The sequence below is a fragment of the Quercus robur genome, chromosome 4, assembly GCF_932294415.1.
Source record: "Quercus robur chromosome 4, dhQueRobu3.1, whole genome shotgun sequence".
NCBI lineage: Eukaryota > Viridiplantae > Streptophyta > Magnoliopsida > Fagales > Fagaceae > Quercus > Quercus robur.
The window spans coordinates 66,792,395-66,864,483 of record NC_065537.1 but is presented as its reverse complement, the minus strand read 5'-3'; the positions used below and the strand labels follow the sequence as shown (position 1 = coordinate 66,864,483).

The 72,089-nt window shown below is 34.8% G+C and overlaps 4 protein-coding genes across 6 annotated transcripts; 1 reads left to right on the top strand and 3 right to left on the bottom strand.

Moving 5' to 3' along the window:
- The first annotated feature begins 36,139 nt into the window (after positions 1-36,139).
- Positions 36,140-37,504, top strand: LOC126723426 (AT-hook motif nuclear-localized protein 23-like). Its single transcript, XM_050426814.1, has one exon. The coding sequence runs from the start codon at positions 36,457-36,459 to the stop codon at positions 37,291-37,293; it is 837 nt and encodes a 278-aa protein (XP_050282771.1). The 5' UTR covers positions 36,140-36,456; the 3' UTR covers positions 37,294-37,504.
- A 5,795-nt stretch (positions 37,505-43,299) lies between these two features.
- On the bottom strand, positions 43,300-46,138 carry LOC126723425 (heavy metal-associated isoprenylated plant protein 4). The gene is made up of 4 exons (XM_050426813.1): positions 45,892-46,138; positions 44,682-44,863; positions 43,928-44,015; positions 43,300-43,837 (listed from the first exon to the last, which is right to left on the bottom strand). The coding sequence occupies exons 1-4, from the start codon at positions 46,013-46,015 to the stop codon at positions 43,422-43,424; spliced, it is 810 nt and encodes a 269-aa protein (XP_050282770.1). The 5' UTR covers positions 46,016-46,138; the 3' UTR covers positions 43,300-43,421.
- A 3,402-nt stretch (positions 46,139-49,540) lies between these two features.
- LOC126722432 (uncharacterized) lies at positions 49,541-50,941 on the bottom strand. Its single transcript, XM_050425584.1, has one exon. It carries the CDS (start codon positions 50,939-50,941, stop codon positions 49,541-49,543), a length of 1,401 nt encoding a protein of 466 aa, XP_050281541.1.
- A 15,586-nt stretch (positions 50,942-66,527) lies between these two features.
- Positions 66,528-70,568, bottom strand: LOC126723424 (uncharacterized). 3 transcript variants are annotated; one of them, XM_050426811.1, is made up of 3 exons: positions 70,049-70,568; positions 67,386-69,139; positions 66,528-66,992 (listed from the first exon to the last, which is right to left on the bottom strand). In XM_050426811.1, exons 1-3 carry the CDS (start codon positions 70,545-70,547, stop codon positions 66,735-66,737), a joined length of 2,511 nt encoding a protein of 836 aa, XP_050282768.1. In that variant the 5' UTR covers positions 70,548-70,568; the 3' UTR covers positions 66,528-66,734. The 3 variants fall into 3 exon arrangements, with proteins under 3 accessions (XP_050282768.1, XP_050282769.1, XP_050282766.1); XM_050426812.1 differs by having other exon boundaries at positions 67,779-69,139; XM_050426809.1 differs by having other exon boundaries at positions 66,528-69,139.
- Between the last annotated feature and the right edge of the window lie 1,521 nt (positions 70,569-72,089).

Here is a 72,089-nt window from a genome sequence, read left to right as displayed (position 1 = left end):
TTAAACCTGCATATAATGATCACTTTTGGATATCAGAATGATTTAGATTGCTATACTATTTTTTCTCTCTCTATTTTTCGATCCCTTTTTCATGGAGGGCCTCTCACATTATATAGCTCTTTAGGATCATCTTGATCCTACACTTGTTGATCATCTGAGTTCCTACTTGAGTGCTCGTCCCATCAAACACCCCTTTTAGCCTTTTGTGAGTTGTTGTAGCCAAGATAGCACTATTCAAAGGTCTTCTCCACATAAATGCGGCTAGAAAAATAGTTGCAAAACATTTAATGCGGTGGTAGCAGCTTTTCCATAAATATTTTGAGTTTCCTTCCTTCTCGTATGTTCATGGGGCACATTCCTATTTCTAGAGCCTTTTGGAGGGTCACTTTAATTGCTAGAGTACGCACTTGGACTACATTCGTCGTATCCAAGGAGAAATTCCTCCTCGAATCACCTCCCATTCATCCCCCACTTATGAGACTTTAACTAGGAATCTCTTAATAACTATTTGCTCCTCCTCGGACTTGTCAATGTCTTCGAATAAGGCCAAGGCCCAATACACTATTTAGGCCCTAGTCCCTACAACAGCCCCTCAAAATTCCAATTTTTCCCTCCCATCCGAGGAGAAAATGTGGGGTTTTGATTTTTAAGAGATAAGATCAATTGATTTTTTTATTTACATGCGTGAGAATGCGGTTTTACCTGCCTCATAATTGTTATTAATGCTTCGTAGTCTACGAGGCGTTATTAATTACTCCAGGTGGCTTTATGTCCCCCGTATCCAACGGTGAAACACAGATCCAATGGCTGACATTTCTTCTAGTATTTTGAACAGGAGTACTCCCACCCATATTCTCCTTCTATATAAAGCCTTGAGGGAACCACTTTTCTTCTCTTTTTTATGAATCTTCAAGAACTTCAGAGAACTCCAGCGCCCAGTCTTCACAAAACGCATTAAACTCTTGAGTCTCCATAGCCATTTTCCTGTAAGAAGTTTTTCGAAAAAATCTCTAAAAGTTTCAAAGATTAACATACGAGTTCCCGTAAGTCTTCATTTCTTTATATTGCCCTTTTTCCTCTTGGCCTTTCTCCTCGACCTCTTAATTTGTCTAGATGGGTAGGTTCAAGCATTTAGTAGACACACCGGCCGATATGGAGGGTTTTAGGGCTAAGTACCGTATCCCACAGGGGGTGGTTTTAGAATAATATCCCCCGAACCGAGTGTTGATTGATAGGGATGTGGGTCAAGTCGTCATTCCCATGATTGCTTTCATAGAGGGTGGAATGACGCTTTCCATGGGTAGGTTAACTAGAGACTTTTTGATTAACCATAGATTGACCTCTTACCAGTGCGCCCCCAACCTATTTAGGGTCTTGGGCTGCGTAGACGCCCTGAACGAGCAAATGGACTTAGGGCTCACGTGGCACGATGTGGTTCACATGTACGAGTGCCACAAGCTCGCCGGTGCGGGTTACTACCTCAAATCCCGGTCCGAGGATGTCAGGCTGATATCCTGTCTCCTCAAGTCCAATAAGGGTATGAAGGATGACTACCTGATTGCCTCAGGGGAATGGAGCGACGGTCTTCATTGTCCAACTCGGGCAGGAGATCCAAGTGTGATACCTTTAGGATCAGTCCCTTTGGAAGGGGACTTAGCCTTTTTAGCTTTACTCTTTTTTCTTGACACTTCATCTTCTTCTGGTGAAAAATATTGTTTTTTGGCGATCTGACCATAATATTCTTCTCGGATGTTCTAGCAGATAAAAATCACATTTCTCCGAGGCTCAGTTTTACTAACATTCAGGCTCTCAATTACCTTCTAAGGTCAGAGATTTTTGTGAGCGAGGAAGGACAACTGCGAGTCGCTCACCTAATCTTGGATTACGAGCCTCTGTCCCGCACCTTCCAGGACGTAGGTGCTTGCTCACTCCCTAGTGCAAGAGATCGTAGCAATATAATTCTTGGAGTACCGAGGTCGAACCATAAAAAGCAGGATAGATTCAAAGATAATATAATTAAACAAAAATTTGGGTAAAGAAGAAAAATACTTTTACTTGGTGATTGTTAACAAGAATAATAATAAAAATTGATTTAAATCAATAATGTAAATACTAGGGCATCAGGATGTTTCCCTATATCGATATGAAATTCTTTGTGATCTAAGAAAATGTCTATTTCATAATTGATTGTTCTTATATAATTAAAAACTTATGATTTAGTTGAACTGAGACAATTCAAGAATGCATGATAACCTCAATTAATAATGCGGCTAGAAAAGTTTTCAGAAAAACTCATTCACTTTAAAACCTGATTTCTATTTGAAACTATTAGAAATTCATCTAAACAATAAGAAAAATATGATTGAACTTATTGAAAGGATGGAAGAACTAATACATCAAAAGAAATCTAATTGAACAATCAAATATGTTATTGATAAAATCCTAGAAAGAATCACATTGAATATTCATACCGTATAGAAGAAACCTAACCCCTAGCCCTAGCAAAGAGTTTAGGCTGCCATTAGAGAAAGAAAAATACAAGGTTTTCTCTCCAAAATTCGTTCTACCAGCCTCCCTTCAAAACCCTAATGTAAAAAAGTGTCCAAAGAAAATAAAACATTTACTATTTTAATTTTCGTCCAGGTTTACAGCAGTAATTTGTGAGTTAATTTCGGCTTTCAAAAATTGAGAATTTCGAAAAACTCAAAACTGGAAAGTTGTAGATATTTAAGTCATGGTTCCAACACATCTGACCTTGTGTCAATTGGATTTTTGAGGAGAGAGATACGCCGAAAATACTGATCAGTGCTCAAATCAGATTTTTCCTTTTCAGATTCTACCTCTTTGATTTCTTTCCTTATTTGAAGCTTCCAATCATGGTAGACGATCCAAGCACTCCAGCTGCACCTCCTTAGACATTTAAGCATGGTCCTTTAGCTCCACTTTAATTCTAGTTTGGCCTCCATTCTCTCACAAATTCCTGTAAACTCATCTTTCTCACATGATTTCCTGAAAGTAGAAAATTACACACAATGAATAGCATCTTATTCAAGAAATTATGTAAAAATAAATAATATGGACTAATACAAATCATGGCTTAATTATACAAATTATGTATAGTAATAAGGAGATAACGTCCACATAAATATATAACACATATACATTTTAAGACGTTATTAGTAGGCCAAGCAATAAGGGCTGGAAGTTCAAGGTTAGCTTGGATCAACGTCTCCAAGCTAGGATTTTTGGCTCAAAGGGATCTTCCCCCGGTTGCCTTGCCAATTCCACAAAACCTACCACCAACTACACAACCGCTTCCACAAAATCTTCCTAAAGCAGCAGCATTTCCTGAAGAGGAGATCGCCTCATCTCGTCTTTCATTAGAGGAGGAGATAGACAAATTCCATCTCGAAGAAGAAAACAATCTGAGGGCTCCTTTAATTAACATCTTGGACGTCGAGGGTGAGTCAGACAGGAATTCTGGTGTTCGCAGTCCTATTCTTGTAATCGCCTGCCCGAATAACTCCTCCGACAAAGAGGAAGCTAGTATGGCCTTGAACAAAGGCAATAAGAGCCTAAAGGAACTCATGGCTGCCAGGGGTAAGGAGTCAACATTGAAGGTAGCCCCTAAGTCTCAAGTTCCCTCCAATCTCCACCCTCCCCCTCCACAAGTCCCCACTGACCTCGGCCTAAAGTCTAACCCTGACTTGAAGAAGAAAAGGCCAGCTGAGACACTCGAGGAAGGCAAGGTGGGTCCTCAAAAAGGGACCAAGCATCAGAAAGTGATCCAATAACCTCAGGACAAGAGGTCCCAATCCGTGGATAGCCGGGAGGAATAGAATAGGGTTGATGTGCGCATGACACAGCGCACATGGAGCCCTCGGCTTGAAGTGGATGGGGCTCTAATTCCTTGGAATGCCTCGGTCCGAGATTATTAGGGGGGCCAGGCCGGATACATAGTTGAAGCCTAGAGCAGCCCATACTCCTTCCCAAGGATATGGACACTTATAGGCGCTTCACACAGAATGATCTTTTTCTATCCCTAAAGAGGGACCTTGCTATGGTAAAGCCTTTTGTCCATTTATGAACATAAATACTAAATCATGTTTTTGTCTTTAACTCATATTGTTTTTGTGATCTTTGGGCAAATTACTCAACAAATTTTTGTGGCAGAAAAGTGGTAGCATGATGCTCGTAAGCAGGCTGATGATGAGGCCCTCACTTGTGCCAAGGTTGAGAAAACATTGGGGGACGTTAAGTAGGAACAATATGAATTGAATGAGAAGCTAAAGGAGGTGCATTCAGCTTGTTTAAGTGCCGAGGCCGGTTTGAAAACCGTGGAGAGGCAAGCTGAGGATCAACAGCAGAAGCTGCACGTGACTGAGATAGATCTAGCCACTAAGAGACAGTTGGTCTTAGATCTCAAAGCCGCGTTGCAAAAAGCCAAGGAAGAAGCTTAGCTAGCCAGGGAAGCAGCTGAGGCTAAGAAGAGGGCTTCATACCAACTTGGTGTGGAGGAAACACAAGTAAGGCTTACCGAGGAGCTATCAGAAGTGTGCAAGGACTATTGCAACGTGACATGGGACAGGGCCCTGAGCGTTGCGGGAGTCCCTGCAGATTTTGTTTGAAGGTTGCTTGAAAGTGTTTACTACCATCCAGAGATTCGTGAAGTCCCTGCTCCTATCTCTTCTCCTCCTGTCCATGCCCTAGAATCTTCCAAGCAGCCTTTGGCTATCCCAGATGCCCTCCCTCTAACTGAAATTATGAAGGGATCTAGCCAAGTCGACGACCAAGGCTAGGGGGCTGAAGGGGAGAAGGGTGAAGGCAAAGGCAAAGGGAAGAAGCTCTCTGCCAAGTCAAAAGATGCTACCAAGGAGAAGGAAGCAGAGGCCAAGACTCAGGGAGCTGATCCCTAAGCCAAGGATGTTCCTACTTCTCAGCCAGGCCAAAAGGAAGATCCTCCTGCCCCTCCTGCTGAAGCTTAGCCCTTAGGATTTCTTTTTGTGACTCCTTTTGTAGTAGAATTTTTTTTTTTTTTTTTAAAAAGACACTATGTCCGTGCGTATAATGTACTATCTTTACCACTTAATGAGAATGTTCTTCATTTCATCTTTTGTTTTTTTGCCTTACATAATTAAATTTTTTTTTTTTACAGAGCTTTGAACTGATGTTATTGTGCCTTCAATTAAAGTTTATAATAACACGCTACTCAGTTATCTGACTAAGTGTCAAGAGTAAGGTTGTGAATTGAATCTTAGGTAATGAAACCGACATGCATAGACTTATATCATGTGAAAGAGAACAAAAGAGGCAGACAGTCTATATATTGCACATAAATATAAGTTTAAATTTGCCTTGCGTCTGTTTTGGCTTTAAGTTCTATTTAAACATTTATGTATATGCCTTCGAGTATTAACTTCACCCCCATATGTGGTTCGAAAGACCTGACATATTTTAAGATTTGTTTATTATTTGAACAGTTATCAGAAGTAGTTAATTTCCCCTAAGCCTGTGGTCCGAGGAGCCATGCAAGACTTAGGTTCTATTTAATACTTGAATAGAAGTCAAAAGTTATTAATTTCCCCTGAGACTGTGGTTTAAGGAGTCATGCAGGGCTTAGATTCTATTTAATACTTGAGTAAATGTCAAGAGTTTTTAATTTCCCCTAAACCTGTGGTCTGAGGAGTCATGTAAGACTTAGGTTCCATTTAATACTTGAATATAAATCGAAAGTTATTAATTTCCCCTAAGCCTGTGGTCCAAGGATCCATGCAGGGCTTAGGTTTTGTTTAATACTTGAGTAAATGTCAAGAGTTATTAATTTCCCCTAAGCTTGTGGTCCAATGAGCCATATAAGACTTAGGTTCTGTTTAATACTTGAATAAATGTCAAGAGTTATTAATTTCCCCTAAGCCTGTGGTCCGAGGAGCCATGTAAGACTTAGGTTCGGTTTAATACTTAAGTAGAAGTCAAAAGTTATTAATTTCTGAGGATCCATGCAGGGCTTAGGTTCTGTTTAACATTTGAGTAGATTGAGAGACAAGAAGCACGATGCCTTCATACAACAAAAGAACTCATTGAGAAAGGAAATTTTCATTAGAAATAGTACCTTTTCAAGTTGTTTACATTCCAAGGGTGTGGTATTACATGCTCATCTAAATCTTCTAGAAAATATGCCCCTATACTAGCCACTAAGGTGATGCGATATGGTCCTTCCCAATTTCGTCCTAACTTTCCCCATGGTGGGTTTTTCACAGTGCCCAGAACTTTCCTCAATACTAAGTCACCAGGCATTAGTGGCTTTAGCTTTACTTTGATATCATAACCTTGCTTGAGTTTGTGTTGGTAGTACGCCAATTGGACCATTGCCCTTTCCCTTCTTTCTTCAATAAGATCTAAGTTTTTCTCTAGCAATTCATTGTTGCTGCTCCGACTGAATGAGCTAGTTTTTAGCATTGGAAAGCCCATCTCTAGAGGAATAACAGCCTTGGCCCCGTAAGTCATCGAAAATGGGGTCTTTCCTGTTGATCTATAGGGTGTGGTTCGATAGATCCACAGGACATGTGGCAGTTCTTCCACCCTTTTTCCCTTCGCGTCATCTAACCTCTTCTTAAGTCTGTTCACTATAACCTTGTTAACAACCTCGGCTTGCCCATTCCCCTAGGGGTAGGCTAGGGTAGAATATTATTCGTAATTCCCAATTCGCAACAATACCTCCTGAAGACCTTACTATCGAACTGAAGACCATTGTCCAAGATGAGGGAGTGAGGGACCTTGAACCGGGTAACAATGTTTTTCCAAACGAACTTTTTGATGTCCACATCTTTGATATTCACTAAAGGTTCAACTTCAACCCATTTAGTAAAGTAGTCAGTGCCGACGAGTAGATACCTTTTATTCCCTGTTGCCTTGGGAAAGAGCCTAACAATATCCAAGCCCCATTGAGCAAATGGCAAAGGGCTGGATAGTGGATTGAGGATCCCTCCTAGTTGATGTATATTTGGTGTAAATCTTTGACACTGGTTACACTTCTTCACGTATTCATGTGCTTCTTTCTACATGTTTGGCTACCTGTAGCCTTGGGTGATGGCCCTATAAGATAAGGACCTACCTCCTGTGTGGCTTCCACAAATCCCTTTGTGTAATTCCTCCAGGATTAGTTCTGAGGACTTAGGGTGTACGCAGAGCAAGTATGGTCTAGAGAAGAAACGTTTATACAACTTCTAGTCCTCGGATAGCCAGAACCAAGAAGCTTTTCCCCATATCTTGTCAGCCTCGGTCTTCTCTTCGGGCAAGATGTCTTCCTTCAGAAACAGTACTAGAGGGTCCATCCAGCTAGGTCCCAATTTGACCTGGTGGACATGGATCACTTCTCTCTTTGTCACTGAGGGTTTGTATAAATCTTCCACAAGGATGACCCGAGGTAAACTTTGAGCCGAGGAGGTGGCAAGCGTGGCCAAGGAGTCGACATGTGTGTTTCCACTTCTAGGGACATGCAGTAAGCTAAAAGAATCGAAATGTGACTGTAGGCGTTTAACTTGGTCTAAGTATCCCTACATCCTTTCGTCTCTTACTTCTAATTCCCCATTCACTTGGCCAACTACCAATCTTGAGTTCAAGAACATGTTTATTTGTTTTTTCGCCCAGTTTCAAAACCATGGACATTCCTTCCAGTAGGGCCTCATATTCAACCTCATTATTCATGGCCGAGAAACCCAGTCTTAGCGATTTTTCAATGGTAATCCTTTCAGGAGAAATCAGAACTAGCCCCACTCCGGAGCCCCTCTGGTTTGCTGTGCCATTAACATATACATTCCAACATGTGGGCCCTTGTAGAGAGATTGCGCCAATTGATTTTTCATCCATGTCTTGCGTCTCTATTTCTTCTCCTAACGAGAGTTCAGCGAATTCAGCCACTAGATCTGCGAGGACTTGGCCTTTAACAGAGGTACGAGGCATGTACTTGATGTCAAAAGCCTATAGAATTGTGCCCCACTTAGCAATTCTTCCTGTATAATCAGTACTCTGGAGTATGGACCTGAGTGGAAGCTAGGTTAGAACGATGACTGTGTGTGCTTGAAAGTAATAGGGAAGCTTTCAGGTAGCTTGAACCACCGCCAAGATGACCCTTTCTAGTGGCAAATAACGAATCTCGGCTTCATGCAATGATTTTCTCACATAATAAACTGGTCATTATACGCCATCGTTCACTCGTATTAGCACTAGGCTTATTGCATGAGGGGCCACAACAATGTAGGTGATCAAGACTTCATCAGCCTCGGGGCTGGACATGATTGGTGGCCGAGATAGATATTCTTTAAGTCGTTGGAAGGCCAAAGCACATTCCTTGGTCCACTCAAATCCCTTCCATTTATTCATCAAAAGGAAGAAGGGTCTGCACCTATCTACCGACCGAGAAATAAAACAGTTTAAGGTAGCAATCATACCGGTAAGCCTTTGGACCTCCTTGGGATTCCGAGGCGGCTGTAAGCTATTGACAGCCCTAATTTGATAAGGACTTACCTCAATCCCCCTATGTGATTTGATAAGGCTTGTGTCTCCTCAAAATTTCAAATATGTCCCCGAGGTTTCTCACGTGCTCAGACACCACCTTACTCTTTACCACCATGTCATCTATATAGACTTCAATGCTCTTAACTAGCTATGGCTCAAACATTCTGGTCATCATTCTCTGGTAGGTGGACCCTGCGTTTTTCAAACCGAAAGGCATCACTTTGTAATGGTAGTTTCCAATGGGAGTGACAAAAGCTGTCTTTTCTTGATCGTTTGCGGCGAGTGGTATTTGATGATATCCTTGAAAGGCATCTAAGAAGCTCATTCGAGGATGGCCCGCAGTCGTGTCTACCAACTAATCTATCCGAGGCATAGGGAACGGATCTTTTAGGCATGCTTTATTCAAATCCGTGAAGTCTACATAAACTTGTCATTTCTCGCTCTTCTTTTTTACCACTATAGTGTTAGCCAACCACTCAAGGTAAAAAACTTCTTTGATAGTCCCTGCTTTTTTAAGCTTCATCACCTCGTCTCTAACGACATCAGCATACTCCTTCGACAGGCGCCAAGGTGGTTGCTTTTTGGGAGTAACAGATGGGTTAACATTCAGGTGGTGGCAGATGAAGCTTGGATCAACCCTAGGGCCTCGTAGGCATCCCACGCAAATATGCCCACGTTTTCTCTAAGAAACTCAATTAGCTCTTCTCTCTCTCTCGGGGAGGTAGTTCCAAACCGACTTGAAAGAACCTCTCTGGATCACTATCAACAGCAACCTTTTCTGGGTCCTCGCATTTTGCTTCCTCGGTTGATTCGTTATCGGGCAATGCTGGGGTTGTTGATTGCTATAAGCCCTTTTTAGTGGAAGCGGAGGACTCAACATTGGGTCGGTATGAAATGGCAACCATTATGCACTGTCTGACCACGGATTGATTACCCATAATCTCTTCAACTTGGCCCTCCAATGGATATTTCACCTTCTAATGCAGAGTAGAAGAGACGGCTCCTAAGGCGTGAAGCCAAGGTCTGGCCATAATAGCTGTGTAAGGTGAATAAGTGTCAACCACAATGAAATCTACCTCCACCACATTCGAACTGATTTGTATGGGCAGTCTAATCTGACCTCTCGGTGTAACGATCTTTCCTTCGAAGCTTACCAGGGGGGAATCGTACGTTGTTAGGTCCTCGGGTTTTAAATTCAGCCCTTTGTACAGATCGGGGTACATTACCTCCACAGCACTGCCCTGATCCATCAACACTCTCTTCACATCATATCCCCCTATCCTAAGTGTAACTACCAGAGCATTGTTGTGGGGTTGGATGGTTCCGATCTTATCTTCGTCCGAGAAGCCCAACACTAGTGGAGTTTCTTTTTTGGCGTTTTTGGACTCCCGATTGTTGTCCTCGGTGGGTAGCCAAGTCATAGACATCACTCTAGAAGGACAAGAGCCAGTCCTTCTCGAGGTAACAAGAATGACATTTATCGTGCCTAAAGGAGGTCTTATCGAGGTGTCTCTCCGGGACTCCAAATTCTCCTGTCCTTGTTGACCACTGGAATGATGTAGGAGGTGTTTTAGTTTTCCCTCTCAGACCAGCTGGTCCAAGTGATTCCTTAGGTTCCTACAGTCCTCGGTGGTGTGCCCCGGTTCTTAGTGGTATTAGCAATATAGGTTTTGGTTGCGCTTCATGGGGTCTCCTGTCATCTTATTTGGCCATTTGAAGAATGACTCATTCTTGATCTTCTCTAGAACCTGATGTACTGGATCTCGAAACACAGCATTAACTGTCTGTGCGTCGGTAGATCCGGATTGCCCTACAAAGTCTCTCCTCGGTCAGTTGTTGTTATTAATCGGTCCGACCTAAAGTCCCTCCTCTTCTAAAGGACAACCTTTGTTTACCTTTACCCAACTGCTAGTCTTCTTCAACCCTTTTATACTTGTCAATCCGGTCCATGAGTTAGTGCAGGCTGGTGACAAGCTTTCCTGTTAGGGATTTTCTCAAACCATGCTCAGTTGGGAGACCACTCTTGAAAGTGCTAATGGCGACATCGTCATAGTTACCCTTTATATCATTGTACATCTCCCAGTACCTGTCCGAGTAGGCTTTTAGGGTCTCCTCTTCTCATATGAACAAAGATAGTAGAGAATCCAAGGGCCCAGGAACCCTGCTACTCGTGATGAAGCGATAGCCAAAGGCCTGGGTTAGCTGCTTAAAAGAACCTACGGAATTTGGCCTGAGGCCATCAAACCATCTCATCGCCACTGGTCCTAAGCTGGACAGAAATACTTTGCACATCAAAGTCTCGTCTTTGGAATGGACAGCCATCCTCTAGTTAAACTGGCTTACATGCTCTATGAGGTCCGTTCAACCATTGTACATGGTGAAAGTAGGTTGATGGAATCACCGAGGGAGCTTAGCCCCTTTTATCTTGCATGTGAAGGCTGACTTAGAGATCCGATCCAAGGCCTTACTCATGACATTGTTCACTAGGCCTTTATGGGACAAACTTTTGTGTCTGCGTTTATGGTGGTGCTCTTCCTCGTGAGAAAAGGTCTCACTTGGTGGAGTTCTCGACCTTTGTCTATAATTATCGTCCCCTTCATCACTAGTATCTAAACTGGAAGGAGACCGCTTCCATTGCACACGGCGTAGTTTATTTTTTAAGTCGTCAATCTCCTGCTGTAGGGCTTTGTTATCATCTTGCTTTTGGGATACGTGACTTCTCACCCTAGAATGGCTTATGCTTGAATGGGTAGTACATACACTACCCTCTCGATGTTTGTCCCGATCTCTTTCCCGTTCAAGGTTAAGAAAATTGTCTTGCCGTTAAGAACCTGCAGGCTTTGCTTGGTGTGGACCTGCTTGGTATGAACCTGATCCCACCATGTTTAACCGTTGCACTTACTGAGGCACAAGTTCTCCCCACAGACGGCGCCAATTGTAGGGTCACAATTTGCGACCCAAGCCCAAAATGTATGGAGTCTTGATCTAATGAGCCCAATACAATGAATTTATAGAGAATGAGTCAAAGAACGATGTCCTAATGGGTTGGACAACGGCTAGTATTGAATTGCATATTGCTCAAACACAAATAAAGGGTGCCGATATCAATAAAATTTCAGTTCGAGGTGGTTAAACCTACATATAATGATCACTCTTGGATATCAAAATGATTTAGATTGCTATACTATTTTTTCTCTCTCTGTTTTTCAATTCCTTTTTCATGGAGGGCCTCTCACATTATATAGCTCTTTTTGGATCATCTTGATCCTACACTTATTGATCATCTGAGTTTCTACTTGAGTGTCTATCCCATCAGACACCCCTTTCAGCCTTTTGTGAGTTGTAGTAGCCAAGGCAGTACTATTTAGAGATCTTCTCCACATAAATATGGCCAGAAAAGTAGCTACAATGCATTTAATGCGGTGGTAGCAGTTTTTCCTTAGATTTTTTGAGTTTCCTTCCTTCTCGTATGTTCATGGGGCACATTTCTATTGCTAGAGCCTTTTGGAGGGTCACTTTAATTGTTAAAGTACACACTTGGACTACATTCGTCGTATTCGAGGAGGAATTTTTCCTCGGATCACCTCCCATTCATCCCCCACTTATAAAACTTTAACTGGAAATCCCTTAATAACTATTTACTTCTCCTCAGACTTGTTAATGTCTTCGGACAAGGCCAAGGCCCAATACACTATTTTGGACCCTAATCCCTACAATAATAATAATAATAATAATAATAATAATAATAATAATAATAATAATAACCTATGCACCTAATTAAGGCTAAAATCAACAGTACCCTATTCTATAATTGTCACATAAACTAAGCTCTCTTTCAAGAAGAGTGGGTGTGGACTAGCCCAATTTATAAATTCTCTTGGCATTATATGTAGATTCTATTAGTGGGGCAAATCTAGCATAATTGTGTGTAGATCAGCCATGGATAAAAGGTGAAACAAAAAACGATAAATGGTGAAGTCATTAACTCTAGTTTAGTTTAAACATGGTTAAAATTTTGCTATAATCAAATTTTAAACTAAGGGAAATCTAGAGCCTAGATTAATTTAACGTTAAATCATGACATTGAAATAGACGTTCTCCATTTCAAATCCATAACTTAAAGGGACCTTAACTTTAATGGTCATGCGTTTTGCACTTGATTTCTCTTTTAATCCTTTAAGTTTCAATTTTTTTCATTTGGAATGTTGATGCAATTTTTTATTTTTTGAGGGAGACAAGTTTTTATTGTTGGTATGCAATTTTTAACACATGACCATGTGCCGAATAAAAGCTCTAATTTCTACATGAAATGAAAACGGAATTGAGCAACAATGGCGAAAAATAAAAATTTTAAAATGTAAAGGTCCAAATAAAAACATCTCCAAATTTTGGGTAAAAGGAAAAATATAATGGATCAGAAAAGGAATGGAGCCCAACCATCTCAATCCAGAGCCCTCACGACTGAGTTACTTAAGAGCCTAACCATTTCTCGTAAGTCATGTGTCTGCACTTTCACAACATTTGAAAGAAAAATCATTCCTAACAAATTCCACAGATGCAAGAAGCTTCAATAACATTTTAAGTACTGAAAAATAATATTTTTTTAACCAAGATAAGTGTTAGAAACTTAGAGAAATATAGAAGATCACTCAAAGTGGGTATGTCCTTATGTATACCTCACTAAGAGTAACATCCATGAGTTATGGATGTAATAACTTGAACCGTTACTCTACCCTACTATCCCAATCAATATTAATGGAGTGGTGTGTATTTAAACACCATGATGGTACCCACTCTATTGAGAACAAATTTTGTATTTCTCATAGTGTTCACAAAGTATTGCGAGCCTCTTAAGTTGTGGGTGATGTTTGCATAAATCTAATAGTGTGCAACACTGTCGTAGAAATGTTTAATTCGTGGGTTACACAAACTAGAATACATAACAAATTTAACTTACTAGTCTAGGTTGAGGCTGACTCTAGACAATGTAGAACAATTTCAAAGCTCTTATGTGATCGTCAGTTTATGCCAAAAGAGGCAAGCATAGAGCCAAGACTTTGAGTTAAGGGGGCAGCTCTGTTGCTGCTTAGTCGTTGGTTTTTTTTTTTTTTTTTTTTTTTTTTTGGGTGTCTTTCATGGGTAAAATTGGTTAATTGGGGTTTTTTTTTTTTTTTTTTTTTTTTAAGCTTTGTTATTGATAAATTTTATTGTTGGGCTAATTGTTTTGGACTTGTATATTTTGATATAGATTTTAGATGTATAAATTTTTTTATGGCCTCTAAAAGAAAGGAAAAATGTTAGAGTTACAAATTTTTTTACAAATTACTGATGTGGTAAGTGATTATTGGTAAGTAAAAAAGTAATGAAAGTGATGGGCCTAGATGTGAACTAGTAATAATTTGTAACTCAATAGTTTGTAGAAAAGTTTATTGTCGTAGTATTACTCTTAAAAGAATCAATAATATTGTTTAGGGGAGCACAATATAATTTCATAAAATAAAATTGCTAAAATTAGTACCTATATATATAGTGATTAAAAAAAAATTTGGGGGACATAATATGCCTCTGTCCTTAAAGAGAGGCATGCCCAAAAACCAATTCTTAATATTCTGCTGCAAAATTTCTTTTTCTTTCTATAAGATTTTCATTTTTGCCTAATTAATGACCCATTTGGGGTTTCATTTGTGTTTTGGTCGAGACTTGAGAAAGGTTGGAGGTGAATTTTAGAGAGCTGGTTAGTGGAGAAATTGGAATTGTTTAGGATGGTGAGTTGGGGCTTCTCTCTGTTTCAAGTGTCAGAAGAGTTTTTCATTTCATAGTTGGGTCTAGCCTAACATTTTCAGCCCTCCTTTTTATATTTTTAATAGGAGAGTACGAAATTGGTGGATGGGTTTTGTGATTTGGAAGAGGAAGGCCAAAGATGTTGGCTGGGTTCATGGTTTTGTTTTTTCTTTTTTCTTTTTTGGTGGGTTATGGTTGCCGTTGTGGCTGGTGGAGCGGTAGTGGGAGTTTTGTTTTTTAGAGGTTGTAGGTGCTGGTGAAGGTTGTTTTAGGTGGATTGTGTTGGTTGTTTACTGTATTGAATATATTATTTTATTTTATTGTTTATATTATTTTAATGTGTTGAATGCTAAAATAAAACTTTTGATGCTGGGTGTATTGTAAATTGAGTTGTTAAAATTAATAAAGTAACTTTTTGAGTTGCTAGAAGCTATATTTTTTACATGCTTTACTATGAATACTCTAAGAGTAAGAGTATTGCTTTGTGCAAAAATTTATGTATATGCTAGCATAAGAAAATATTTTTATTTTATTTTATATACTCATTTTTAAAAACACTTCACATCAAATTATCTATTTTACATTACATTTCATTAAAATATCAAAATTTCTTGATCTTTTTATTTTTTCTCTTTACTTACACATAAAAACCACCATCCACTCTCTCTCTTTATACACGAAATACGTAAAGAAAAAAAATAAATGCAAAATGTTAGTGTTAGTGTAGATTTACATAGTGTAGCAACCGTGTATTTTTATAAAACTTTATATAGCTTAATGTGAGCGAATTTCGGATTTAATTGAATAAAATACAGTACTTTTTCTATTATACAAGTAATTATGCTAATGCTCTGAAAGGCTTATAACCGATTTTTTGTGAAGGATTTTTTGCTGGGCTATGTAAGTTTTGGGTAAAAATTGAGGTCAAGGATTATGGATTTTCACAGGCCAGAATGATTTATATTGTGGATATTATGAACTGGGTTTTATATTATGGATTTCTGACTGGGCTTGAGCTAAGGTGAAGGATTTTCTGACTGGGCTGCATAAGTTTTGGGAAAAAATTGAGCTTGGATTTTAAAAGGGGAGCTTTAAGTGGGCTTGTTTTTGTTTTATTATTTAATTAAGAGAAGGGTGCTGGATTTATAGAAACTGATGGCTGGATTACGCTTGTGGGCTTCAAATTTTAAGTGATGAGTTTTATTTCGTTTAAATTGGGCCCTACTGATTCGGCCTGGTGGTTTAGCGGGTGTTTGAGTTGAGGGCATTAATTGATTTGTATTGTTAGTGTTGCTCTATTTTTATTTTATTTTTTTTATTTTTTTTATTTTTTTTATGGAAAAGATAGAAGCTTTAGTGTTGCACTTAGAGAGGTGTGTAATGGGGTTTAATAGATGCACTCACTAGGGTTGTTATTTATGTTTATATCCTCAAAAATAAAAAAATAAAATCCAATTCTTAACTAAGTTTTTTTTACCATTCTCTTTTTTAAGGGTGTGAAGGTTTGGCCAAGAACATAATTATTTAGTTAGTTGCATGTGTCTCATATATTATGGTCAATCTAACTAAAATTAATTTATTACTTTCTCATGTCCTTTTTTTTAGAGAGTTTCAACATATGGTATCAGCTCTTGAAAACAGTTTTGTAGGTGGAGATTGAACCTCAAATCTCTTATACAATCATCAAAGACTTTACTTGTTGAGTTAATTAGAACCCACCTTTCTCATATCCTTGTAAGTTGTAACTTATAAAAATATGAACAATAATGTAGCTGGTCTTTGGATAATTTCGTTAGCTTATTGTAAAGATGGTGAGTAAAATCATCTACTATTTACTGTTGTACCTCAGCTCTATTTTTTTTTTCTTTTTTGTATATATATATAACTTATCGAATAAAAAAGTTTATATATATATATATATGTATGTATGTATGTATGTATGCATATATAGAGGATTGTCATGACTAATATATTAATATTACAACTCGGCTTTCAACCAAAAATTCATGGCTTTGCCCCCCCCCCCCCCTTTAGGGACTGCTGTTGAGCGTATTTAAGATTAGGCTTCTGGCAAAGCTTCAGATCAGTAAGAGCATTAGCATTGAAGAATGCTAATGTCATATCTAAGGTGTATTTAGCATTTTAAGCTTCAAAACCCACTGCATTAGAGAATGCTAAAGGCAAGTATTGTAAATTTTTTTGCAATACTGCTATAATGCAATTCTATCTTTAGAATTGCACTGTAGCAGTATTGTAAAAATAATAATAATATTTTAAGTCCCCCGAAATTTCTCTCTCCTCCCTCATTGTTTCTGTTATCTTCTCTCTCTTCCTTCTCTCTTTCTCATCTGCTTTCTCCTTTCTTTAGACCCAAACATCATCCTCCTCCCAACATCAACATCATACATTACAGTGGAGTAAACGTTGGTCTAGGTTGATCAACGATGGAGGAAACGTTGATCTAGTGGCAGCGGTGTCTGGGTTTTGATCGGGGTTGATATGGGTTTTTTTTTTTTTTTCTTCTTTTCAAGGTTGATCGGCGATGTCTAGGTTTTTGTTCCGGTGGGATTTTGGTGGTTGATCTGGGTTGATCAACGATGGAGGAAACATTGATCTAGCGGCAGTGATGTCTGGGTTTTGATAGGGGTTGATATGGGTTTTTTTTTTTGCTGTGACCGGTTCTTAAAGGAAGAGGTGGGTATGGCTGAAGTGGATTGTGGGTCGTGGTTGGGTCCGATGTTTGGGTTGTGGCTGAAGTGGGTTGTTGGTCGTCGGAGATCGCCAGTGTTTGGTTCCGACGAGATCGGCATGGGTCATGGTGATGGGTTTGGTGGAGAACGGCGTGGGCCATCGCATGGTTGGCTGGTTCTTCTGGGTTTCCGATGGGTTTTTTTTTTTTTTTTTTTTTTTTTTTTTTTTTTTTTTTTTTTTATAATATGGGTTTTTGTTCCGGTGGGATTTTGGTGAGCAATGGGCAGTGGTGGCTTGGGTTTTTCTGGGTTTTTGTTCCGTTGGGTTGATCATCGGCGTTTTCTAGGTATTTTTGACGGCTGGGTTTTTCTGAGTTGATCATTGGCTCCAACTAGTTTGATGGATTGTGTGTGTGTGGCTCTGTTTAAGGTTTGATGGTTTGTGTTTGTGTGTGTGTGTGACTATGTGTGTGTGTGGTAATGGGTTTGGAAAAGCCTAGGAAAACCAAAAGTTACGGTTAGAAAAAAATAATAAAGAAAGATTAAAAAATAATATTTTAATAAAAAAGAGTTTTGGGATGTAGGAGGTATTGTAAAATGGTATGGTATAAGTAATAAAGTGACTTTTTAAGATGGTAAAATAGAATAGGATAGCATTTTTTGATGCTGATGCTCTAAGGAATACAACAAATAAGCATTTAAAGCTATATATACTTCGACAGTTTATGGAGATGCAAGCATGGTTTGACTCTTCGTGAAGTGGGTGAGAATCTGTGTCTAGCCATTTTTCAAAAAGAAGATGACTTTTTTTTTTAAAGAGATTATTATGGCCTAATGGACCTTAGTCCTTTTACAAGAGACACATTCTCTTGACTCTTGAAGCGGTTTAATGGATATAACAGCCCAAGTGATGTTAGGTTCCAAACACTCCCTTATTTTGGATTCGTGTTTTTAACATTAATTCTTATTAAGTACATGAATAATGTGGTGGACTGAGATGGTGAAGATTGAACATTATTAACTAAGGAAGCTAAGTGTGGCGGCTTACAAGTTTTTATGGTTGTTGAACATCACATAAATGACACATTCCCCAACAACCTCATGGTTGGAGTAATATGGAGCAAGCAAGGTGATGCATCTCCCAACAACCTCATAAGATCACATTCCCATTGTCATCGATCATATATAGTAGGCAGCATAGGCAAGGGAGAAATCCATGTTGCTTTGAGGAAAATGGGCTACAAAGGAAGAGTGTGAAATGGTAATTCGAATGGATTGGGAGAAACAAGTGGATAGGTAATCCTATATGTGTTCCGGTTGATGGAGAAGATAAAGCACACCAAACTTTCTTTGGTATTATGGGCCAAATCACATTGTGAATGAATGGGTTGGCCAAGAATGAGAGTACTGTGTGAAAGCTCAAAAGGGTGAAATTTGTTTGAGATATATTAGCCTAAACCTAATTCTACTTTGTGTGTAAGCTAAGTCTCCTACTTGTACTAAAAGTTTATTAATTTAGGGTTTAGTCTACTATATATAAACATGTTATGGTTTATTGTAACATAAGTTTTATACTACACTCTTAATATATCGTAGCTAATATTTGACACAGTATCAGAGCTACCTTCCTGTGGCCATAGTTTTCTATCCTTACGGTGTGTTTAATAACAATCTCTGTCTTCCTCAGTGTTTTTCATCTTCTTTGGCTTTCCACTACTGCCGTCAAAACTCTCAGGTATAGTCATGTCACCGTTAGAAGTCGCATCAACACTACAAGACCATTGTCTTCCTCAAACCACTCTCACAGAGCCAAAATTCATTCAAGGGATTTTCTCACTCTTATCAAATCTCTAGATTTCATCAAGCTTCCATCTTGAGTTTGAGAGGGGGTGTTAGAAATATATTAGCCCATTAGCATAGGTCCAAGCCTAATTCTACTTTGTGTGCAAGTCAAGTCTCCTACTTGTATTAGAAGTCTATTAATTTAGGATTTAGTCTACCATATATACTCATGTTATGGTTCATTGTAACACAGATTTTGTACTACACTCTTATATAATAAAGATGTAGTCCTTAAGAGTTTTCTTTGTAGTCGCAGGTCGTAGGGCTGAACCATGTAAGTTTTGTGTTCTTGTGTTCCTATTTTATGCTTCTTTCTTCCACATATATTCAAGCATATTCAACATGGAATATATCATAACTAATATTTAACATGGTATTAGAGCCACCTTTTTGTGGCTATGGTTTTCTGTCCTTACGGTGTATTTAAGAGCAATCTTTATATTCTTCGGTGTTTCTTTGTTGCGTTCATCTTCTTTGGCTTCCCATTGCTATCGTCAAAACTCTCTAGTATAGTTATGCCACCGTTAGAAGTCACATCAACACTACAAGACCATTGCCTTCCTCAAATCACCATCACAGAGCCAAACTTCATTCAAAGGATCTTCTCAATCTTATCAAATATCAAGGTTTCATCAAGCTTCCATCTTGAGTTTGAGAGGGGGTGTTAAAGATATATTAGCCCAAACCTAATTCTACTTTATGTGCAAGCCAAGTCTCTTATTTGTACTAGAAGTCTATTAGTCTAGGGTTTAGTTTACTATATATACACATCTTATGGTTCATTGTAATATAAGATTTGTACTACACTTTAATATATTATTGATGTAGCCCTTTAGGATTTCCTCCGTGGATGTAAGCCGTTAGGCTGAACCACGTAACCCTTGTGTGTTATTATATTCTATACTTTATGCTTCCGCTTTCGCATCCTTACTAGCATATTCAATATGGTGTATCAATACTAATATTTAACAAAATTGATGATATTCTTCTTAGGGAGGAGTTACATTGTAAGAAACAATCAAAAGTTGTTTGGATGGAATGTAGCAATTAAAACACAAAATACTTACCATAAGGTAACTCAATTAAAGTACCAAAATAGAAAGTGGTTTGAAAAAGAAGAAGAAGTGGGCGTGGTGGCTGAGGCCTACTTTAATCCTTTGTTTACATCAAGTGACCCCTACCCCTGCCCTCATCAATTAAAAACCACTGTTTACCCATTACTTGCTGGCCATTCTATAAATATAAGTGTGGGGGGACAAAGGTTGGAGTTCAAGTCTCCAAAAAGAAGTTTCACACATACATTTGTATTAAACTAAAGTAGGATTTTTATCTTAAAAAAAAAAAAAAAACACTTACCAAGGAGAGAAAGTAGTTAGCTTAGAGCTTAATTATGGTCTACTTAAATCTTTTACGGCAAAGGACATCAAACATGAATTGTTTCGAATGCACTCATTTAAAGCACTCATTAAAAAATACTAGCATGTAGTTGGAAATCATGTCACAGTACTTATCTTGGAGGGCCTTTGAAAGCGAATATATATATATATTGTTGTGCATTGTATTTTCAACCTATAAGCACGGCTCAGCTATCTTCCATTTATTTTTTACTTTTTACGGATGATAGTCTACTGTTTTGTGGTGCAATACCAACTTAATATCACCAACTTGCAGAAGTTCTGGAAGTATATGAAAATCTTTGGGTCAAAAAATTGATTGAGAAAAGACGTTGCTCTACTTTAGCCCAAACATGAAGGAGGATGTCAAAAAGGTGATTCAAGAAATCATGGGAGCTACCTCTACCTTATAGCATGAAAAATATTTGGGACTTCAGGTGATGATTGCAAAGGCAAAACAAGGGCATTCAATGATATTGAGGAAAGGGTAGCTAAGAAGCTCTAAGGGCGGAAAGAGAAGACACTATTTTGAACGGGAAGAGAAGTTCTTATAAAGGCAATAGTGCAATATTGCACCATGACATGTTCCAAACTTCCTAAAACATGATGCAAATTTTTATTATCAATGGTCGCTTAAATTTGGTTGGCATAAAGGGAGAAGGAGAATAAGATTTACTGGATAAAGTGCAATAAGTTATGGATGTAATGACTTGAACCGTTACTCTACCTTACTATCCCAATCAATATTAATGGAGTGGTGTGTACATAAACACCATGATGGTACCCATTGTATAGAGAACAAATTTTGTATTTCTCATGGTGTTCACAGAGTGTTGCAAGGCTTTTAAGTTATGTGTTATGTTTGCATAAATCTAGTAGTGTGCAACACTGTCGAAGAAATGTTTAGTTCATGGGTCACACAAACTAGAATACATAACAAATTTGAATTAGTAGTCTAGGTTGAGGCTGGTTCTAGACAATGTAGAACAATTTCAAAGCTCCTCTGCCATCGTCGATTTACGCTAAGAAAGGCAGGAACAAAGCCAGAGTTGGGGGGCAACTCTATTGCTATCCTTTGATTTTGCCGTTGTTTAGCTATTGGTTTTTTTTTTTTTTTTTTGGTGTCTTTTCTTGGGTAAAATTTGTTAATTGGGTTTAATTTTTAATTTTTTAATTTTTTTTAGTTTTGTTATTGTTAATTTTTGTTGTTGGGCTCATTGTTTTGGACTTGTATATTTTGATATAGATTTTAGATGTATACATTTTTTTATGGCCTCTAAAAGAAGGAAAAATAGAAAAATGTCAAAGTTACAAATTTTCATACAAATTACTAGTATGGTGAGTGATTATTAGCATGTAAAAAAGTAATGAAAGTGACAGACCCAGTTGTAAACTAGTAATAATTTGTAATTCAACAATTTGTAGACAAGTTTATTGTTGTAGCGTTATTCTTAAAAGAATCAATAATATTATTTAGGAGAGCAAAGTATAATTTTATAAAACAAAATTACTAAAATTAGTATATATATTAGTGATTAAAAAAAAATTTGGGGGACATAATATGCCTCCGTCCCTAAAGAGAGGTATGCCCAAAAACCAATTCTTAATATTCTGTTGCAAAATCTCTTTTTCTTTTTGTAAGATTTTCATTTTTGCCTAATTAATGACTCATTTGGGGTCTCTTTTGTGTTTTGGTCGAGACTTGAGAAAGATTGGAGGTGAATTTTAGACAGCTGGACGGTGGAGAAATTGGAATTGTTTGGGATGGTGAGCTGGGGCTTCTCTGTTTCAGGTGTCAGAAGAGTTTTTCTTTCCATAGTTGGGTCTAGCCCAACATTTGCAGCCCTCCTTTTTATATTTTTAATAGGAGTCCGAAATTGGTGGGCCTGGATTTTCAATATGACTCACCTGTTTCAGTGGTCCAACTTGATGCTAGGTCAAGATAGCAAGTGGAGAAAAGTTTAAGAATGCGGTGCCCAACTGGCACAGTAAGAAAACCCCAATGGGCCATTGGTGGTTGAAGACCTGGTGTATGATATCCCCTCCTTATGTGGGTATTTTTCTCAAAGCTAGCTTTATTTGGGCCAGAAAAGAGGCTAACGGTGCTGCTCATACTCTAGCAAAATGGACTTTATCTTGTAAATTTGATGGTCAAATTCCTTTTGTGATGTGTACCCAATCTGTTGTTGCTGTTTTAGCTAGGAATCTCTTGTATTTTGTATAAAGTCTTTGTTTCTTTAAAAAAAAAAATGAAGAAGAAAGCCAACTCCAAAATTTTAGCTAACAGACACAAAAGCCTGCTACCTAAATCATATTCTCATGGCAATCAGCGTTTGTCCTTGGCAGAAACATTCATGACAACTCCATCTTAGCTTAGGAAATAATGCATTGTACGCAAGACAAATAGGATTAGCACAATTTATTCAGATCAATCAATGCATCTCTAGCCGTACGTTCTCAATATTCTCAAGGAAAAGAAAGAGAGCAGAATTGAATGCCATTCTGTGTAGCTTTGAAAAATTCCAATGTTGGTCAGACCTCTCAATGAACAAAATAAAAATTTTGTTATCTTCTTCAATGCCAATGTTTCTGGAACCACCAAAGCATCCACCAACTATAACATTGGCCTTAAACCAGGAAAACTAGACTCTACCCATCTGGGTCTACCTCTAATTCTAAACAACATCAAGCATATGGTTGGCAAAAATTAAGGTCAGAATTGAAGGTTGGCTAGCTAAGGTAATGTCACAAACAGCTAAAGCCACCCTGATCAGGTCAGTACTATCTTAAATGCCTTTGTATTCAATGTCTATCTTCCCAACCCCAAAACTATTTGAAGCTCAGTCGATAGATTACAGCTGAGAGATTTCTTCTTGTGTTACCAAGATGATGAGAGACACTGCCTGTCAGTGTTTAATTTGGCAGTGTCATTTAAGGGACTAAAACCAATCATTTTAAGCTTATGGGACTATTCAATAATTCATATTTATCTATACACATTAGTGGAATTTATCACTCTGCCTCCATTACGGCACTTTGTAAAACTTCAAATACAATAAGGGAAAAAGGAAAAGAAAGAAAAGATAAGTAAGGATACAAGTAAATTTTGAACCATATAGACACATGTTCATCATGATTGTATTCACTTTTCACCACATTTCCAAATCAAGCATAGAAAAGAATCAAATAGAAAAATGAATGTTGCACCAGATGATGAATTTTTTAGTGACTTAGCTTTCCTTTGGCTTTTTCAAGAGTATCACAAGACTGCTTCCATATGAGATACTAAAAGGAGTTGCTTTTATCACCAAATTAGCAATAGGCTACTCTAACCCTGGTTGTTTGTGTGTGCGCGTATGTATATATATGTATATGGGAAATGTTAACGAGTGCCTTTAGGATACTGGTTAAAAATCCAGTTAAAGAAAGTTTTAATGAGAAAAAAAAAAATAATTAATGTTTTTACAATTTTTTTCATTTCTTATAAAAGTGGTGTTAAAACTTTCCTAAAATTGATTGTTAACGAATGCCCTTAGCATGACCCTATATATATATATATTTGTTGGTTAAGTTAAACACGCAATTGGTGAGCCTCGAACCCACCCTCTCCACTGCGCTCTTCCTAAGGATGGAGATGCTATTTAAGCTAGAGATAGTTTATCATGAGTTCTTCTAAAAAGCGACTTATTTTAGAAGAACTCATGGTACTGTCATCTAGTCTTATCATGTAAAGAATATGCTTCTGTACTCATGGTAACTGTTTCCTGCTTTACAGGTTTCTTTATTTTGAATAAAGAGCATGCTATTCCAACGACTGCTATACTGTGATATACACGGCCATGAAAGGAAAGGAACTGATGATCCAACAGATAAACCCTGGAGGAAAAACGGAAAATATTTAGCAAGTGTAAGGTGTGTTTAGCCTAGATTCTATATGGTAACAATTCAACCTAAGGTTCGGGGAGGCTGTCCCACAACAGCCCCCAAGGTATTCATACGGATCATCAACCGGAATTTCAGAGGTGACAGCAAAGCTACAAGGAGCACAGAACTACACGAATACAACATAGAGCATTGCAACACAATCACAGTTACGGACTCATCTTGAAGATTTACTGCTCAAAGAAGAGATAATGTAAGCTCAGAAAGCAAGAGTAGACTTGTGGCTTCAAGGCTTGGCGTAATCCTCGAGCTGGGATAATAACGTTTCGGTGTTTTCCATTAATTTTAACTACATAAGTGACAGAGCGTACACACTTCATCATAAGAAAAATTTGAAGGACCTTAGTAAGGAGAAAGTATATGTTGTATCTGAAAGAAAAAGACAAGAGACGCACCAAAAAGAAGAGATGCACCGTCTGTTCCCCTTGTTATCAATATCACCATTGGTTATTTTTTATAATTACGTGTGTTATAGTAGGGCACCTTTAATTTCTTGGTAAAAAAAAAAGGTTCTTTAAGGTTATTGCTAGATTTGACAATGTAAACTTTTCCATAAAAACCTAAAGCCTCATACAATCAGGTACCGCACCATCCTTTCATCAGTTGACATGATAGAATTGCAACAAATGTGGGCCGTAATGTACCTAGACCTAGATAACAAATAGTTTTTGACCAAATTAAATGAAAAGAGACATGTAATTTATTTATTTGTTTCTCAGTTGTACCTCCCTATTAAGAATTCTTTTGATATGTTTATTTAAAGATAAAAAATAAAAAGAAGAAGAAGACTTTTGATGTCAATCACAAGTAGTGGTCAATTCCTTTTGATTATTATATTTTTAGATGGAGCAATTAGGAAACAAAGTTTGGTTAGTATAGTAATTAAATTTAAAGTGTAGATAGAGTACATTCAAATGAGTTAATATTTTTAATGAGCTTTAACATTATTGAATTTTTATGAGATAGCTTTCGGTTCAAATTCTTGGAAAGTCCCACATTATAGTTAAGTATAGATTTTGATAGGTTTATTTTGGGTCTCCTCTTGTTTCTTAATCATAATTAGCTTTGATTAACATTATGTTTTTCTATAGAAAATGTTTAGCAGATCACCTGGTTTTCCTGTGGTTTAACAGTCAAATGTGGGAGTAGACAATTTTAAAGACTTCGATAAAAATGCTGATAGGACTATTTTTAGAGGTGATATGTCTGGACCAATTGCTGAATCGATGTTCAAACTAGTCATTCTCTATTGGCGTAATGCATTAGATGGGTTAAACCGTTAAAGGAAACAAATGATTACAAGTTTCTCTCTCTGTGCTGGTTCTCTTATGAAAAACGAGGTAATTGTTAATCCAACTCAGAGTTCTGCTACTTATCTAGAAAAACTTTTGTTACACACTTACACTGGCTTTGCTAGCCTGACAATATATTCTTCAGTAGTAACTGGCCCCTCGTAAACTTTACTTAGATGATGGTTATTTGTATAAACTTACCTTACACGACAGAAGGTTTGATTTTTGTGACATGGGGGGAGATGGGTAAATCAAATCATAATCTATGCAAATAAATTAATTGGAGAGTACATTGACTTTTGGAATAAAAGTTTGTCTTTCCCATGATTGGAATTGGATTCAAGAATTTTGAAGTTTTGTCTAAATAATGAAATAGAATTAGCAGACAAAATTTCAAATATGGAAACCTTTATTGAAATTTATTTTTGGAAATGACTGAAGGGGTGCATTTACATTTGGGAGTAGTCAAACTTGTTTAAGTCACTGAAGGTAAGACAAACAATCTGTAGATAACATATATGGTGTCAGCCTAATCCAGTTTTTTCCACAGGATACATATATAATATTCTATCTACTCTAGTCCATCTTGTCCTATCCAGGCATCCAATTGTGTTTTATACAGAAACAGACACTCTTTAAGTTATGTACACATTTCTTATTGTAAAAATAATGTAGAATGTTTATATATTACTAGGTGGAATTTATTTGTTGGTTTGCAAATTGCTGTTTGTAAGATGTACCACTTGTTAATTGGGACACTACCCTACATTTCATACATAGTATAACAGACATTACAAATCTTTTTTGCACTTTAGAATCCACAATAAAATATAAATCCAAACTGCCCTTGTTGAGATACTTCTCTATAATTAGGTTAGTGATATTGATTAACCATGTGATGTCCTTCCTAACTGGTTTTATCTATAGAGGTTTGCACTCTTTTTCAGATAGTCTTCCTGATATAAGAGGAACTCCAAGATATTTAACAGGCAGCTTCCCTTCTTTAAATTGAAGAAACTCTAGGATTCCTTGTTTTAAATGTGCAGGAACAGCAGCAAGAAAATTTTCACTATTTGTAGGATTTTCTCTAAGGCCTAATATTATTTTGAAAGCCTCAAGAGAATCTTGAAATATAGTAAGAGAACGGATATTAGCACTTGAAAATAGCATCAAGCTGTCTGCAAAAAAGAGATGAGTGAGTTTTAGAGCTTCACATTTAGGATGAAATCTAAATGCAGAGGAGCTTGAGATAGCTGATTGCAACTTTCTTGAAAAGACTTCCATTACCAATACAAAAAAGTAAGGAGATAACGGATCCCCTTGAATTATCCCACAAGGCCACCATTGCAAGCAATAGAGAATTTTGGTGTGATAATACACTCCCTGGCCCAAGAAACAAATTTAGGGGGAATTCCAATAGAAATAAGGCATTGAAGAAGGAAGTGTCACTCAACTGAGTCATAAGTTTTCATAAGATCAACCTTCAAAGTACATCTTGGATGGCCCTTCCCCTTGTGTAGTTTCTAATAACTTCCTGGATCAGTAGAATATTTTCTGCAATGTTTCTTACAAACACAGTTTGATACTACCCAACTATGGAATTTAAGCAAGGCTCAAATCAATTTGCTAGGATAGTAGTGATACACTTGTATAGAATATTACAGCAAGAGATGGGTCTAAATTCACCCATTTTTGAAGAATTAGAGCACTTAGGGATCAAAGATAAAATAGTTGCATAAACCTCACCCAAAAGCCTTCTTGAAAGAAAGAAAGATCGGATTGCAGCAACCAAATCTGTATGCACACATCCCATGCTTTTTTGAAGAAATGCGCATTAAAACCTTCAGGTCCAGGGGCTCTGTCTCCATCCATGCTAAAGATAACCTTCTTAACCTCAATCTCAGTAACTTCAGATTTCATAGCTAACTTATGACAATCTGAGACTTCAAAATTAAATAGTCAAGATATGAATGCAGAATTCATATTATTGAAAGTTTGAATGTTGAACATTTACTAAATGTATAGAGAGACAAGCAATAGGATACAAATCACATGTATAATGTACTTTTTTTTTCTTTAGAAAAAAAACATGTATAATGTATTCCTAATGCAAATCAACATGACCAGTCCCAATAATACATATAATCATATAAAATGGTTCTGTCCCTTTATCTGTTTTGACTTAAAAAAGAGATATTGTTGCCAATGATATTACACATGTTGTTCATCAACTGAAAGTTGATCCAAATTTCAACTAATTAAGGGTATTGATTTAGGAAGCTTAATTTACAAGTTCAGGAGAGTTTTTTGTCCTGCACACTATTTTTTTTTTTTTTTTTTTGATGGAATGTTCTACACACTATTTATTCACAGCTTAAGAAAGTTATTTACACGCATCTAGTTGATCTTTAAGAACTCAGGTTTTGTATTCACACATCATCATGATATTAGCATGTGATGTTATGAAAAAAATAACGTTATTAACTGCTTGGTTTTTTTTCTTCAAAAGTTACCCCTTAATATAACCTTCCTATCCGCAATTCAAGCCAACTAAACTAGCTAACTGATAATGAAGTACAATTGAAATAATCTACTAACTCTTCCTAAAGTAAAACGGTAATTGAGACTCAAACATGGTCCATCCCTAAATTTGAATTTCATTATAATGTCAATCATCCTAATTAATTTCAATGGAACTCATTAGAAGGCCATTCATAATACACTAGCCTCATCACATGCGCTTCGCGTGCGATGAGGCTTTTTTTTTTTGTTTTTTTTTTTTTTTTTTTAAGTGTCATAGTTTTTCGTTCATTCCAATTTGAGGTTTACTTACACATTTAGAACTACGAATACAACCACAAATGTCATGAGACTAGCTTCAAAAAATCAACAAATATTACACGTTTATTTTGTAGCAAAAAAAAAGAAGAAAAACCTTTGTTTTTATTTTATATATATATATATATATATATATATGTAGGGCCCTTGGACCCAGAAATCCATTGTTTATTCATATATTGGGCCTGTGGCCCAAGCCGAGAACGAGGACTTGCCCGAGGAGCAGATGTCTTCGTCAGAGGAGATTGTGCTGATGAATAAAAGGTGAGGTTTGGTCATAATGGCTTCGGAGAATGTGCTGAGGATGAAAACTTCCTCAGCTAAACTTGGCTGAGGTCCTGGAAGATGGAATGACAGCAAGGATGACAACCCCTGAAATTCAGTTGGGGCGAACAAGCACTGCAGAGATATAAGATAAGGATGAGCCCCAAAATATCTAGAGAGAAAGCTGCTACTTCCGCATTAAATGCACTGCAGCTAATCCCCTGGCTGCATTAATGTAGAAGTGATACCTGAACAGTGTATTTCAACCTTACAGCTACTACCTGAGATCCTATGAGAAGTACTGATGGGACAAGTATCGATGGGACAAGTATTAGCCCTAAACATCTAGCATACAGGTGGAAGGTAGAGATGAAAAGGGAAAAGAGTATAAAAGAAGAAGGAGAAAACAAGATGAGGGATCGGAAAATTGAGAAAAGAAATACTGTAACAATCCACAATCAAACTTGTGACATTATCTAAGAGCATTATATAAGAACTATTGTCCTCGGATTTCGCTGAGGACGTTCTTTCTTCATTTTACAGTTGTCCATTTTCATCTTTTTGTTATCAAACCTATCTAGCTCGTTGTTTGACCAACTAAAACCCAGTTTTCCAACCCATTCCTCTACAAATTCATTATTTTGGACTTCTTGGACCTAAGTCCATCCATGTGCTGGGCTAGGAACTCAAATCGGATCCTTACAATATATATATATATATATATATATTTTTTTTTTTTTTTTGAGAATCTAATTTATAAGTAGATAAAATAATTTGAAAATTAATAAAAGAGTGATCCTATTTTTTAGGCAATGTTTAAATGGTGTATTTTTACCAGATTGTTTTTTAGTTTTGTTTCTAATTAAACATAAAAGTATAGAGACATTTTTGAACAAAAAAAATGAGGATCCCAAACAGATGAAGCCCCTTAAATAATACCTTTTGTAGGAAAAATTGTGTTTTTATTTTAGGACAAAACTTAGGTATAGTACTTTAGGTACTGTTCTTTAGGTTCTCTTCTTAAGATTCAGCCATGAGGTTACTTAATCAAAACATACACTTCCATCTCATGAGAAAAAATTTATATGACAGAATTTTAAGAAGGAAACCTAAAAAACAGCACCTAAGTAATGTACCTAAGTCTTGCTGTTTATTTATATATATAATTTTTATTTTGTAAATATAATTTATAAGTTGATAAAGCAATTTAAAAATCAATAAAGGAGTGGCCCTATTTTTTAGACAATATTTTAGTGGGAGTTTTAGTTGTATTTTTATCAGATTGTCCTTTAGTTTTGTCTCTACTTAATTATAAGGGTATAGGGGTTTTTTTTAACCAAAAAAATGAGTATCCCAAAGAAAAGAAGTCCTTTAAATAGGAGTAATACATTATAGATATAAGCAACATTAAGGCTACATTTGTCTTACACATTTTGATGAATAGAATCTTTTAAAACTTTGATACAATCAAAGAATCCCAGTTGCTGTAATAGAGAGTGCATCAACAATAAGATTAAGCAATACATAAACAAAGTCAAACATCTACAAGTACAAATTAAAACACAAGACCCAGTTGGGGAAAATGCAAATCCTAATGACATTGCAACCTAATCCCCAAACAAGAAATTGTTAATCCCAAAATATACGCAATTCAAATCATCAATAATGAGTTTCAACTTGTCAAGAGCGATCTCATCTCGGAGACCAAATCCATGGAGAACGATGAGAGATAGTGGGTTTCAGTGGAAGAGAGAAAGAATTGAGAGGAAGAGAGAAAGTCATGGGTTTGAGATTAGAGATGAGTTTATGTGGGTTTAAGATTTTGAGTTGCCTGAAACGTAAAAAGCACCCGCTGAAATTTTTTATTTAAATTTCAATTTGAAATAAATCCCCAACGGCTTGTGAAGTTATAAGAATTCCATTAATAACGTGTCAACATTTAATTGACTGATCTGTAGTGCCGGACTATGTAATAATTTTCCCTTTTTTTGATATGGACAAATATATTTAATGTTAAAAAAATGAAGTTCTTTTTTTCTTGAAAAGTGTCAAGATTACAAAAAGGAAGTTGAATACCGATTTGAAAGAAATATTAAAATACTATGATTAGATTAGAAGAGGGTATATATAATATACCAACTATTCAACTTACTATGAGTTATCTCTCAAAAAAAAAAAAAAACTTACTATGAGTTATACATCACAACCAAATGGTGTCTTTAAATTAAAGATATGGTAGAACCTTAGTAAGAGGGAAAGGAAAAAGACAAGAGACACCATTTGTTTATTCCCTTGTTATCATTATTCCCTTTGCTTATCTCCATATATCTCTATATATTAATCTCCATATATCTCTATATATTAAGAGGATTCATAAAGTTAATTAAATTTTTTTTTTTTTTTTTATTGAGAGTGAAAGTTAGTTAAATTTTAAGAAAAAAATATCAAAAATACCCATAATCTAATTAGATAATTATTATTATTAAAAAATAAAAAATAGGCTTAAAATTTTAATTCAATAAAGTTCCAAAAAAATTACCAAATAAACTTTTTTTTCTTCCCATAAAAAATAAAAAAAAAACATTTTTTTCCTAAAAATTAACACTCTATTTGAATATATATTACACACGTTTAATACATTTGTTCCTAATAACTAGCGCACGCTAAATCTAGCAATTTACTTAGTTTTTTAAAAAATCAATTCTTGTATAATCTTATTAATTAACAATAAATAAATTCAAATTAAAAAATTACATTAATTTTTTATAATTACGTGTTATAGTTAGGCATCTTTTATTTTTTGGTACTTATTCAACACAGAAATCAAAAAAGAAGATGAAAAAGGAAAAAGAAAAAAAAAAAAAAGGGTTCTTTAAAGATATTGCTAGATTTGACCATGTAAACTTTTCCATAAACCTAAAGCTTCATACCATCAGGTACGGCACCATCCTTTCATCAGATTATTTTTGGTGAAAATTCTTTCATCAGTTGACATGATAGAATTGCAACAAATGTGGGCCGTAGCATACCAAGACCTAGTTAACAAATAGTTTTTGACCAAATCAAATGAAAAGGGACATGTAACTTATTTATTTGTTTCTAAGTTGTGCCTCCCTATTAAGAAGACTTTTGATATGTTTATCAAAAAAAAAAAAAACTTTTGATATCAATCATAAATAGTGGTCAATTCCTTTTAATTATTATATTTTTAGATGGAACAATTAGGAAACAAAGTTTGATTTGTATAGTAATTGAATATAAACAAGTGTAGAAAGAGTACATTCAAATGAGTTAATTAATACTTATTATCTCTCAAAAAAAAAAAAGATTTAATACTTTTAATGTGCTTAAACATTATTGAATTTTTAAGATATAGTCTTCGGTTCAAATTCTTGGAAAGTCCCACATTATAGTTTTTTTTTTTTTTTTTTTTTGAGAAAGGTCCCACATTATAGTTAAGTATAGATTTTGATAGGTTTATTTTGGGTCTCCTCATCTAATAGTATATTTGTTTATTATCAACTGAACTAATTGGCAACTGTACATGACACAAGCCATATGTTTTATTAGTCCATAAGAAAGTATATTTTATGTTTTCTATGACACAAGCCATATATTTTATGTTTCCTATATGAAGAGATAGTTCATCTCAAAATATGTAATATGTTTGACATATGGTACATTATAGATTTTGGATTTTAGTTTGCTCGATTCATGACATGTTATAATATTGGGTTGTCTTGTTTGATGGGGAAAAATAAAAAGGAAAAAGGAAAGAAACGAAGTGGCGGTGGAGAAGATAAAACACTAATAATTAGGGGTTTTGGACGATTTGAACAAACTGGCTTCTCTTTTCATTTTCTTTTGTCCCTTTTGTTTTCGAGGCAATGTTGGTCGCTTAGTCCCCTTGTTTTATGCTTATCCTTTGGCCCCATTTGAACAATTTTTAAAAACACAATAGTCTACATTCAATACATCTATAGAATCTATACAACTTATATTATTACACACTAGTTGTAGTACACACTACACACCATGATTTGTACTTAATCCTATGATTAATCTATGGTTAATCTATTATTAATCTCTTTATAACTTAATAGACTCTTTGTAGTACAGTAGTTTTTCGTGTTGTAAAAATGTAACCTTTTACAATTTTCTGTTGTACATATATCAGTTATTAAATTAGTGGCGGAGCCACTAAAGGGCCAAGTGGGCCCAATGGTCATATCCTCCTCAAAGCACATGATTTAAAAAAATAATAATAATAATGTACATGTTGAATTTTTAAAAAAATAAATAAATATATTAGATGGCTCATTCAAATATGTGTGTCTGAAAAAAGTATTTGAATATTGCTTCTTAAAATAGGTCATATCCCATAATATTTTTCCAATGATGTTAACTCTACAATTAGGGCTCTCCAAATCCACTCGGATCCGAAAAAAAATCTAGCCGGCCATATCACTACCCGATTCGATCAGGCAAGAGAAACTGGCTGCAAAATGGGTCGAGTGGCTGGTGTTATAATTTGAAACCCGTAAAAATCGGCCAGTCCAAAAATTTTTTAAAAATGTTGCCTTTGTATATCGGTCATCTTCTAATTAAGTGTCTAGATTACTTCATTCAGATGATTGACATGTAGCATTATCTCATCCCTTCAAATCCAGGAATTTCATTTCATTTCATTTATTAGATCTCTCTCTTAAGGCTCTCGCTCACTCGATCATGGCATGGTGCATGAGAGAGGGATCAATACCCATGCAGCACAACCCATATCTTTTCCGATTAATCTCCTAAAATCCCCTTTGTGGATGATGTCTCTCTTCACCTTTGCGATGATTTGTTTCCCAAATTATTTGGTTTTGTTTAGGGGATTTGTATTACTAGATTTGAGGAAAAAAAAAATTGTTGGATTTGGGGTTTAATTTAATTGATTTGTGTTTATGTCCAATTTATTTCATGGATTTGGAATTTGACTGTGATTTTTGAGATTTATTAGTTAGATATTTCTCAATTTTGGATATAAACACAGATTTTTTTGGGATTTGTATTACTAGATTTTTGAGATTTATAGGTAGAGAATTAAGTCATGCTATTCTTATTTTATTTTAATTCATTGTAAATAGGGGTGTCCATAGGTTGGGTGGGTTTTGGTTGAGGGTAAAACCGTCACTCAACTCGCTCATGTCAGGTGAGGAAGTCTTGGACCCGTCGTTGACCACCCACTAAATCGGGTGATCTGTGTTTATATCCAATTTTGTGATTTGAATAAAGTATTGTCCAAACAACTTTCGACCGATCACCCGAAGTAGTGGGTGGTCAATGACGGGTCCAAGACTTCCTCACCTGACATGAGCGGGTTGAGTGACGGTTTTACCCTCAACCAAAACCCACCCAACTTATGGACACCCCTATTTATAATGAATTAAAATAAAATAAGAATAGCATGACTTAATTCTCTCATGAGTAATGGCTTAATTGAAAAAATAGAATAAATCCACGTTTTTTTCTTTATGCTATGCTTAAGTAATTAAGGCAAGATAGCTTGTTTTTTATTCTACACTTTGCTTTTGATTAATGACGGAGAAAGATGCAATAATTTTCTTAGTCTTAGAACATATATATTAAGTTTGGTTGACTCTTTCTTTATACATTTATTAGTTTTAGGGTCCGTTTTAATACAACTTATTTTGCTGAAAACTAAAAATTGAAAACTGAAAACACTATAGTAAAATAATTTTTAAATGGGTGAAAAATTACTGTTCATTATTTTTTTTTACTGTTCATATGCCTTGGTGCACTATTCATGTCCCATGAACAGTGCACCAAGCGCTGGTCTTTTAAAAAAAAAAAAGAAAAAAGAAAAAAAAAAACGTTGAAAACGTGCAAACGCAAGGAAACGTTAATGTGAACGTGAACGTGAATCCAAACCCACACTTAAAATACTTCATTTACATGTTGAAAATATTGTAATTTTTTTTTACATTGTTATTATTATTTTCTTTTATATCATGTGTGTCCAAAACTAATTGAGAGTGCTTGATGACTATTCCTCCAAGCATGTGTAAAATTTTCTCATCTCACATACATCATATAATTATTATTACGAGGAATTATCTTTATTCCCAAAATACTGGTTAGGAGTTTTGGAACTTAGTCCACTAGTGGACCAGTGTTGGTGACATAGCCCACAATCGTTTTCGCCATTCTGATTGTTGTTTTCACTTTCGTCCTGCCACTCATGATACCTTCATCTACTGATATTATTATTCGAGTCACTAATACAACCATAACATCTAGCAATAGAAACCATCGTCTATCCACTGCCCGTTGCCATATATATATGGTGTCTATTAATCTAAATTGACAAATTGAGAGATGTTAGAGATTTTAGTTTGAGGGAGATGTTTGAGATGTTAGTCTAAATTCAATGTTATTTGTACAACTTGTTCTACTACATCACTTGTACTGAACATCATAACTTTGACTACAATTAATAATTATGGTTAGTTTAGAACTAGTCTCTCTCTATATACTCTTAGTAGTTTTTTGTTGTAACCCAATAATTTCATATACTAATGAGACTTTGTGTGTGCTGGCATAGACAGTCAACTGAACCAAAACAATAATCTTTCACTTCGGGTCTTAATTTATCCTTTCTCTCTCACAATGTTCTCTATTCCATAAACAATTCCAATATAAATGAATAGAAAGTCGAGTCCCTCTTTTTCCGTCGTGGTCTGCGAGCAAGTGAGCAACTATGATATCCCTCACCATTTAAACACCAAGTGGTTGGTCCTCCAAAAAAAAAAAAAAAACCAAAACAACAAATGGTTGGTGGCATCTAATCCAACGTAAATACTATATTCCAGATTAATCAAAAAGAGTGCCGCTGAATGGGGACCATTACTAACATATTAGTGTTTTCTTGAGGTACAGTTTATTAAAATAATTAAACATTTCTCTTTCTTTTTGGTGAGCTTTCAAAACATCTATATCTTATTAGAAATGATGAAGATCACTAATGTTTGAAAGTTAAAACACAGGTAAAATCGCTTATAGATTCAGAGTCTAATCCTTAATTCTCATAAAAAGTTCATTGGCTCACAACAAAGTCCTCACATACACGTGCTTGTGCACGTTTAATCTTATTTCCTTGATAAGTTTCATTATCATTGACAAATCCAAATCATTTACTAATTCATTTTTTTGCTCTATAGCTGTAGATTAAAACCAAGTAAAGCCTGTTCAAGTTTCAACTCACTGTATCATTCAGTACGTAATTAATTATTATACACCACAAAATGAGGTACTTCTCTTTCTCTCTCTCTCTCTCTCTCTCTCTCTCTCTCTCTCTTTATTGGCCTAATAAAAAATTAAAACCCAAAAAATATTTTTTATGTTTTTGGGGCCAAGCACGATGCATCCTTGGACATAGACATATACATCAAACAATTCACCCCATGTTTTACATTACTTTTTAAAAAGCTCATTAGAAAATAAATTAAACTAAACCACCAATCAAGAACATAATCTACAAGATAATATTTTTGTTGTTTTTTTAATACAAGTTTACTTTTTTGGTTGAGAACAAGTGGGAATGGCTACTTCTGCTACACCCTTTTATCTCTTTCCCTCTTCTCTTCCCTATTTCCCTTCTCACCTCTCTGCACCTCTCCGATTCCCCTTTTTCTTTTCTTTTACTCTAGGGTTTTCAATCATCATGATCTCTCATTTTCTTTAAAAACAACCTTAAAATATTAAACCCCACTAATTATTATTATTAATATTCTGAATTTCACTTTACATTTTTTACTATAATTTTTTTTTTTTTCTCTTTTGGTTTTTTGTGTGTTTTCTCTCTCTCTTTCTATAGAGCTTTAGCTCGATCTGTGTATGGCTGGCTTAGACTTGGGCTCAGCATCTTCTCGCTTTGTTCAACACCTTAACCTCCAAAGACAACACAACAACGACGATGATCATGAAGAAAACGACCACAACAACAACAATATTCCACAAGAGCTCGAGTTGGTCAACCCTAACCCCACTGGTTCAGGCGATATTGGGGGTCGCAGACCAAGAGGTCGACCCCCAGGTTCCAAAAACAAGCCAAAACCTCCTGTGATAATCACAAGAGAAAGTGCAAACACTCTCCGAGCTCATATCTTGGAGGTCACAACCGGCTGCGACGTGTTTGACTCCATCGCCACCTACGCTCGCAAGCGTCAACGTGGGATCTGTGTTCTAAGCGGGACGGGGACCGTCACAAACGTAAGTCTCCGGCAACCCTCAGCTTCTGGCGCCGTTGTCACGCTACCAGGCCGTTTCGAGATACTATCACTGTCAGGTTCTTTCTTACCACCTCCTGCTCCGCCTGGCGCCACTAGTTTGACCATATATTTGGCTGGAGGACAAGGGCAAGTCGTCGGAGGTAACGTCGCCGGAGCTTTGATCGCCTCGGGACCCGTAATCATCATTGCTTCGTCGTTCACTAATGTGGCTTATGAGAGGTTGCCGTTAGATGAGCAAGAAGAATCATCGCTACAGCAAGATCAGCAGCAGCAGCAGCAGCAGCAAGTCTCACAATCCTATGGTGGTGGTGGAATTAATAATCCATTTCCGGACCCGTCTTCGGGGCTGCCGTTCTTTAATCTGCCGCTTAACATGCCGAATGGTGGTCAGTTATCGGGCGATGGTTGGGCCGGGAACTCGGGTGGACGGCAGCCTTATTAATTGACCTAATTTGGTTCAGGAGAATTAAGGTTAGGGCATCCCTTTTAGACCTCAAAATCTTTGTACAATTACTAATCATCTACTGTGTACTTGCTTGTTTAATTTGTTGTGCTTGTTAATGGTTGTGAACTTTGGTTTCTGACTTTCTGAGATGGATTTTGAGGTGGATGTTGATCTTTTATGGATGGAACTTCTTTTTTCTTCTTTAGAAGATGTGGTTTGTTCGGTTAATTTCTGCTCACTGACCATCATGGAGTAAGTAATATGTATAGTATTATAGTTTATGAATAATCTATAAGCAAGCCACAAAATCTATCAAAAGGTCTTCCAAATTTTAAGCAGTTGAGAAAAATGAGTGAATATATTATATCTAATTGAATAGTATTTTTTTTTAATAGGATATCTAATTCAATCTTGAAGGGTCAATGATGAACTTGTCTTTAAATCTTAGTAAAGAATGTATACTTAGATTAAATAAGATTTTGTTTTTCTATTTTGAAGATTAAATAAGATTTTAACTCCAAAGATAATTGTTATATCCATGTGATCTTGGTGGACCTGCGGGTTAATAATAATAATAATTATTATTATTATTATAGTAATAAATAAAATACTAACCAACTTTAATTTATCTCCCTTAAATCCCTCAAGATAAAATCTAGGAACGTTCCTAATATTCAGGAAAGTCTGTCTATGGAATTGATGTTTTTTTTTTTTTGGGCCAAGACTAGCTTGTTTGCTGTTGGAACAATTCCTGTAATAATTTGGATGATATTCTCTTGGACCAATCATTTCTAGGCATCACTTGATCGTTATTTTGATAAACTGACTCAAAAATTCATTGAACAACAAATAAGAACAAAAATAAAATAAGATCCATTAGATCACATCAGTTCCAGGAGTTCAACCAAAGAAGGGGAAATTTTGTGACGATATCACTTATGTTATGTCACTAAAATTTCTTAGGCAGTCGCACTTTGGTTATTTCCCTTGAGAAAAATCACTATTTTTTGGGGGGTATTTGGTGTGTCTACCCTTCAAGAAATACTGTGTGTACAAAATGAATTATTATATGTATCTATATAAACTTATGTTGTTATTAGTAGGCATTCTCTATTGAGCAATTATATGTAGTTTGCTCTTGTTAAGCTCGAGGAAATTTGGGGCGAGAGCTAGCTAGTTTGTAAATGATCAATTAGGCCATTTGATGCAATGGCCTTTTTTATGAAGTCATATTCATTTACTTAACGAAAAGTATTTCTAATTTCTTTGCATATATTAAAGGTTATAACTTTTCATCATAACGATCGACTTTATTCTGGGGATAACTGCATCTAAGACAATGTCCAAATGATAAGAAACCTTAGAAGAAATGTTGAGTAGAATTCTCTTTAGTGGATGAGCTAACTTTGATAACTAGATTGAGTGTATAACGTTCAATCTTTTATGAACATATAGATTAGATGTCAACATTCTTTTTTTTCTTTTTTTCTTTTTCTTTTTTTTTTTTTTTTTTTTTTTTTTTTTTTTTTTTTTTTGAGAAAGTGATGTCAACATTCTTAATGGGAGGAATAAAATAAATTCAAATTTATTTAACCTACCAAAATTATAGGTTCAAATTTCAGAGTGAGAGAGTTAGTGACAAAACACTTCTAGAAGACAGCTGTTTATATTTTTAAGCTTGAAAGCAATCGTAGTTGTTTTGATATCTATTAACTTAACTTTTTCTCTCATCAAATCCTCTTTGTATATATTTTATGCCCTACATATAATTGTAACCTTATTTTAGATTTATAGGCAGTGACGTAACACAAATTCAACAAGTGAAGAAAATAAAAATAAACCAAGAATTAGTAATTAAAGTTGCTTGAAACCAATACCAAGTATATAGAAAGTAAATCTAGGAATCAGTACTGATTAAGATTGAATGAAGTCAGGAGAAAAGTCTCAATTCCATGTTATTCATCGAATTCAACATATCCTATAATGTTAGTTTGGAGCCTTTAAGTAGAGCTCAACAAATAAGGATAGGAAAAATAAGGTAATAAATTACACCAAATTTCATACATATATCTAATTCAATAAGAGTATAAAATAATAGTAAACCTAGGGAATCAAACACCTAAGGAGGCTAAAAAGAAATTCAGCATGTCCCATGATATCTTTCTGGAGCCTTAGTAGAGTTTACAAGGTTAAAGCATTCCCATTAGGTGAGGTAAAACCCTAGAAAATGCATTAAACCTAGGGAATCAAACACCTAAGGAGGCTACAAAGAAATGCAACATGTCCCATGATATCTTTTTGGAGCCTTTAAGTAGAGTTTCCAAGGTTAGAGCATTCACATTAGGTGATCCAAAACCCTAGAAAATGCAAAATGCATAACATTTGTTAAGGAAATATTTTATGTAATTGGCTAATCCTTTGACAAAATGCACTTTACTTGTAAATGGGTAGATCTAGGATGAGTTTAGTATTTCAAGAAACATGTTGTTCAAGCCAAGTATTAAAGCTATGAAGATTGAACCAAAAAACAAGTGAAGAAAGCTGTTAATTAAATCTTGATAGATATCTCTACAGAAAATCTATCAAGACTTAATGAAGGAAGATCGATAGAAGCTGAATCTATCGAGACTTACGAATTCAGAATTTTCAGATCTGATTTTCAGTCCATGCTTGTATATTTATGTGAGGTTTCTTTTCCTACAACCCTAGACATATATAAGACTTATTTCAAAAGCCGTCATGTATGCATTGAGTGAGTATGCACATAGAGAACATATGAAAAATTGACCGAGTGCCTTATTCTCTCTGTAAAAAGTTACTGCGTCTTTTGCGCCTTAGGGTTTTGTAACCAAGTACTTCTTGATCTTCATTGTTGATGAAGTGAAGAATTTTGCAACCAACAACATCTTCTTTAAGTTGCTATAGTTAGTCACGTACTGGAATTCATGTATCATTGATTAGTCACGTATTGAGATTTTTGCAAAAGGGTGACGTTCATATATTTAAGAGTTCAGAAGTTCTGAAGTGGTAGAAGTTTTCTACTGTAAATTCATCTACGGGGATTGTAGAGTCTAGGGACAAAAGTTTTGTACTAGATCTGAAACTTCTCTTTCATATATTGAAGAGTTTAGAAGTTTTGAAGCAGTAGAAGGTTTCTGTTATAAGTTCATCTACGGGATTATAGAGTCTAGAGACAAAGATTTTATACTAGATCTGAAACTTCTCTTTATTATAGTGGATTGCTTTTTAGGAAGGTTTCCCCCCAGTTTTTTTTACTGTAAAACTAGTTTGTTTCATTGGTTTTCCTAGGTCATCATATCTTGTCTTATTTACTATTCCGTTGTGCATGATATTGATGTTTGTTTATTTTAACAAGATTTACTCATAATAAATCTAATTAACAACTTGAGTTTAATACTTATTAATTCTATCAACCGGGGTTTAAATTTTCCAACAACATTATTCACACAAATGCACCCAAAAAAAAAAAAAAAATGCTCCATCCAGTGAGGAATTTTGCATTTGAATTTTACAAATTGCTATAGTGTCATGTACATTTACGTGCCACTATAGCAACATGTAAATTGTTTTTATTGTTATTTTATTCTCTCTTTTTTGTCCTCTGCCCCTCTCTCCTCTTTCTTACACTCTCTCTCCTCTTCGAATACTTCCCTAAACACCAGTGTTGCAACTATTGCATGTGGTGGTCATTGCCGGTAGTCTTTGGGTGGTGTGAGTTAGGTTGTCATTGGGTTGTTGTGACAGTCGTTGGTGTTGGTGGTCGTCGGCATTTGCATCAACATGTTGTTACATTTTGTAGATCTAGGTTATCTTGGTGAGTTTCTCATATTTGGATTTTTTTTTTTTTTTTTTGGTTGTATGTTGTTAGTGGTCATTGACATTAGTGTGGGTTGTTGCTGGGTTAGAGGTGGGTATAGTTTTGGATTTTGGATCATGGTGGCAGCTGATTTCGCCGTGAGGTGGTGATGTTTTGAGCTCAGTTGCTACTGTTGGTATGGGCAGAAAATAATCAAATATATTATTTTGATGTGATGGAATGTAAAATCAAGAATGAGATGCAGGGTATGTTGTAAAAATGGTCGTGTAAAATAAATAATGTGTCTTTTTGATAGGTAAAATGCTTCTTTTTTTCTTTCTTTCTTTTTTTTTTGGCATTTCTAGATGAGAATGCACTTACAACAAACAAGGAAAGAAAAAAAATGTTATCAATTAAATTAAATTAAAATGTAAAATCAAAATAAAATGTATTACTATTAATTTTAGTTGCATCCCATGCATCATTTTTTCTTGGTTGGAGAAAACTTCACCTCAAATTTAAAGTATTTAATGATAAAAGATGTTGAGCTTGACATGCACCAACTCTTGAAGCACTTTTGATAGTACTAAAAAGAAAAGGTTTCAGTTCTATCAATGAAAATGCATTTAAAATGATAAAATTAATGGGTGAATCAATAATGCATAATATATAATATTATCTTGATACATAAGAACCATCATTGTATAATATCCTTTTCACTTCATGTACTATGAATTTTTTTTGTTTTTTTTTTTTCAAATAATGTGCACCATGGAGATTTGAAGAGTAACGTATGAATCAAACTTATTTTCACATGTGCACCCTCTAATACTTTTTTTCTCTTGTTGCACTTTCTCCTTTTCAAGTTGTGACTCTTTGTTTCTCAAAAAAAAAAAAAAAAAAAAAAAAAAAGTTTTGACTCTTTAATAGGCAATATTAGGTCTACATATGGTTGACTCTTGGCCTAGGGCTATTATAAAAAGGCCCCCTTATTGCAATTATTATTTTCCTGTAAAACGATACTTAAAATTAAATTTGATAAAAAAACTAAAGATAAATTATATCACAAGATCTTCTTATCAAAAAAGAGATGAGAGCAAGCTTACTAGATGCAAAAACTTAAGTAGTAATTGTGTATCTTAAATGGCAAGAATAGTGGTTTTTAAATTTAGAACAATTATAATATAGAAAGTTAAATAAAGGTTATTTACATAATATTAAATATTAAAAATTTCACTTAAATTTATCATCTTAGGTCTTGAGTCGGTCTTGGGTTTACTACACATGGTTTAAATTGTATTAATTCTACATATGTCGGTACTTGTGTTTAATTTTTAGAATTAGGCTTTGATGTTACTTGATTTTCCTCATCACCAAGATCTTGTTACCATTGTCACTTGTGTAGGAGTCTGTAATTTTATTGTCATCCTTAGAACTAGAAGCTATGTGAACACCTTGATATTTATTCGGGTAAATATCTCTTGATGGGGTTGGCGTATATATTTTTCTCTAAGTTCTTTAATTTCTTTTCAATCAGTTGTCACAAACTGGTGCCTTCCAAGTAGATTATTACCATACCAAAAATCCTTAGCTCTACTTATGAGTTTCAACTTTCTATGAGTAGAATGTGTGTTATATCAAGACTCTAAAGCATTTTTTATTTTTTTTTAGAATCAACCTCTAAGCAAATAAATGTCACAAAAAGAATAACAAGTTTTTAGGAGTATAATTAAAAATTATAGTTGCTCTCTCTCTCTCTCTCTCTCTCTCTCTCTCTCTCTCTCTCTCTATATATATATATATATATATAGAGAGAGAGAGAGACTCATACATTCCCCACAATTAGCTCTCTGCCCTTTTAGTTCAATTAACAGATTCCTTATGTTGATGTTGCTTAATATGGATTTAGGGTTGCGCATTTTCAGCAAGATATACTTCTCAAAACATAGATAGTAAGCCGTAATTTAATGAGTGAGCAAGTTATGGCTGCTTTATGTTATCCGGGTGTCATCACTAACTTGCATTTTGTAATTCCCAGAACGCTGAAGTATGGATTATAATGGATTAGTAAGCAATATATAAACCATAAATGCAAACTAGCATTGTCAATAAATAAACAAAGTTGTAATGAAAAACATAATATGGAAAAGATGTTCAGTTTGATCTCAAACAAATAAATCTTGGAATATAGCAAAAAGTTTCTTGCTTATATAAAGTTCTTTTGCATATTTTGATAATTCCATTTATATTTCAATTGTAGGATAAAATTAGGGAATTAAGAATCCCAACTAAAGTCAGAACACTCTTTCTACATTACAGAACAAGCATTTGGATTTTCATCACTAAACATTTGGGGAGCATAAACGTAATGAATAAAGTATGGCGCATTGCCCTCTTTAGTTTTAACCTCCACAACCTTCTCTTCCTTAAATTCTACAATCTTGGTTGTTTCAGTGGTTTTCCCTTCATCTTTCCCAGTAGTTTTGCCATCTCCTTTCTCACTGGGTTTACTTTCACCTTTCTCGGCTGGTTTACCTTTCTCTTTCTCTTGCTCTTTCTCTTTCTCTTTCTCTTTTTCTTTTTTCTCCTCCTTTTTCTCTGACTTTATAATCTCTGCATGTTTGTGCACCTTCTTTTTCAAGTACGATAGTAGTTTTTCAGGCTCAATGGTTCCTTCAACCGTTAGATTTTGTGCTTTCATGTCAGTTTTAACGTTGTGAATACCTGCATATATATGTTGTTGACAGACTTATTATGAACCCTACATCAACATGGAACAGAGTTTAATTGTTTTAACACTCTTTTGGTTGTTACCTTTGTGCCTTAGTAGTCTTTTCCTCAGGTCTTGCTCACATTTGTCACAGTGCATGTGAACTTTCACTGATGTTGTACGCGAAATCAACTTGTGAACAAATAAACAAGACCAGTTTTTACATTTCCGTAAGTATATAGTAATTGAAGAAATGTGTGTTTAGCAGATGCTTTTTTACCTAGGGATGAGTATAATATTTGATAAAATCAAGATAGAGCACTTATAAATGAATGGAAAATTGTGAACACCATATTGCAAAGGAACTATAACAATTGGAAACGCAATCAGTTCAGATAATAATAATAATATTTACTACGGTCCTCCAATGCTAATGGACTCAAGATATTCTGCTATGTGTTACATATTGCATTCTTCAAGTTGTTTGAAATAATTCTATTTTTGGTTGGGTGTGAAGTATCATCCATAACATGCATGAATGACAATGTTTTTCAGTGATAAAAAGCAATGTCCACCTCATTGGAGACCATGCATGTTGGTTTCTAAAATGAAAATGGGAGGGTTTCTGTGGTGCATGTGATGCTAGCTGTAATGGCTCAGTTCTGGATGACAGAGTTTCGTCTGGAAATGTTATTAAGTACAAAATTGTTATTTTGAGTACTCCATGTGAAATTCAAACATGCATGCATCCAGATCATAAGTACACACACATGCAAATATTGCTTTTTGTGATTTCCATTATTAGTAAGATGCAGGTTCTGGTATTAAACTTTATAGTTAGAATGAAATGATACTCACTTCTTTAGTTTCTTTGACTTTCTTCTCTACTGTAACACTTTCCTTGGCCTTGATTTTTGGAGATATCAACTCAACCTTTCTCTTACTTATTTTCTCTATTTGTTTCTGAATTTTAACTGGGTCGATCGCACCTTTAACCTTCAATTCACTCTTCTCCATGTCAGTTTCCACAGTGTGAACCCCTGGTCACAATGACAGTGCCATGACAATTTCGCTTTAGGCTCCACGCATATCAGGTTAACAAGTGAATAATAATGAAGGAAACAAAATAGAAAACTTGAAACCATATATGAGAAATCTTTAAACCCGGAGACGGGTGGAACTACCCTTGGACCAGGGCGGGCATTCCCCCCCACCCCAAAATTTTTTTTAAAAAATATTATTATATATATATATATATATATGTATTAATTTTAGCAATTTTGTTCTATAAAATTACATTTTATTTGCCTTGAACAATATCATTGATTCTTTTAAGAGTAATATTATATTCACTAACTTTTTATAACATTTTTACAAACCTTTTTGGTAGCAAATTTTTATTGGTTCGCATATGGGCATACCATTTATATCATTTTTTTATTTACCAGTAACCACTTATTATTTAGGTAATTTAAAAAAAAAAAATAAAAAAAAAAAAAAAATAAAAAAAACTTGAAGCTCTAGTACTTTCCTCATTTTAGTGACCATAAAAAAATTTATAGATCTAAAATTTAAAACAAAATATACAAGCCAAAAAAAAAATTCTCAACAACAAAAATTACTAGTAAAACTAAAAACAAAATTAAACTCAATTAATTAATTTTATCCAAAATAAATAACCCTGCCCTTTAAAAAAATTCTAAACAAAAATAATTTTGTTCTTATCTACAAAAATAATAATAATAATAATAATAATAAATAGTCTTAGCAGGTAGCAGAATTAGATGTTAAAATCACTGCACATAGCCAACAGTAAAACCGCCCCCCTAACTCAAAGTTCTAGTTCTGTCCCTACCGGGAGACAATTAAATAGTCCTAATTAAAAAGAACTGCATGCAAATAATTCAATAAGATTTTATTTCCGGAATTCAATAGTATACAAAGTGTCGTATCATTTAATAGACACTTATAGATCGTAAGGAGTATATAAACTAAAAACATGGTATTGGATTTTATAGCACAAAGATTGAAATCTAGTGAAAAGACTAAGGAAGGAATCCACAGGTACCTTGTGTACGTAAAAGAGGCTTCTTGATATCGTTTGCGCATTGCTGGCAATGGAGATTAACATTGTAAACCGCAGTGATCACCTCAATTTTTTCTTTCTCTTTCTTTTCATCTTCAGCTGCCATCACTCACTATAATGAGAAACAAAAGAACAATTCCAAAAGCAAAATGGCAGAGACTATGAACAATTTAATACCGTCTCAATGTTGCTTTCAAAAAGTTCAAGAAAGAGCTATGAAGTATTGGTGTTTGCTTACTTTTATTAGGCAACATATTGGTGGGATTTGGTGAGGGTAGATCAGCAAATTGAAACTTTAATATATAGTATATGCTGAAAATGCATGGTTTCCTTTTTAGTGAGTGCACGTTAGATGACTATTATTCACTAATATCTATATGAAACTTGCACGTATAAAATTTTAAAAAAAAAAAGAAAAAAGAAAAGAAAAGAAAGTGGATATTTCTTCCTAGTGAGGGGCATATTATTAGGTGCTTGTCTTTCTTTAGGCAAAACCTAAGGCAGTCGTCTACTTATTAAGTCCACTAAGATGATAATCATGTGCTATAAAGTCCATTATGACGATTTGATGTGTGAATCTTATCTCTCCCACAAAAAGCTAACACTGTAGCAATTTATTGACAAGCAATTTTTAGTGGTATTGGACATTCGGACTATCCATGTTCGCTTGTCCATGTTTAAGGGTATGTATTTCTACATTGTCATATATACCCTCTCATGGGTGTGTCTCCTTAAAGATTAATAAATTACATAACACGTTTAAACTCTCAAATATATCTTATTTTTTGTTAACTTTATTTCTATTAATCTGTAGAATTAATCTCTATTTTAAAAACATTTGAAGCCAAAGGCCTTGTAGTTAAATTAGCACCTCCACATCCACAAAATACTTGGAAGTCTAGGGGGGAAAGGGTTCGAACTACAGGTTTAACAGCATGTTGTAATTATCTCTAAAAAAAAAACATTTGAATTTACAACCTTTAACGAGTTGGTTTATCATTATTTTGCCTTTTATTTTGTTAAAATTCTCAATTTCAAAAAATACCCAAAAATTCTTATTTTATTTTTAATCAAAGTCACACATTTTTATTTAAAGCCTAAATATCACATTTTTATTAACCAATAGTTTTTTAGTCTTTTGCTCTTAATTTCAAATTCAAATTTTTTTTTAGTTTTTATGGGCATTTACTCTTTTAATTTTTCCAACCCTTACATTTGGTTGATTATTAAAAACTTTTGAGGATAGAAAATGTAGGAAGGATAAAAAGTAAAAGAATGAAATTTTTTTCAATTTTCACTTATGTGTGTGTGTTTGGTATAGAAGATGAAAAATTGAAATGATAAAAAAAAATTATGTTTTATTTAGTTGAGACAAAAAAAAAAATTGTATAAATTTATCATTGTACCATTATTACATAAATAGTAATTTTTTATAGTTATCTAGTTTCTAGAGATAAAATTATTTATATAACATAACTAGATTCAACCCTTATACTAAAACTTTCGAATTAAAAGGTGCTCTATTACGTTAAATCAATTCCTCGGATGAAATAATTTGATAATAATTTTTTTACAATCTATTACAATAGTAAATACGAAATTGCAAAGAATATATAATTGTAATAACCTAATATCAACTATTTCATAATCTATCGAAATGACAAAATGAAGTAATTATCTATTACAATGAAAATATTATTGCAATAATTTAATTCAACTTATTTTTGTCAATTATTTGCAATCTATTACAATAAGACTCACGAATTAATAACCTATACCTACAAGATATTCGAAACAATAAATTGTTTATTGCAACAATAAATATATATATATATATATATAATTTCATCAAAGTTATCATTAAAATATTTGGAGTTTATTGCAACAAAAGTTTTTTGTTGCACAAACCTATTACCCTCATATTTTATTGCAACACCTAATATCAACTATTGCAATGACCCATATATTATTGAAACGATTTTTTTCATTGTAATAAACTTTTTAACCTTCACTCTCTATAAATTTTAACCTTCATTGCAATTCTATAAATTTTAGTTGTTGAATGAATCCCCATTTTTTCCCCAAAAAAAAACAAAACCTTCACTTTCACCTTGTCTATCTTTTCTCCTATCTTAGATGCATGTGCACTTGCAAACGAACTCTCGCTCCCACCGTGACACTACTACTTCTAGTGGTGGTGGTGGTCAATGAAATGACATTGTTTGCCTCTTCGACTAGTACCCTAGCAAAAATGCAACAACAACTAGAACACACACTAGCATCGTCTAGTAGGCAATGACAACGATCCCAATGTTGTTGGGTTGGCTGATGGGGCTAATGCCCAATATGGTTTGGTTTGTGGGGTTGATGGGCAAGGATGGAACCAAGATTTGAACTTGGGGGGGGGGGGGGGGGGGCAAAGCTTAAAACAATTTTTTTTTTATATATGAAAATAAAAACTAACACCTATTTCATATTCAACAAAATATTACATATAAAATAAGTGTTTCTTAAACATTTGATATTATAAAAATGTTGACAAAGTATAACATACAAAATAAGTGTTTTTTTAAACATTTCAACACATTTATCAAAATGGAACTCGACGCTCTTTTAAGTCTTGAAAGTCGTATATGATTGATTCTGTACCAAATTTTGCAGAAATCTCCTTCTCAATGTACAAAATCATAGAGTCCATTAAAAAATCATCTTCCATCTTGTTGCAAAGCCTATTCTTGATAATATTCATGGTTGAAAATGCTCGCTCTATAGTTGTAGTAGAAACTGGAAGAGTAAGCACAAGTGTAATCAATCTAAAAATATATGGGTAAAATAATGATTTTCGGGTTTTTACCAACCATTGGCACAACTCAGAAATATTTGACGGCTTCTTGAAGTCCGGATGCCGAACTACATTGTGCTCATAATGATCAACTTCTGCCTTTAAAAGTGTCATTTCTTGATTTGTGAAGTCTTTCAGATAAAACTTGCTTACTAACAACAAAATGTCTATACATCTAAAGGACTCACGTGCCTCTTTAGGATCAAGAGCTGAACTAAGATTAAGCAATTCCACCGCATGCTTACTAAACCGATGATTTCATTATTGTAATATAGAATCTATTGTAGCATAAAAAATTTCTACCCAATAATGATGCTCAATTGTGAAGTCATCTTGTTGATAATGAGCTAGACCTCCTCTCTCAACATAATGAGCATTCATATTTGGGACATCTATGTCACGTGCCTCACAAAATGATTTTACAGTGGTAAGTAAATTATCCCACTCTTCATCTCTGAATTTTTGAATAAGTGCTTTAGTGGATGAAACAAAATTCATCGCATTTAAAATGTCTTGAGATTGACACTGCAAAGCTTGACAAAGTGCATCAGTGATCTTCATAATTTCTTTCTTGAGATGCAAAATGAACACAAATTCAAAAGAAATCATAGCATGATAACATGAGTATGCTGCTTCTCGTTGGGAAGTAGTCTTTCCTTCCTTGATGATCTTAAGTAAAATTTCACATGTTGGACTAAATATATTTACCAAGCTAGAAATCGATCTCAAGTGAGAACCCCAATGAGTATCTCCAGCCCGTTGTAATGTGCTAATCTAATTAAGTCCTCTTCAAGTTTCAAGCTCACCAATTTCAACAAAATATGCAATTTGATCAGCATAAGCTTTTTTTAGTTGCTCAGTACGCTTGCATGAAGCACCAACAACATTGACAATAGATGATAATCTATTAAAAAAACTTTGAACAACAATAACTTCTTTTGATGCTACCACTAATGCTAATTGCAAGCGATATGCAAAACAATGAATGTAGTAAGCATATGGACAATCATTTGAAACCAAAGCTTTTAATCCATTCCACTCACCTCGCATATTGCTTGCACCTTCATATCCTTGCCCTCGAATATCTTGAATATCAAGACTATGATGTGATAAGATAGAATATATTTCATCTTTTAGGGTTAATGTCATAGTATTGGGGACATGAACTACCCCAAAAAAACATTCTCGAACAAAACCATCATTGTCTACAAATCTTATAACAATAGCCATTTGCTCCTTCATTGACTCATCACGAGCTTCATCAACAACTAGGCAAAACTTTGCATCACCAATTTCTTCATGAATTGCCTTTTTCACCTTGTTTGAAAATACATGTAAGATTTCTTTTTGGATTTTTGGTGATTTGTAAGAGGCATTTTTGGGAGCTTTCTCTATCGCTTCTGCAACATATTCATTATATGATACCACAAAATCCAATATTTCAAGAAAATTCCCACGATTAATTAAATCAGAACTTTCATCTCGTCCTCTAAAAGCAAGTCCTTGAAATGTAAGCACTTTGAAAACATCAATTGAGGCCTTTAACCGCAATCGATTGCTTGCAATTTGATCAGAATTGAAATTTTCAAGTACCTTTTGTATGTGTTGAGACTGGTTCATCAAATCTATCATGGCTTGCTCCGAAGCTCTGTGAAAAGAGTTAGGTTCTTTCCCCATATGATTCAAAAAGGAACAATTATTTCCATCATTAACTTTCTTCCAATTCCGAAATCCATCCTTAGTGAATATATGACTCCTAGAATTCCCAGTTGGCTTGTCAAAGAGAAAGCATGGTAGACAAAAAGCAGCATCTTTACTAGGTGAATATTCAAGCCATGTACTAAATGCCTTAATTGCAAACCATGAATGTTTAAATTTACGAGAATGACTTCCAAATTTAGTTTTCTTGTCCTCATCTAGTTTAGGCTGGTATGGACCAAGCTTAACATAAGCTCGTCGAATTTCATCCCGTTCATTAGCATCATATTCCCATATTTGCTTATGCATTCCAGGATCACGTACAAAACCTGTACTTTCATCAATGGTGACATTTGGAACTTTTGTTTGGAGATTTTTAGAAATTGGGACATCAACGCTAGGGGTTGGCAATCTTGCATCATCAGTTATGACTTTAGAATTATTTAGATTTTTTCTTTTGAAAAAATTTAATATTGTAGTGGACTTACTCATGATCTACAAATTTTTTTTAAAAAAAAAGTTTCATTATTTCCATATTTCGTAGTTCTATACACCAACTAAAAAAAGGGACTTCTCAACCAAAAAAAAAAAAAAAAAAATCTAAAACCAAAATAATCACAAACAGACAAGCACAAGTTTATATATATTACTAATATTAGCCACATCACACAAAGTGACAAAGACAATTTTTGATAAAACCAAAACAATCAAACCAAAGACTTGGTCAATTGGTCACAAAAAAAGTCACTTATTACTTACCAAAGACTAGTCTTCACAGTTAACAGTATTCACAAATGACAAAACAGTGACTACCAAAGAGGCAAAGACTACTCTCACAAATTCACTATCACAATTCAGTACTCATATCCTATTGTCCTGGTCCCACTTTATTTCTTTATAGATAAAACCAAAAAAAAAAAAAAAAAAAGGTTACAAACACTTAAACTAGTCCACATAATCACAAAAGGCCACAAACAATTACACAGTAGTCAATACAAAGCCACAAACACAAACTAGTCTATGGTCCAGTGGCCCACACATGACACAACACACCAGTCCATAAAAAGCCACAACTCACAAATACTGAAATACAATAGTCAACACAGTCACCACAGTTCATAAAGAACGCAAAGTAAGAGGGCTAACCGGCTAAGGCAGAGCAATATAGCAAAGAAAAAAAATAAAAATATGAACTTGAGAGAGGAGAGAAATTTCTTAGATTTACCATGTGTGACTGTGATCAAGGATCTGAGGAGCGAAGGAGTAGCAACAGCAAGAGTTTGGATCTGATCTGAGGAAAAGAACAGCAGCAGCAGCAGTGATGGAGGAGGCATTGATGCTTGATGAGGTTGAGTGGAGGAAGAGCGAGGTTAGAGTAAAAATTTGAGAATTGTAATTTAGGTTTTCAGTCCATATTTATTTTTTATTTTGTAGTTTTTAGTTTGTCGGTTATTATTATTTTTGTATGAGAATTTGTCGATGATTTTTTCGTATTGCCTCCCCCCCCCCCCCCCCCGGCCTACTGTAGGTCCATCCCTGTTGATGGGTGACAATTCCATTGTTAGAGAGGGTGGCAAAGTGAGTCCAACAGCGACGGCGATGGGGTTGGCAGCAACAATAGACATGTCAGGTGCGGTTGGGAAAAACGATGATTCGTGGAAAAATTAGTGGCTATGGGCCGATCCATTGGTGGATCAAGGTGGAGGTGAGCGATTGAGAGGAAGAGACAATGGAGAGAGATGGAGAGAGAAAGGGGGGTTCCAGCTTAGATAGTGTAGTCAGTGAATTGTGGATTATTAGCCTACTAGCTGCCCATTCTAATCCTGAAACTTTTTTCCTCATTTTGAATTTGAGTTTTTTCAATATGATTTCAATTCTAGAATGTTTTGTCTCTCCTCTATCTTAATTCAAGTAGAAAATTTAACTTTGTTTTGTTTTTTGTCTCTAGGAGTTGGTTATGTGTTGAAGTTGCTTATGTGCCAGCTTAATTTAAACTGAAAAATTAATCTAGAAGTTTGTTATGTGCTAACTTAATTCAAACTGAAAAATTAATTTAGAAGTTGGTTATGTGCAGGCTCTGAAGGTAACTTAATAATCATCTTAGTGGACTTAATAATCACATGATATAATGCCTTAGTTTTTGCCTTAAAATTGTTGCAATAGTAACTTAAAAATTTTAAATTACTGCATCAACAATAATAAGTTACAACAACTTATAATTTTCAGTTGCAATAACTTTAAATGAAGAAATCATATAAATTGATATCAATTATTTTTGCAATCTATTGCAACTAAAATTTTGAACTAATAGCTTATTTCAACGAAGTTATTATAGCAATAATTTGATATAAATTTTTTTACAATCTATTGTAATGACAAACATGAAGCTGCAATGAATATGCCATTGCTTGTTAAGTTTAATGTCTATAATTCCTAAACCTCCCATTTGCTTAGATTTTGTATTAGTGCCTTAAGATAGTAAGTGAATGTTTCTTTGGTGTTCAGAATCTCCCCCTAGAAAGAAAGGCTTTGAAAGCTTTTTCATGAATAGGCAGTAAAGTTGTCTGCATGTGATAGTTAAGAGTTGGTAAAAGTACATATTTGATGAGAGTTAGTCTTCCTTCCATAGACAACAACATTGGCTGCCATGTGCGAATTAGAGCATTAATTCGATCAAGCAATGGTGCAAAAGGTACCATTCAGAGGTGAGTGATTGAGAGGAAGAGACAATGGAAAGATAAAGAGAGAAAGGGGGGTTTCAGCTTAGAGTGTGTAGTCAGTGAATTGTGGACTATTAGCCTACTAACTGCCCATTCTTTTTTCTATTTCTTTTTTTGAGAAAGTACTAACTGCCCATTCTAATCCTGAAACTTTTTTCCTCATTTTGAATCTAAGATTTTTTCAGTATGATTTCAATTCTGGTATGTTTTGTCTCTCCTTTATTTTAATTCAAGCTAAAATTTAATTTTGTTTTTTGTCTCTAGAAGTTGGTTATGTGTTGAAGTTAGTTATGTGCTGGCTTAATTCAAACTGAAAAATAAATTTAGAAGTTGGTTATGTGCTGGCTCTAAAAGTAAAGTGAGAATGGTTTTTAAAACCGGACCGACAAATCCAACTGGGTTAACTAGGAACCGGTCATAAACCGGTTTTTTTATGAGTGAGAACTAGCTAAATTTTTCTTAAAAATAGACAAGGCCAAAGAGCTAACTCTCAGACACTCAATTAAGAACAAAGACCAAAATTGCAACCATCAGATCACTTGCCCTACTTGTATTTAACTATAATCTATTATTATATTTATTTTATACTTACATGATTTATAATTTCTCAACATATTATGTTACCTCTCTCTCAATTTATTAAATATTACTAAATTTGTTTTCTTTGATAGATTTACTTGTGATTTAATAATAATTCTCATTTGCATAGGAATTTACTAAATTAATTAAAAGTAATTTTTTTTAATTTAACCAAAATGATTTATACTTGAAGGATAATTATACAAGTTTATTTTTATGCTTATTTATGTTGTATTAGTTTCTATTAACCTTATAATATCATGAAAATTTATTTGAATTTTTTTTAAAATTTTTTATAGACATTTTTAGTCAATCTTGCTAATATTTACAAATTTAATACAATTATTTTATTTTAATTAATTACTAAATTAATTATGACATCATCATAGTTTGACCTCGATTGAACCTCAGTCCAACCTTTATAACATAAAAAAAAATAAAATAAAATAAAATAAAAATTCCAAGTAGATTGAGAAAAGTCAACAAGGCCCAAAAATTCATAGTTGGTCAAATTTATAGAGATAGAATTTATAAGACCCTCCTTGTTACAACCTGTCGAAAGCAATGCAATATTAGGAGGATAGTGGCTATACCAGTACTTTTAGCAGCTTACTAATTGGTAGCTAGAAGAAATTGACAGTGTGTAATAGATCTAGCAAATTCTGTAGCATCAAACAATTTTCTGTGGGCTGTTGGGACTTGGATTTGTCACTTAGATGGGCCGAGATCATCACAGCCCTTTTAGACAAATCTCTACTTGTAGTAACTATTATAAAAAGAGCAAATGATTTTATGTACAGTAACTTTCCCTTAGTCAAGTTTTGTCTATATGTTGAGAGGCCAAAACCGTGCGTTGGCTGAATATAAAAAGGAGAAAAAGACTCTTACACCCCCTAAACTTTCACGCAGTGGCCATGATTCCCTCAACTTTTATTTTGGCCATTCCCCCCACTGTTGCCAGCCGCCGTACTATCAACAACCACCATTTTTTTCGCCGCCACCTCGTTGCCATTGGGTTTTTTTTTTTTTTTTTTCGTTCGAATCATCCATGTGGAAGTCACTGCTTGAGTTTCATAGTTTGGTTTAAATTTTGGGGTTAATAAATTTATGAAACCTTTGATGGATTGGGTAGAGTTGGTTGTGGTAAAATGCTCATATGATCAAAACTGGTTTTGCAGTACTTTTAAGAATGCTATTCAGTTGTTTGATGAAATGCCTGAGAGGGATATATGGCCAATGCTGTAATTGGATTTGGCTATTTGATTAAACATGTTAAAATTTAAAGAAATAAAATCTGGAAGAAATGATTGGTTAGAAAATGTAATTCATTCATTCCCAAAGACTAGATTACAACTTATATACAAAAAATAGAGCATGACCAACTCTGTACGTTTATTCACACTAAAACTAACTCTACCACTAACTCTCACTAACCAATTATTACCAATAATGTATGTAAACAATACGGATGTAGTTTTGAATGTTAAATATAAAGAGAACTAAGCTACAGGATGTATAATTGCATCATTCGTAAACTGTTACACATGCTATGCAAACTGATACATATGCTATGCAAACTGATCTAATGAATCTTGATTCATTGCATTCTAATAACATGTAAACTTATGTTTTAGTCATGCAACATTTCTATTAACTAAGGCTTTTTCCAATCATCATTATGAAATATGGTGTTGCAAAGTAATATATTCCAGTGTCATCTCTGCTAAAAGTCCATGTAATTTTAACTTTTAAGTTCATATTTATAATCATAGTTACAGATGCATTAGCCATAGGAAGTCATATTTAGACAAGATAGCATGGATCTTAATGGAAAGAGGTTGAGTTCAAAATGTTTGTAAATAATGAATGACTAGAATGTTACAAAGCATATATGAGAAATTATACTATAAACCCTATTAATGGTTAAGGAATGAAATGGCAAAAATATGAATAAAAATAGGACTCCAATTTTCATTAATGGAGTCCTGTTAATTGTAACTCCTTAGGTGCAAGTACAAAGTTTGGGGTGGTCATTTTTTTCATTTTGGTTTCACTTACATTGTTTTGGTTTCTACGTGCATAGTCTAATAATTTTTTTTTTTTTCAGTTGTTGTGTAGGATCGTAAAATATGTAACTACTTTGAGAGGCATTATATTGAATTCACACCAAGGAGCAAAAATGTTATTAACGGACTATTGGACTCTAATCGAAGGCTAAAGAACAAATCTTGTTGGCTTTATTCCGTGCCAAATTTGCTTGTAATTTAGCAATTAGTAACCCTATGTTTAGGTGGGAATCATGTAAGGGTAGTGTGTGAGAGAGTGTGAAGAAATGCTCAAGACTGTGCAGTAAAGTAGGAACTCGCAGGTGGCTCGCGGCTTGCAAGCCATCAGATAATGCACACGAGTGAAGCATGCAAAGAAGCTGAACCTTCATGCCAGCTATAGCACTACAGGACAAAAAGTCCAGACTAGCCATTTAGTTAGCTCGCGACTTGAACTCTCGACTCAATCAAGTAGCAAGGCCATCAGATGATGCACACGAGTGAAGCATGCAAAGAAGCTGAACCTTCATGCCAGCTATAGCACTACAGGACAAAAAGTCCAGACTAGCCATTTAGTTAGCTCGCGACTTGAACTCTCGACTCAATCAAGTAGCAAGGCCAAGTCGCCAGTCCACTCTGTTATGGAAAAACTAACTCTTCGCATTCCTTTCTCACTCCAGTATAAATACCCCTTATACCCATGAAATATAGAGAGCTTCCAGAGAGAATTTTGAGAGAGAAACCCTAGAGAAAAACAAAATTGACTCATCCACAATCTTTACATAGTGACTCTTCAAATTCCTCAACTCTCACCCTCTCCATTGTTACATCCTTGAGAGGTACACTGGCCAAAACCTTTTCTCACCATACCCATATCTGTGAGAAGGCTATTTGGTACTTGGGAAACAATTAGGAAAGGACCAATTCATATTGGTTGATGCTATGGATTATAGCAGAATCCAATAAGCTAAAGAAGAAATAGGTTCGGCGTAACCTCGTTGGAGTAAGAGCTTGGAGGGCTTAGGTACACTGGGTAGATTAGACTTGGAGGGTCTTCTGCTGTTCATGTATCCCAACTTGATTCTTTAGTGGATTATTGATCGCTTGGAGGGCGGCGGAGAGGTTTTACGCCGAGGGCTTCGATTTCCTCTTCAATAACACATCGTTGTATTGTCCTTGTGTTTGCATCTCTCTTCCTTAATCTTTGCCATTTAATTTCTGCTGTGGATGTGATTTTATTTGGTTAAGATTATGTTATCAATTCTGTTTTAGCTTATTTACATTTTCTGCATGTGCATTGTTTGTTGATAAGCTTGAATTGGTAATTTGTAAATTGGGGGTCTAAACATTCATAGGTGTTTTATACACATTTTGAACATTCACAGATGCATTAGCCATAGGAAGCCATATTTAGACAAGGTAGCATGGATCTTAATGGAAAGAGGTTGAGTTCAAAATGTTTGTAAATAATGAATGACTAGGATGTTACAAAGCATATATGAGAAATTATACTATAAACCCTATTAATGGTTAAGGAATGAAATGGCAAAAATATGAATAAAAATCTTCTTGGTAGGACTCCAATTTTCATTAATGGAGAGTCCTGTTAATTGTAACTCCTTAGGTGCAAGTACAAAGTTTGGGGTGGTCATTTGTTTCATTTTGGTTTCACTTACATTGTTTTGGTTTCTAAGTGCATAGTCTAATAAGTTTGTTTATTTTATTTTTTGTTGTGTAGGATCGTAAAATATGTAACTACTTTGAGAGGCATTATATTGAATTCACACCAAGGAGCAAAAGTGTTATTAACGAACTATTGGACTCTAATCGAAGGTTGAAGAACGAAGCTGCAATGCATAAGATGATCCCTAAGTGGGATTGTGATAGCCTTTTGTTTGGGTCCAAGTGTTAATGAAGGAAGTCATCTTTACTTGTAGAAGTGATAAAAAAAAAAAAAAAAAAAAAAGGAGCCTATGATGTAATTTACCTACCTATTTAGATTAGATGTAATGTAATATAAAAATGTTCACAATTATGTAATGTTCAACTTATATGAAATTAATGGCATTCTACCAATGTACGAGATCCTGTGAAAACTTCTAGCTTGAAGTGCTAATGTGAAAATTTAAAGAAAATTTCTCCAATTAGGATATAGAGGAAATTTCCAGAGAAAGCTAAAGAAAATTATTAAGAAAATAGTAAAAATTTCTCCTACCAAGAAGAGGCTAATATGTGGCTTGTGTAAGTTATTGTGGCTTGCATTAAGTCAGTATAGAAAATATAAGTTGGGGATCAATTCATTCCCCTTAATTAGCATTGACAAATTTACTTTATTTGATTGCTTGGATATAAATTAAGCAATGAAATATCAAACCAAAAGGTTTACAAATAGTAAATTGTTCTCTTCAACTATCATGAGTTGAAATATCAATGAGTGTTTACCAATAGTAAATTGTTTCACAAAAAAAAAAAAAAAAAAAAAAAAAAAAAAAAACACACATAATGAACCAATAATTACACTTTTCTAGCAATATAAAAAAAAGGTGCACTGCCCTACCACTATCCTTAAAAGGATGGGCATCACTAAACAAAATATTAAACCAAAAGCTTAATTTTCTTCTTGCTACTATTATACCTTGGCATTTCACTTGTCCTTCTTGCTTCCACTAGTGCTAAAATATCACCTCTTGGCAAGTGTGCTCAACCGTCTTGCTCTCTAAATTGTATTGTCCTTCGCTCTTGTTCCACCAACTAAAAAGAGGTGAAAAAAAAAAAAAAAAAAAGGAAATCAATTCAAGGCATTGAAAAATGAACCACAAAAGTTAGTAGAAATGCATCAAAATATATTTAAATATATTTAATTGTAATGTTGCTTTACAACAACATAAGCCCATCTGCTTATGTAATAGCTAGAATTTCTTTTATAAAAAAATAGTAGTGTGATTTCTAATGTTTAAAAATATATAGTTGACAATGGTGACTCAAAATTTCTTATGTCACTGTAAAAGGTAGGGCCCCAGGCCCATTGGGCCTTGTAATAGAGCACATGAGCCCATTCCCATTTGACCTATGACTTTGATCCGGACACACTTTAAGGCCCAATCTGAGCCCAAAAACCATAATGAGTCCATCATATCTTGAACATATCAAAAGCAAACCCTTGCCTATCAACTTTAGCTTGGTCGAGAGTGTGCTTGCTCGAGGAAACCCAAGTTTTCTACAGCTCAATGTTGCCTTAGGGAATATCGCTGTCAAGTGGTCTTTTGGAGGCTGGAGTCAATTCCAATGCCATTACTACCGTTTCGATCAGAGCATATTTTCATTAGGAATAATTAGATTGGACCCCACCCACACAAGTGAGCTAAAGGAATAATCATGACGCCTCCACCCACCTGAAGCTATAAAGAGGAGAATAGAATGAGAAGGGGGAGGTTGGCAACTCTGAAGAGGAAATAGAAAGAGAGAGTGAACTAGGACAACCAGGGGAGAGAACGACACAGAGAGGGAGTGCTACATAGGGAGGGAAAAGAGGGAATTCGTAGGGGATAAGGGGTGTTGTTGGGTCACTTGGCCAAGAACTACCCTTAGTAGGAAACACTAAGCCCACTTGTTTGTGAGCTCCATTCTAAGCCTGGCCCATCAAGCGGAGTTTGGGGTACGTACAGTCATTATTTCGAAAAGAATCCAACATTAGCATAAGTATCAAATTTTAAAATTTTACATGCTTTATTAGAAGGCAATGAATCAAGATTCATTAGATTAGCTTGCACAGCATATGTAACAAATTGTGAATGACGCTATTACAATGGTCATGCTATGGTTATATATATATATATATAAGCTCTAATCTAGTCTTTAAGAATGAATGAATTACATTTTCTAACCAATCCTTTCTTCTAGATTTTATTTCTTTGAATTTTAACTTTATTAATCAAACAACCAAATCCAATTACATTACCGGTCATATACCCCTATTAGACATTTCATCAAACAACTAAATAGCATTCTCAAAAGTACTACAAAACCAGTTTTAATCATATGAGCATTTTACTACAACCAACTATACCTAATCAATCATAGGTTTCATACATTTGGTAACCCCAAAACCCGAAAAGTAAACCAAACTATGAAACTCAAGCAGTGACTTGCACAAGGATGATTGGAGGAAAAAAAAAAAAAAAACACCAACCCATACCAATGGCAGCGGAAACAATGGTGACTGGCGACAGTGGCTCTTGATCACCTCCCCCTTCTCTTTCTCTCAATTACACCAAAATAAAAGTTTAGGGGAGTGTCGTGGCCACTGCCTAAAAATTTAAGGGGTGTATGAGTATTTAGCGAATGATTCTATGTACAGTAACTTTCGTTTGGTCAAGTTTTGTCCGTTTGATGAGAGGCCAAAACGGTGTGTTGGCTGAATATCACATATTAAAGGGAAAGGGATGAAAGGAGTAAAGAGAGAGAATGAGAGTCTTCCAGAAGTGAACTCTCTTCGTGTATCTTCTCTACCTTTTCTCTGTATCTGGACTAGATAGGCTCCCTCAAATCAAATTTCTATCAGAAAAAAACACATGCAAGACAATGAGGGAAGAAAGACCGACTACTTTTTCCATTTAGTATCTCTTCTTCTTCTCCTTTTTTTTTTTTCTCTGTTTCTTAAATTTTTTTTTTTTTTAAATATCTGTGTTTGTATTTGTTTCCTTGTGGATTTCAATCTTTGATTGTTTGCTAATTTGGGTCTTTTAGGTTTATGTTATTGATCTTAAGTGGGTATTTTGGGTGTCTTTTGATAGAGGAAGTCCAGATTTCAAACAAGACTCTGAGAAAGAAGAAGAGAAGGGTAGTAGCTAGTTGCCTCTAACGGTAACTTCTCTTTGAGACAAAAATGGTGTCGTGTGGTTGCTAGAGTACTTTAATGACAAACGGTGACGTTTTCTTGTTATTGGAACAACGCCGTTTCGGGCTTCTTCCTCAACTCAAAAGTTTCCAGTCTTGCTCTATTTTCTTGAAGAAGGCTCGAGATAATTAAACTCTATTGTAGTGGTAGTTACAGAGGCTTTAGTGATAGCTGTCATCTCTTGAATTTAGGGAGCTTGTTACGTTAGGGGTTGTTGTAGTTCAGTTATGAGAGAATCTTTAGAAGGGATCTAATCTATTCTGTGATCTATATATAGCTTTGTATAGTGTATGATTTCTTTTGAGCTTAATAATAAATTCTTTCTATTCACTGAAATCTCGCTCTCTCTCTCCCTCTCATCTTTCTTGTTAGTTTTTCTGCCATTGTTAACCACTTGCAAGCTCCAAAATCTTTCATCTTTGGCTTCTTCTGTTTTTTCTTCTTTTAACTTTTACCTGGATTTCTAACTTTTACCTGGATTTCTAATTTCTAAGGTGAGAAAAGATTGAAAGAGGAATAGAGAAACAGATGATAAAGAAATGGGAATTTGGTTCTATTTTTGGTATTTTCGGCTAACACACAACAGGTATTCTCTCTCTCTCTCTCTCTTAAATTTCCAGTTTAATTTGGTTATTTTTGTTCAATTTCTCTTAATCCCATGCCATTCTCTCTATTTTTGCGAATATATAATCTCTCTCTCTCTCTCTTTTTGTTTGGTTTAAATAATTTTTTTGGGGTGCTAATTAGTTATATTTGATTTGCAGCCCCCAAGCTAAGTTGTACGATTCAAAAGCAGGGGCTCATCTTTTGGATATCATCCTTACAAAAGTATGCTTTTGATTTTTGGCAAAAATGTTAGGTTTTTGAATTATTTATTTATTGTGTGTGTAAATATTTAATGCATTGATTCAAGGCATAGCATGCATGATTTGTTTCTTTTAAAAATATTAAAATAACATCTTTCCTAAGCTCAAAATGGTAGAAGTCTTAGCGCAACTAAGTGAACTGATAAAAATAATCCAAACTTGTATATTTAATAAAATTGTGTACAAGAGCAATTGTATTTATGTTGTGAGCATTAGATTTTGAGCATAATATGATGAATTTAAGATCTACAAATTTGTGTGGTGCAGGCGTGGTTAGTAGAGAGAAGATCACTCTGATTTTGCCCTCCCCTAAAACTTCCTCATTCTCTCTCCACGGCAGTCATGCCACTAATTGTTGCCACAATTCAGTTTCTCACTTCCTCAATTATTCATTACATGAGTTTGTTTATACTAATTCTTTAATCTTAGTCTTGTTGGGGGTGGGGGGGGGGGGGGGTCATATGGTAGATAATCACCCTTTTTAAGGCTTTCATTTATTTGAATAGGTTTGGGTTTTGATATTGGGTCATAAGTCATATCATCCCTATATGTTACTTGTCATTAAACTGCTTCTTCCAATTAATGGGTTTGAGTTAAAACAAGGGCTTTCATTTAATGAATAGATATTTGGGACTTGATGAATCTCTTTATTTTAGGATTTAATTGGTTATTGTTTTTAAGATTTTGATTTTCTAATTGTGTGCATGTTTGACTGTATATCTAAGAATGAAAGTACCTTGAGGGAAAAGAGCTTTGATGGTGTGTACATCTGTGTGAACTTATGTATATATGTCAAAGTTATTAATTTATTGGAGAAGAAATGTTTGATTTTGCAAAAAGTACTTGTAAGAAACTTTGGGATTTTTGATGTAGTGGGTGAAGAAAGGTTTTTTTTTTTTTTTTTTTTTTTTTTTTAGCAATGGATCAAGACAAGGGTAAGATACTGAGTTAGTTTGATCCGGGATAAGTGAGAATCTTATAAGTTTGGGTAATAGAGTGCTATTTGAGTCATTGGTTTTTGTGAAACCAAAAGAATGGGATATTATGTGTGGTTGTAATGAAAATACACATGATATATTATAATACTCTCTCTCAATAAATTACAACTAGTTTCTCAAAAAAAAAAAAATATATATATATATATATATTACAACTAAAAATTTCAAAGAGCAATGAAATGCAAGAAAGAATTTACAATGCATGAGGACTAATAATTGGGTTCATAATCTTAGTTTCAATTTTTCTTCGTTGAAATTTGGAGTTCAATTAATGTTCATATATAGCCACCTCAAGCATTATATGACTTAGATCACAATACTTGTATTCTCTTCATTATTATCTTCATTAGACTAAATATTCAATATTAAAATGGGTCATTTCAAACTTGAAATTATATATCAACAATTTGTAAGCCAACAGTTAATATTATAATAGAGCATTGGAGATGTTAAAGACATATTTTATGTAATTCACTAATTCTTTGACAAAATGCACTTTACTTGTAATTGAGTAGATATAGGATGGGTTTAGTACTTTAAGAAACAAGAGTTCAAGCCAAGTATTAAAGTCATGAAGATTGGACCAAGAAACAAGTGAAGAAAAGCTGTTTATTAAAGCTCGACAAATACCTTAACAGAAACAATATCTATTGAGATTTAAGAACGAAGCTCGACAGAAGCTAAATCTGTTGAGATCTACAAAATCAGAATTTCTAGATTTGATTTTCGGCTCATGCTGACATGTATGTGTAGAGTTTCTTTTCTCACAACCCTAGACATATATAAGGCTTATTTTAAAGGCCGTTATATATGGAGAAAATATGCAGAAAGTGACCTAGTGCCTTATTCTCTCTACAAGAAGTTACTACATCTTTTGCACCTTAGGATTTTGTAACCAAGTGCTTCTTGATCTTCATTGTTGATGAAGTAAAAAACTTTGCAGCCAACAACATCTTAATCAAATTGCTGGAGTTAGTTACGTACTGGGATCCATGCATCATTGGTTGCGTTCATATACTAGAGAGTTCAGAGGTTCTGAAGCGGAAGAAGGTTTTTGCTGCAAGTTCATCTACTGGGATTGTAGAGTCTAGGGATAAAGGTTTTATACTAAATCTGAAATATCTTTTTATTATAGTAGATTGCATTTTGGGAAGGTTTATTGTCTTATTTGGAAAGGTTTATTATAGTGGATTATCTTATTTACTATTTCATTGTGCATAATATTGACATGATATTGATGTTTGTTTGTTTGTTTTGACAAGGTTTATTCATAATAAATCTAATTAACAACTTGGGTTTAAAACTTGTTAATTCTATCAATTGGGGTCTAATTTTTCCAACAGGAGACATAAACTCAAACTTGGATCTTTGAGTTTCTTGGCCATATTTTCATCGAAGATTAAGTTCTTGTCTCTCCTAGAGTTTATTTATGCTCATAATCTTAGACATTGTTCTCTGATTTCTGCTATTTTCCTTTTCCTTTTCTTATGTGTGGGGCTCTTCTTGCACATTAACCATTTAGCTAAGTCTTTATTTTTCCCCTTATTTCTTCCTGCCCTTAAAAACACATGTACACACTTATAAATTTGCAAATTCACTAATTTTAGGTATCCATGTTGTAAAATATTTGGGAATACGTGATGTAATTATAGGTTCAGCAAATTGATTGATTAGATTTATTTTTTTATTTATAAATCATGTTATTGCATCATAAATTCTTTATTATTAATGAGAATATATTTTTTTTTTATATTTGCAAAATGTTTTGTATGGTACAATGAATTCATATAAAACTCAATTTAGTGGCTGAAGAACTCATTAGTTCTTACTAATATAGTTTTACTAATATAGTTGTGTGCTTTAACTTTTTGACTTGTAGATAGGACAAGAGGGTAATGGATATTTATTTGATATATAATAGCATTTTGGTGCTTAGATTTGGGAGTGAGTTTTTTTTGGGCTTTTTTCACTTTTCACTAGAGAGTGTTGATAGAGTATATGCTTCCTATGATTTTGTTGTCATACCATATGCTCTACCTAATTTGATATTTTTATGTTCTTTTACAGGCAGGCAAATGTCAATACACGTAGTTGTTGGTGAACCAAATGAGAATATTTGTAAAGTTGTTGGGAATTAGCAAGTGGATTCACTTGTGATGGGGTTTATAGTTTATATTTTTGGAGTGTAATTGTATGTTATTATTAGTCTATTGTTGGAGACTAATGCATAAGGTTGTTATTTATATTGGCAATCCATTTATGCTTTAGAAAGAATTAGAATTGCAAGTTAGTAGGTGTTTATTATTTGATTTAAATCAAACTGGTGATACCTAATAGTTTCTAAGGCCTTGAACTTAGTCCATAGTGTTTATCAAAGTGCTATTATTTATAAATTCACTATATTTATCTTGATCTTGATGTTTATGCCCTTTTAAGATATGTTTATCTCACTTAGAGTTAGCTTCCTCATAATGGATTATTACTCTCTTTGTATCTTTTATGTTTTAATTCCTTACATAGTCATGTTGTTTATGTTTTATATATATATATATATATATATATATCTTTTTTCTTTTTTGTTCATCCTGACTTGAAAGTTGATTGAGCCAAGAATATTATGACATTCACCTATAGAAGAATGAGAAGGTTATGATAATATAGAAGGATTAAATTTTGGGATGGTTTGGTTGCATTTTGATAGGGACATTGGCCAAAGGTGAAGTTTATGGAGGTTAGAGAGAAGGAGTTGGGTTTTATGTTTCTCATTGTAGCTTGCTTTCTTGCTTTGTTGGTTGGTGGCAGGTTTGAGACCTTTGTGGGATAGGGCTCGGTTGTGGGAAATGAAGTTGGTTTTGGAAAATTTATATTTATTTTGTTGTTGTTTAATGTTTTTGTTTGTTTATTTATTAGTAATTTAGGATAATTATTGTAAATTTAAATGCAGATGTGTATGTTTGATTGAAAACTAATGGTTCAATCATGTAACATTGCATGTACAAGAACTATATAAATGTTTTGCATTTTGATGAATCCTAGATGGGTTTAGGGAACTGTATAGGATTGTACAAGAACTATATAGAATGATTTGCATTTTGATGAATCTTGGATGGGTTTAGGGAACCGTAAATAATTGCAATATATAATTGTGTGATTTGTATAAATTTGGGTGCTAAGTGTTATTGGTAGAACATAATCCTCAAATAGACCAAGCTGTGCTGCCAACACTATTTTAATTATAAGACCTTAAAGATATCACTTTGTCTAGCATGTTGTAAGGCCTCTATTAATCTAAGCAAGCGAACCAAGCAGTGGGGACTTACCTGAATCCGCAGTACTCAAACGTAAAGTCTGTATAAGCCCTGTAAGTGTGGGTGATTAGGGTTTCAACTCAACCAAAGCCCACTCTTTTCTTCTTTATCCACTAGGCCTAAAATTACTTGTTCTCGTATAACCTCTTTAGGCCCAAATTAACTTAAATTTATTAAACTATGGGCCTCATCCTTTTTTTTTTATATAAGTAAATATGTAATATAAAATGATGGGCTGTTACAATGCTTGAGGGGAAAACATTACCTAAGGCATCAAACAATTTTCTGTGGGCTATTGGGACCTGGATTTGTAACTCAGATGGGCCGAGATCACCACAGCCTCTTTTTAGACAAATCTTGTATTAAAAAAATGACTATGGAGTGCTGAAAGAGCCTAGTGATAATCGTTGCCACCCCATATGATTAGAAATACAACCGATAATAATAAAACTGCAAGGGACACCTGATACACTTTTTATTTATTTATTAAAACCCACTCAGAGACTACTAGCAAAATCCACCACTGCCTTTTAGAGAACAAAAAAATATCCACTCAGATCATCAGATTGAAATGAAAAGCTGTAGTTGCTTATCATTTTAATTTTTTATTTTTTTTAAATTCTAATTGCCATATGCAAGAAACTACAGTTATAAGACTAGAGCCCTGACTAGCGACTATCAGCTAAATTCATTTACTAGGTTACTAACCAAAAGATAGCATCTCCAAAAATATATGAACATTTTCACAAAATTGGGAATCATTCCTAGTGCAAGCACATTAGGACATGACATTGTAGATTTCCCCTTTAGCCAAAAACAGAAGGGAGAAAAGAAGCAGAGTTGTCATTGGTAGAAGATCAAAATGAAATGATCTATGTCTCCATTAAAAATCTCACCTTGTGAGTTTTTTTCTTGTCTCTACACTCAAGGGGGCTGGATTTTTTGAGACATGATTTCAGATGCATTTGTGTCTCAGTCAACGAAGGCGAGGATACTGAAAACTTGGTTCCTCTTCTCTTGTGGTCCAGTGGGTCAAGCCAAAACCGGACATTTGCCTCACCAAACATAACCCTCTTTTTCTTAGCATATTTGTAAGCAGCCACTGCATCAGTTGGGTGTAAGAAAACCACCTGGGCAGCTCCTGTATATGAAGAGACATTTGTCCTGAAGGAATCTACTGTGCCAAATCGACTAAATTTCTTTACCACCTCCTGCATTGATGGCAACTTAAAATCCTTGGGAAACTTTATATGCAAAGATGTAGAAGCAGCAGTTGTGGCGAGTTCTTCCAATTGCTGACCCCTTTGCGACTTATATGATGAATCAGAAGTAAAATGTTGATGTCTTTTTAGATTCACCAGTTTCCCTGTCAACAAAGGCGGGGGAGCAGAAAATTTGGTTCCTCTTCTCTTGTGATCCAGTGGGTCGAGCCAAAACCGGACATTTGCTTCACCAAACACAACCCTCTTCTTCTTAGCATATTGGTAAGCAGCCACTGCATCAGTTGGGTGTAAGAAAACCACCTGGGCAACTCCTGTACAAGAAAATACTTTTGTCCTGGAGGAATCTACTGTGCCAAATCGACTAAATTTTTTTACCAACTCCTGCTTTGATGGCAGCTTAAAATCCTTGGGAAACTTCATATGCAAAGATGTAGATGCAGCAGTTGTGGCAGGTGCTTCCAATTGCTGATCCCTTTGCGATTTAAATGATGAATCAGAAGTAACATGTTGACATCTTTTTAGACTCACCGGTTTCCCTGTCAACAAAGGGGGGGGAGCTGAAAACTCGGTTTCTATTCTCTTTTGTCCCGGTGGATCAAGCCAAACCCTAATATTTGCCTCACCAAATAAAACCCTCTCTTTGTTAGCATATTGGTAAGCAGCCACTGCATCAATTGGGCGTAAGAAAACCACCTTGGCAGCACTTATATAAGAAAAGATTTTAGTCCTCAGGGAATCTACTATGCCAAATGGACTAAATTTCTCAACCAACTCCTGCTTGGATGGCAGCTCAAAATCCTTGGGAAATTTCAAACGCAAAGAATCAGCAATTGTGTCAAATGCTTCCAACTGACCACTTTGCAGCTTGAATGATGAATCAGAAGTAACTGGTTTATAGAGTTGCTTTTTCTCCTTGGAGCTGTCTTGAAATGCTACATTGATGCTGGCTTCTTTGTTGGATCTAATGGACATAGCACCATCAATATCACTAGGAAGCATCTCTATTTTATCAGCAGCAAAATCAGATTGTGATGGGCATTTTTTTGCTGCCAAAATATAATCAACACTAGATATACAGGCCCTTGTATCATTTAGAATATCAACATTTTCTGCAGGCTCCTGAACCTTGCCAATTTCAACAACTTCACCACAATGAGATGCTCCTCCTGAAAGGGAGATGTTGAACTTATTCTGAACCGAGTCCATTAAATTACTATCGCATAAATAGGTCAGTCTCTGGGGCTTAGTGGAAGAGTGGTGTTGCATTTTTAATTTCGCTGGAAAATATGGGAAGCCAGAATTAATTAGTTCCACTTGGAAACCACTACTATGTTTTCTTCTCAAGTACGAATCACTGCCATTTAATGAGAATAAAGGCATAGTCATGCACAACTTGAAAGAAGGATCAGATAACGTAGAGTTTTCCTTGTGTCCAGCTTTATTTTTCTGCAGATATGCGCTAGTTTCAGCATCCGAGGAAAATTGCATAGTTTTGTGTACCTTTAAAGAAAGATAAGAATTAGATGGCTGATCAAGCTTCCTCTTTGGCCCCATACTGTTAACAGGAGCAGCCATGTAAGATAAAGAGGGGCAAAAAATTTCTCCACGACTTTGTTTTCTGTCAACCTTCACACCAGACTCAGTCTTTGTATGCCCAGAATCAGAAAAGTGAGCTTCAGGGCTCTTAGGATGCATGCATTTTTTAAAGCAGAAGTCAGAAATGTTCTGGAATGACAAACTTCTGAACCTCAAAACGTTATGCTCCACAGTATTCAAGCATTTCCCAACTAGATAAAATGGATCTAGAGCAAGACAATGCAAGTTTACTAGCACCTCCTTAACTGATTGCTCCTTGCTTTGCTTAAGTTGAGTATGTGAAAGTTGGTGCTTATGCAGCGGATTAAACGATTCTGTCAGAAAAGGAACTTTTGAGCTCATTCCATTTGTCACACCAGCTTCCAAATTCTTTTCCAGTTCCTGAGAGAGTAGCTGAAACTCATCTTCCAGTTCTAATATATCTGATTCATGAGCAATAGAGTTCTTGTTCTTGTTACCTAGAAAGATATTCAAACAGAAAGAAATTACAAACCAATAAATCTGACAGCTGATTGAGGAGAACACAAGACTTCAAGCAAGAGAGTTGTAAAGAGTTTTAGGAATGGTAAGTGCCTAGAAAAGAAACTCCAGGTTCTCTCTTGTCAGGATCATCATCCTTTTCATTATATATATATATATATATATATATCCTGTCTCATCTCATCCTATCTAAACATTTCCAATTTTAAAGAATAACAAAATGTACAAAATAAAATACCATACTAACTAAATTTTTTTGAGCGTCTTGTGAGTCAGCTTTATCATTGATAGGCTGGTTGCTATAAACTAAGGGTATTGATTTTCACACACTCCTTATTGTACATTATTTACTCGTACACATCACCCACTTTTTAAATGTGGAAATCACATGTGAAATTATGGACAGTGTGTGCACAGAGTGTATATCAATGAATGAGAAAACAATTACCAATCAACTGACTTTAAGTAATGGTCCAACAAATAGGAGCCAAGTACATTAGACAAAGAGATTTAGCTCAACACTCTGAGTAACTTCTAGCATTGGATAAATAAATAAACAGAGAAACATCAAATCCTAAATTCTAAACATTGAAAAGATGAGTATAAGAGAGCAACCAACAAAAGGAAACAAGAAACTAGTTTGTGAGAGCATATACACACACAGCATTTGCTGACTTTTGACTTTGTTCTAGAGGTTCAACTTTAGCAAGAACACTAACTACCTTTTTAACTGCCCTTTAATGACTAAATTAATAAAAAATAATTTCCAAGTTCACAAAATAAAATAAACTACATCAAGTATCAACAACCATCAAAATTTTAAATTAAATTAAAAACCATCTACCCTCAATTGATGCATAACTGTAAGTAACTAACAAAATAACTACCTCTAAGCTTGGCTGATTTGTACCCGCGAAAAGCGTGAACGAAAGCCATCGCTTCAACCGCTTCAACGAACTCAGCTTTCTCAACCCACGGCGACACGGCGGCGCTGAACACAAACCCCAACACATCCTCGGCCTTCTTAAACGGCGCCGTTTTCGCAGTCGCAGCCGCAGCATCAGCATTGTTCTCGAAACGGCGTCGCGGTGTGGTTTTGCCTTGACAAGGGCACGTGAGCGAAGAGAGGATCTTCAGACCGTAGAGCCGCAACGCGCGGTGGAGGAGCTCGTGGGGAGCGGAGGGCGCGAGGGAGCGGAAGTTGTCGGGGAAGGAAAGGAGAAGGGAATCGAGGACGTAACGGGGAGGAGGGAATTGAGGGAGGGAGAAGAAGGAAACGAGGACGGAATCGTGGAAAGTACGGAGAACAAGAGCCGGCCAGCATGTTTGAGAGAGTGAGACTCTTACCCATACTATCTCTCCTTTCTCTCTCTTCTTCTGTATCATCTCTTTTCTTCACTACAATTCAGAAACACTTTTTAATTGTTGATATACGCATATATGTGAAAGGAAATTACTGTATTGAATTCTTTTTTCCTATTTTTTATTTTAAAACGTTCCCGCTATTCGGACTTTTGGAGCCCAAAAAAAACCTTTTAAGAAAAATGGGTGGGGCCCACGTGCGAGCTCCACAAGGACTATTAAGAAATTTTTAGTAATATTATTTAAGTGTTGTAGATATATATATATTAAAAAATATTGTAAAAATATTTTTTCTCTCTCCATTTTTTTTATTTTTTAAGCAGAATTTGGATTTGGGTAGTACCCATTTGGAAAGGGTAAAAATATGGATTTGGATCAAAATCTTTAAATTTGAACTAATATTCACATGTCAAGAGCCTCAGACCAGTAAGTGTGATAAGTAATATTTGATCTTAATCATCACATCTTATATTTAGAAAATTAAAATAACAAACTCACAACTTATAAATAGTAGTAAGGTCCAAGTGCCCTTAGGGCATCTATGGATCATCCATTTTAATAAACTTTTTATGGTGTGCATGTTGTGACCAAGCCTTGAATCCCATTACATAATTGGATAATCAATTCAACTTGGCTTAAAATTTGATAATTGGCAAACCCAGGCTCTAAATTTATACCTACAGTATTTGTCCTGCCAACATGTTCTGTTTGTTGGGGATTTCACCAAATCAAGGAGTAATAATGAAAAACACAAAATGAACACATCAAGTAATTAGAAATTAGTGATTGACTTGGAGGCATAATTAAATGTTATCCTTAAACAATATTTGTCCCCATACGCAAATTGTTAAAGGGCTTCTACAAACTTGTCTTCAGGATACAACCAAGTAATTGGGTTCTACAAATAGCAATTTTGGAGAATACGCACAAGATTTCTTGTGTTTCAAGTGAACATAAATCTCTATTTATACCCATTTGTGGTATTTGGTGCGGGGTAATGTTTTAGGATTCTCAAAAATATTTAAAGATTCTCATGTTTGGTTGCAAATCACACTAAGGAATCAAATGCCAGGGGAATCTAGATTCCTCCTCAAGCCCCTTTCTGTAAGAATGTTGATTCCCTTTAAAACATGTGGGTATCTAGATTCTCAAGTTTAAAGGAAATTGTATTTTTTATAAATTGAATTTTATCCCTTTTTCCTTATCATTTAAGCAATTGAGATAAAATATAAAACAAATCATCAATATTTTTCGGGTAAACTTTTTAGGTCGGGTATGGGTATACCCGATCCATACCTTACCCATGGCCATCCCTAGGTGTGGGTGTTGTGTTGATTTTTTTTTTTTTTTTTTTTTTTTTTTTTTTTTTTTTTTTTTTTTTTCTGGTGTTGTGTTGAATTTTTAATTGAAAAAAAAAAAAAAAAAAAAAAAAAAAAAAAACTAGACCTGAAAATTTGTGCCAAAGATGAAATGGGTTGGGTAAAGAAAATGAGTACAAGATTTGAGAAATGGAAAATGAGTTCAGAAAATTAATACACCCTTAATGAGAACCAAATAGGGCCTTAA

What these genes read in the sequence shown, in the direction of transcription:
- LOC126723426 (XM_050426814.1), top strand. Translation starts at nt 36,457, where the DNA reads ATGGCTGGCTTAGACTTGGGCTCAGCATCTTCTCGCTTTGTTCAACAC.
- LOC126723425 (XM_050426813.1), bottom strand. Translation starts at nt 46,015, where the DNA reads ATGGCAGCTGAAGATGAAAAGAAAGAGAAAGAAAAAATTGAGGTGATC. An exon ending in AAGTCAAAGAAACTAAAGAA is followed by an intron (nt 44,016 to 44,681) that starts GTGAGTATCATT and finishes TTTGTTCACAAG; the next exon opens with TTGATTTCGCGTACAACATC. An exon ending in AAGACTACTAAGGCACAAAG is followed by an intron (nt 43,838 to 43,927) that starts GTAACAACCAAA and finishes ATATATATGCAG; the next exon opens with GTATTCACAACGTTAAAACT.
- LOC126722432 (XM_050425584.1), bottom strand. Translation starts at nt 50,941, where the DNA reads ATGAGTAAGTCCACTACAATATTAAATTTTTTCAAAAGAAAAAATCTA.
- LOC126723424 (XM_050426809.1), bottom strand. Translation starts at nt 70,547, where the DNA reads ATGATACAGAAGAAGAGAGAGAAAGGAGAGATAGTATGGGTAAGAGTC. An exon ending in CAAATCAGCCAAGCTTAGAG is followed by an intron (nt 69,140 to 70,048) that starts GTAGTTATTTTG and finishes ATATCTTTCTAG; the next exon opens with GTAACAAGAACAAGAACTCT.